The 60,948-nt window shown below is 39.7% G+C and overlaps 5 protein-coding genes across 6 annotated transcripts; 3 read left to right on the forward strand and 2 right to left on the reverse strand.

Moving 5' to 3' along the window:
* The first annotated feature begins 7,631 nt into the window (after positions 1-7,631).
* Positions 7,632-9,102, forward strand: LOC128744212 (leucine-rich repeat-containing protein let-4-like). Its single transcript, XM_053841054.1, has 2 exons — positions 7,632-7,833; positions 7,895-9,102. The coding sequence occupies exons 1-2, from the start codon at positions 7,811-7,813 to the stop codon at positions 8,946-8,948; spliced, it is 1,077 nt and encodes a 358-aa protein (XP_053697029.1). The 5' UTR covers positions 7,632-7,810; the 3' UTR covers positions 8,949-9,102.
* Positions 9,103-27,968: 18,866 nt separating this feature from the next.
* Positions 27,969-48,962, forward strand: LOC128744206 (myogenesis-regulating glycosidase-like). Of its 2 annotated transcripts, XM_053841040.1 has the most exons (5): positions 27,973-28,410; positions 46,885-47,758; positions 47,820-48,384; positions 48,454-48,610; positions 48,669-48,962. In XM_053841040.1, exons 1-5 carry the CDS (start codon positions 28,209-28,211, stop codon positions 48,866-48,868), a joined length of 1,998 nt encoding a protein of 665 aa, XP_053697015.1. In that variant the 5' UTR covers positions 27,973-28,208; the 3' UTR covers positions 48,869-48,962. The 2 variants fall into 2 exon arrangements, with proteins under 2 accessions (XP_053697016.1, XP_053697015.1); XM_053841041.1 differs by lacking the exon at positions 48,669-48,962 and having other exon boundaries at positions 27,969-28,410; positions 48,439-48,541.
* On the reverse strand, positions 48,947-53,943 carry LOC128744202 (nucleolar protein 6). The gene is made up of 6 exons (XM_053841035.1): positions 53,845-53,943; positions 52,897-53,789; positions 50,246-51,747; positions 49,565-50,187; positions 49,213-49,503; positions 48,947-49,095 (listed from the first exon to the last, which is right to left on the reverse strand). Exons 1-6 carry the CDS (start codon positions 53,878-53,880, stop codon positions 48,970-48,972), a joined length of 3,471 nt encoding a protein of 1,156 aa, XP_053697010.1. The 5' UTR covers positions 53,881-53,943; the 3' UTR covers positions 48,947-48,969.
* A 1,548-nt stretch (positions 53,944-55,491) lies between these two features.
* LOC128744204 (WD repeat-containing protein 3) lies at positions 55,492-58,484 on the forward strand. Its single transcript, XM_053841037.1, has 3 exons — positions 55,492-55,729; positions 55,792-57,187; positions 57,273-58,484. Exons 1-3 carry the CDS (start codon positions 55,572-55,574, stop codon positions 58,464-58,466), a joined length of 2,748 nt encoding a protein of 915 aa, XP_053697012.1. The 5' UTR covers positions 55,492-55,571; the 3' UTR covers positions 58,467-58,484.
* A 98-nt stretch (positions 58,485-58,582) lies between these two features.
* LOC128744214 (pre-mRNA-splicing factor 38) lies at positions 58,583-59,761 on the reverse strand. The gene is made up of 2 exons (XM_053841056.1): positions 58,879-59,761; positions 58,583-58,814 (listed from the first exon to the last, which is right to left on the reverse strand). Exons 1-2 carry the CDS (start codon positions 59,679-59,681, stop codon positions 58,589-58,591), a joined length of 1,029 nt encoding a protein of 342 aa, XP_053697031.1. The 5' UTR covers positions 59,682-59,761; the 3' UTR covers positions 58,583-58,588.
* Positions 59,762-60,948: the final 1,187 nt, after the last annotated feature.

A 60,948-nucleotide genomic window follows, 5' to 3' on the forward strand; every position in this document is an offset into this window, starting at 1 on the left:
TATGGTGAATTAAGACCCCTCCCCACTTTAAGAGGAGGGGCTCCTGTACAAATGAAATACAAATTTCCTCATAACTCGATAACTAATCAAGCGAATTGAACCAAATTTGGCATATGTGTGTTTTTGGAGACAATTTTTTTTTCAATGATGAATTGGGACCCCTCCCCACTTTAGGAGGGGGGTCCTATACAAACGAAATACAAATTTCCTCATAACTCGAGAACTAATCCAGCAAATGGAACCAAATTTGGCGTGTAGGTGTTTTTGGACGCAAGAATTTTTTCTGTGATGAATTAGGACCTCTTCCCACATTAGGAGGGGGGGCTCCAATACAAATGAAATACAAATTTCCCCATAACTCGAGAACTAATCCAGCAAATAGAACCAAATTCGGCATGTGGAGGTTTTTGGAGGCAAAAATATTTTCTACGGTGAATTAGGATCCTTCCACACTTCAAGAGGGGGGGCTTCTACACAAATGAAATACAAATTTCCTCATAATTCGAGAACTAATCAAGCAAATGGAACCATATTTGGCATGTGGGTGTTTTTGGAGGCAACCATTTTTCCCATTATGAATTAGGACTTCTTACCTTTTTAGGAGGGGGGGGGGCTCCCATTCAAACGAAATACAAATTTGCTCATAACTTTAGAACTAATCAAGCAAATGGAACCAAATTTGGCATGTGAGAGTTTTAGATGGCAGAATTTTTTTTCTGTGGTGTATTACGACCCCTTTCCCTTTTAAGAGGGTGGGCTCCCATACAAATAAAATACAAATTTCCTTATAATTTGAGTACTAATCAAGCAAATGGAACCAAATTTAGCAGGTAGGAGATTTTTGAGTCTTGAATTTATTTTATGATAGTTAGAGACCTCTCACCCCTGTGGTAGGGGGATATGGACTCTCATACAAATAAAACAGAAATTTTTGCGAAACTCAAAAACTAATCCAACTCGAGAAATTCGAGACTCTTCCATAAAACATTAATCAATAACAAGACCACAAAAACTATCTATAGTAACACTAGATCATTCAGGACGAGCCGGTCGCGAGTGTTGCCGGTGACCCGCCGTCGGAAGCGCCGCCCACTGGGGGGCTTGCAAAACTCGAGATAGTGACAAAGATCATCCGAGATTCATGATTTATGTACAACACAGGTTACTTTGTGGCAATATAGTTTGTCGGGTCAGCTAGTATATATATATATATATATATATATATATATATATATATATATATATATATATATATATATATATATATATATATATATATATATATATATATATATATATATATATATATAGATGTTTTTGCAAGTAATGAAGTACAGTCACTGTGGTTTATGAGAACGTCAAAGAGAATTCAGTAGTAGTTAGGGAGCAAGTAGAAGATATCACCTTGTTGATCAATGTCGCTTTGCAGGACGGCGCAATCTAGGGCAGATGATATTACCCGGAATTACAGGTTGTCAGCGGAGAATGACTTTCCAGATGGTAGGCTATTTGCGAGGTCATTTATGTACAGGATGAAAATAAGCGGACTCATTATACTCCCTTGAGGATCTCCGGAAGTGACGATTAATCTGAAGAAAAACAGATTAAGTATGATTCCACTCAACTATCCAACTCTAGGTTTAAAGCCTTTGAAAAATCTACGTAAATTAAATCTACCTGATAACGAAATTCAACTGCAGGAAACAACGTGTTGGTAAAAGTAATTTGTCCAAAAAGGTTTTTCGTTGTAGAACAGTGAACAACGAAACCATGTTGATACTGGTTAGTTAAAGGTTTTGCAGCATTGATCGTGGACGGTGGACGATGTTTCGATGACTTTAGCAAGGCAACAAACACGCTTTTTATCAAACTAGGTGAATGCCTCCTGCTTTGTGAATTAGGACCAACTTAGCTGTTTTTTATATAGACGAAAACGTAGGTACACTTGGTCAGGGAACGTTTGAAAACCGACAATATCGGTGCAGCCAGTTCTTAAGCACAGTTCTTGATGTTGTATGGAGTCAATCAATCCACTCCAGGAACTTTGGTTTTTTGTAAATCGTTCAGCATTTCAAATATACCCTTATCTGAAAAACGGAAGTTCGGGATATTCAAATCATTCATATGATGGTATCAGACGAAATCTTTAAGGATGGGACGCAGGACCGCGCTTTTGAAGAAGTCAGTAAACGGATGGCAGTTTCTTTGGCTGGATTGGAAACGCATCCTTTGTACTGCACATTACTCGGCGTGCGTTTTGATGACCTTTGGGCACTTCTGGAAGCCCGAAACGACGACGGATTCAGCCTTTTTTTTTTGTCGGAAGATTTGACCACTGCGGCCATTATTTTGATCTATTGTGCTATACTTCTTCTTTTGTCTAGGTATTAGTTGCCGACATAACACTATTGATGGAAGTCTTTGTCATTGTCAATTCGGATTCAGCCTTAGATGACTGCACGTCCATAACTTTTCCTAACGAGCCCACCTGACCGGCTTCTTTCTCATATGAAATTTTAGATTTCATATCCTATTTCTGCTCTCATATAGGGTATAAAAAGCAATCGGCATGGTTTATACCGATTTACAGACGACGTTTTACTAGATAAACCTTTGAATCTTTCTAGGAAAACCCCCTTCTTGTACAAATCAGATGTACCACAATGCAGTAATATGGGCTCGCTTTTTTTTAATTATGAAGAATCATCATTATGAACAATCGCACGAATCGTCACAGTGGAGCATTTGTTTCAAATAAAAACGAGTCTAAACACTTTCAAAGCACCTATTTGTACTTAAAAGTAAGGGATTAGAAGACGACTTTGTTATTCTAGGGAAACCTAGACTATCATTTTCACTGTCCCCAATTTTATTGCCTTTTTATCGCAAACCGTAACAGATAACTAAAACACTTGCGTTCTGCTTGTCAATGTGTATACAACAGCCACACCCAATAAAAGCGTCTCGCAGCTCTAAAACATTTACAATTTATTGCGTGTAGTTCTCCATTCTAAAAATCAAAACATTTTAAACACGGACGATCTACATCTTTTGAGCGACATTTTCGCTTACGCTGTTCCCAGCGTGCGTGCCAGTAGAACCGCTCCGTCGTGGTTAATTCAGAATAAAAAAATATTAATAACAACAATAATTTAAATCCACCCACTGCGTACCGCGGAGATTCCATCCATGTCGCGGAAAATTGGGTGAATTGTTGTTTTTATTTGATCCCGAAGTGGTTTATGATCTGACACCCCCGAAGATGTACCTAGTGGAACATATACGCCTGCTTGCCTGCTGCCACAGACGGACGGGCGTTGTTTTCCACGGTGCGCGGTGCGGTTCCGCGCGGTGGTGTGACTGTTTCGTTCGGCTGCTGTCAGGATCTGGGCCGTACTGTCTTGGTTAGTTTCGCACGGGACAAATGATGAGGGCGAATAAAATGATTAAGCTTTTAGGCCACCGGCCAAATCCGTCCTATAGTCAAAACATTCATTCATTATGGGCTGGGTTCTGGGTGCGGTGTTGTTTCTTTTTTTGTGGAATTTGAAAAATTTTTAATCTTTACTAATGAGCTCGCCTTGCGGTTAGTTGAAGCTGCTTCCGTTTGTGGATTATTTGTTATGAATGAAGTTCACTATAGGCACTGTCTGCGTCTGACTTTCTAACCCTAACAAACTCAGTTCTGTTGGAATGTTCGGTGTTCAAATAATGGAAAAGGGAACCGAGCAATATCGTTGTTGTATCACTGTTACAGTTATATCTATCATTCAAGTCGCATTGCATTGAACCTTCTCATTGTCTGGTACATTTATAGACTTACTGTTTAATTCATTTGATACTGAATCTAATATTTGACTACAGTTATCTGTTATTAAGAAAATGGGGAAAATCGGTTATTTTCAAAATAACAATCACTAAATTGTGCCATGCATCAATTTGTGACACTAAGACAATCTAAATGTTAGAATTCTCAAACTTCACATTCAAGAGTATTCTTGATTCAAAGTGGTATCTATAACCTTTTCTTACTAAGAAATTTCTATTGAAAATCAAACGTAAACCTTGGAAACGTAAAATAATATCAAGCTTTGACATTACAATAAGAGTTACAGTGTTTGAAAAGGAGAATTAAAACACATTAGGTAAGCGATGAGCTTCACTTAAAAATATGATATGATAATTAGAATCGAAATGATTGTAAATTGTGGAACCTTCCGCAATGATTCATTGAAATCGAAGATGGTAGAACAACGGGTAGCCAATACTGCGTATACTTGTTCTATTGTAAAGCTTGAGTCATTTAATATCTGGACGTAAAAAACGGATCTATCTCGGAAGCATGTTTGTGAAATAAAGGCGTTGAGTATTCAAAATGAAGGCAATTTATAGCGAAACAATTATTCCGATTTGGGTTTGATGCAATTTTGAACTTTTCTTCAAATAGCACTCATCATATTTTGGACACTCTGCTGCCTAACTTAAGCGGTCATTTTGTTCCACTGCCCATAATCCATCTTCACGTACGTTTCGTCCTCCATGAGGGTGCAACCTTCGTACTTCGTAAGAACCTCATTTTACACCCAGCTAGCATTTTTATTTCCCTAACAAGCATTTCCAATGCAATTTAATATTTAAATGCAAGCCAATAAGCATTTAGGTTGCCTTAAATGCTATTTTGGCAAAATATGCGACTTTACTGCTAGCTCTCTTATAGTGCTGACAATGCTTATTTGCAGCTAGTTACCGACAAGAATAATTGAAATAGAATTATGGATGCCAATTTACAACACTTATGCAGTCAAAATGCTGATAAACAGTAACCTGCAGTATAAAACGCCAGGGATGCTAATAAACAATTGATTTACTGCTTATACTAATGCTCATTGGTTACCTGGGTTGTATATAAAAGTTATAAATCTGCATTACGTACAGATATGCATGTGGAATAAATCTACTTTGATGCGCAAAATTGGCGTATTCGTACTATTTTGAAGGCGATATACGTGATGAAGAATAATTATACACGTTTCATCTATATAAATATTTATATACGATAACATTCGATTAAGCGCGACTCGCTCCGTACTGGTAAACAAATCTAAGCTGAAAATCGTATGAGCGTCAATTATTATAATTAAATACGATCCACAATCATCTTTCGCGCACTTTGCTAAGCTTTAGTTACGCTTCCGAACTTGTTAACCCTCTTTGTCCTATGGTAGCACAGGTGATCCATGACCTGCGATACAAAAATCATCCGATAAAATTTTAAAGGCTTTTTCTATCTTGGAACGTAGTAGAAACATTGTCGTATAAGCTACATAGTTTTACATTTACATTTACATTTATTCATTTACTCATTCATTCTTTCATTCATTCTTTGTACAGCCTCAATCCTTGTAGACCACGTTGTAGTATAAGGACTCCAAACTACTGCAGCTGTTTCGAGGGTAGACCGAACTAACGAGTAGTAAAGTGATCTCAAACAATAGGGGTCACGGAAATCCTTCCCAATTCTCATGATGAATCCCAAGTTTTTGTTTGTTTTCACGACAATGTAGCTATAGTGGCACTGGAAAGTCAATTCGGTATCCAACAACACCCCAAGGTCCTTCACTACTGTTTCACGCTGAATTGGCAGGCTATTAATAGTGTAGCAGTATAGGCTAAAGGCGATTTTTTCCTCGTAAACGTAATTACCATACACTTTGCCACGCTTATAGTCAGATGGTTGCACGTGCACCATCCGAAAAACAAATCGACTAACTGTTGAAGCCGCGCGCAGTCCTCCTTCGACCGTACGACGGAAAAGATTTTCAAGTCGTCGGCATACAGAGTTCGACAACCAACTGGAAGCGCTAGGCAGACGTCATTGAAGAAAAGCGAGAATAACAGCGGTCCCAAATTACTGCCTTGCGGTACACCCGACTTAATCTAGAACTCCTGAGACTTGAAGTCTCCAAGCTTTACTGATAGAAAGCGGTTGGAGAGGAACGATGTTAGCCAGCGTACGAATGAATCAGACGCTCCCAGGCGTGTTATCTTTGCTAAAAGCAGACGATGGTTGACACGATCAAAAGCGGCTTTAATATCAGTGTAAACAGTATCCACTTGAGCTCCTTTTTCAATATTCCGGATGCAGAATGAAGTGAATTCGACCAAATTTGTATTAATTGAACGGCCAGGATAGAACCCGTGCTGATCAGCCGAGATGTAACAAGTAACATTACGCTGTAACACATCAGATATCGGTATTTAAATTACTTTAGAACCAGCGCAAAGTGCGGTGATTCCTCGGTAATTTGAAACATCATTTTTGTTTCCTTTCTTATACACGGGGAAAACGAATGACTTCTTCCAAACTGTTTTGCTTTACGAATTGCTTATTAGTAACTGTTTTAGATGACGAAAAATTGTACACCACCCAAATACCCCTGGGATAGAAGGGTTAAAAGATATTTACGATAATTTTCGTACTTTGATGTACGATTTGGTGCTAGCTGGGTAACTTTCTTTTGGCTACTAGATTCTGCTTCAGTACCTTGTTTGGTTACTTACTGGCCCGACAAAAATCTAAATCCTTCTCACAGACGAATCATTCTGGCAGTTTTGGCTGGCTTTTAATTTTTTGGCGATACACTGTGACGCTTACTATGCTATCCTGCCGATCGATAGTATACCGGTCGTCACGGAAATGTTTGAGAGGGTCGGGTTTTCGGTTTGTGGCTTCCATCAAGTATAACTTCTTCGAAACAAAATTAAACATAACTAAAAGTTCAGCACTAAAGGTGCAAACATTTCAAATTAAACTGCTGTCAAAACATACCCGATCCAACTACTATGAGCGCTGCTGCAAAATAAACAGTGAGTCCAGTAATTAAATGACTCGAGCTTTATGATATAACGAGCGTAAAATGCTGATGTTTAAATCCAATTATTCTAGTTTAAATAAGGTTGAAGTACCAATCATCGGCTAACATAGAAGGTATTTAATTTTTATCGTTTTTATCGTAAATCTTCTCGTGCAAAAGATTCTGATCCCTAGATGGCGATTGTTGACGATTCTACATTGTTTGGTTTTTAAAATGAAAACATATTTTATTAAGAAATTAATACAAAAGATAAACCCTTCCTGTTACACTTCTCATGCAATAGAAGGGCCATTCACTCTGAAAAGCGCGGAACGTGCTAATCATCTCATTTGATACCATTACATTTCCATTCATTTCGTTACGAATTACGATTACTACACTCATATGTCTTTTTACGCGGCTTCCAGCATTTTTAATAAGTTGGTTTTTTCGTTTCATATCAAAAAGCAGCATATTTACCAGTACATGATGTAACAACCCCCTCAAAAAAAAACTTTGGTGTACTTCAGCTTCGACATTTATGTACTTTGGGAGCTAAAGACTAACGATTAACTAAAACAATAATGTGCGAGAGCCCCTTTGCTCAGCGGTAGTAAATGTTATTCGACATCAATCGTGAACCCATGTGCAATGCTGGTCGCCGTCGTCGCCAGGGTAACGGAATGCTGGTGTCGATAGACAGACGGTGCCTGACAGATAGTGCTGCGAGAGGGCTGTTTTCGCGAGAAACCGCGACTCACCGCCTTAGCGTCGTGACCTTAGCCGGTTGAGAAGAATTTATTGAATTTAAACGCTCGTTAATATAGGTGAGCATAGAACTCGAACGAAAAAATGGCAGTTTTCTACTTCCTCGCAGCTTTTCTACCTGTACCGAGGGTTCAGTTACTTGTGAACCATTCCATTGGGGGGGTGTTGATATTGACTAAGTTTGTGCAATGAAGTTACTATCGCTGGCTGGGTAAGTCTGGCTGTCAAGGTTTGCTCTTGTGAAAATACATAATTATAGCTGCATTTCACAGTGTTTTGCTTATTGGCCGCCAATTTACGACCGGACTGTTGGTTAAGCAGTACAACTGTGACAACTATATTCTCGCATGGTGCCAACTGTACAATGTTACGATACAATCGGATAAGGATCTTCAGTCCGTTGTTTTCCCTAGAGTTCGACAGGTTGGGTTTCTCAATGGGTCAATTCCAGTGTTTTCTCATTTAATGAATCTAAGTCTATTTAACGCTGGGGTGTTGAAAGTATTCGCCAGAGGTACAACAGTGAACAGACTTACTCTACCAAATACGATCGATCAGTTGTACTTTCGAGATAACAACATGTTTTCGGTGGAAATCGATCCGAAAGCTTCATACACCATAAAGTACCTGAGAATTCACGTGAACAAACTCAGAGATATAACCAATTTCAAACACTTGAAGAATCTTGTAGAGCTAAATCTTTGTGATAATCTAATCGAACACATATCATTCGATACTTTTGCCGAGATGACACAGCTAAAACAACTCCTTCTTTGTGGCAACCGAATCAGAACCATTACCGCAACTCTGGACATTAATCTGCCAAATCTGTATCACTTGGATCTATCCAGTAATTATCTTTTCAATAAAACTTCGCTTGATCGTTGGAATTTCCCACGATTGGGAAACTTTTCGCTTCGTGATAATCTAATTACGAATCTGGATGTCCAAGCTATTGCCCAACGATTCAGATCGCTACAAATACTTGATGTTGAACATAACTCACTGGACTGCAGTACCTATCGGGATCTGCTGGAACTAGTTCAACAGCGCAGTATAATCTACAACGTCGACAAGCGTGCGTGCAGTGCTCCCACGGTGGTACCAACGACCGGAGTGTTTCGTCGTTTTACTCCCGTTGACAGTGCAGGCAATGTAGATCCGCAGGAACAACAGATTCGCCAACTGAAGGAACGAATCTATCAGCAGGTGAAAATTATTAACAATCAACGGACGGAAATTGACCAGCTAAGAAATAATCTGAGCGCACTGATGGAACAGTTCGATCTAGTCGCTGGCCCGGCACAAGCCAGTGAGCGACTTTAAATCTCATGTATAGTTGAGTAATTAATGCGATACTTTTAACAATCGATATTGTAATTATAATTTAGGATATCCAAATCTGAATCAGATTAATGAAAAGCTAAGAAGTTCTGTTAAAAGCAAATTGAAGCTGAAGATTCGGAAATTTTACGATGCGAAGTAAGGGGGCTAAATCCGGTTATACATATAAAGCAGGCAAAAATAATAATTAAAATATCATAGTTTATAAAATAAGAAACCCGCAAAATGACCAAATTGACTGAATATCTGAAAAATATACAACGGATGGTAATATAGGAAAAGGTGCCAATAAAACAAACCAAAACTTGAATTTGAATCATATTTTTCACAGTTCCTAATAACTAATAACTGATCTACAATTTAGAATTGTTCCTCTGTCACTTTTAACGATCGATGCAAAATGCTCTGGCGCCTGTAATACGCTTAACTTCTGAGTGAGGTATAAAATTGGCAAATTCGTGCTTGATTTTAAAGGGAGAAGCCTTTTTCCGCCGTGAACTAAACTTTTCGGTCAACAGAAGAATCGTTTCTTCTTCTTCAGTAGCAACAAAGAATTAAGGGGCCGTAATAAAAATTCGTCTCCATTTCCTTCGGTCCGGGGTTACTGACCTGGGCTTTCATTTGATCGAGTTATTTGGTACATTGGGCCCTCATCAATATTCATGGTGCCTCTGAGGTTCTCGAAGCAAACAGATGTCGTCGCACTGGTGTGCGGCATCCTCGTGACGCGGCCAGCCCACCTTAACAAACCGACTTTCGTCAGGTAAAGTATGTTCCATTTAGGATTTAACCGCAAAAAGTTTCCAATTTCTCCATGAGGAAATGAGATAAGTACCTATAAGATTTTTGAAAATTGTTCTCCGTTTTTTCTGATAAACTGTCGAACTTTTCGTAAAATGTGACATTGCCTATCGTATCAGTTTGAATTAGCTGTTTGGCTGTCGGTATTGGGCCCTTTTGGTGAAAACCGGTATTTCGGTATTAGCGTAGGAAAAACCGGTAGTACCGGTAAAATACCGGTATTGCCAGATTATTCGAAATCAATAGAAATGTTGATGTTTTTCATTAAATATCTTTGTTTTTAAACTTTTACTTCAGTATTGTTGCTTTGCAAAGTAGTATTAAGGCAGAAATAATACGCTTAGCGATTTGTTTCCTTTGGAAGAACAAATTTTATTGCCAACGCTTCTAAGAATTGAAAAAACTTCCGCTTTCATCGAAGTCTGACGAACGGCTTTAAGCGCATCAGGAATTTTCCTTTCATTTTTTCAAATTTATAGTAGCAAACCCCGCTTTTAACTATTTTTAAAAAAAATCTGTATTGCAGCTTCCAGCATAATGCATGCACTGATCTCTTACAGTCTCTTCGCGAATTTTTCCTCTATCCCTAAGCCGGACCCTTTGCATAGCATCATTCTCTTCATTATCGTGAACAGATACCTTCTTTTCTCTGCTTTTAATCTCACTGTTCATAGATAGTGGCTTGGAGATTTCATCTGCTAGTTTAATCAATATATCACACGAAAGACTTGAAAAATATTCCAAATTCTTTCCTGGTAGATCCTTTGATGACAAGAATACTCAAAAAGCGCGAAGATCCCCATTTTCAAATCACGGCCCGGCATCGTCGAAACAAATAAATGAAGCTGACTTTATCGTACCTTTGCTTTATACATGAAGTCACTTGTTTCATTTGTTGAACAGAACGTGTCAAGCAAACTTCAGCTGAAGTTAGTGACTGTATGAAATGACGACGACTGGCAGTCATGCACGATTTATCGGTGTTTTTTTTTATTTTTTTAATGTGGTTTTAACCAATTGGTCATTCATTACGCTTATCGATGTTGAGTAGGTTAATTATAATATGCATTAAATTGTAAGAAATATTAGGGGATTGTCTCCTGTTGTGAAACGGCCCCGGTTGTGAAACACCCGTAGTTTTTAACGTTTTTATTATCCTAGTGCTGTCAAGTTACTACCAACATCTAGTTTCATAGTAATATAACTTTTAAGCAAACAACGGTCTTGTAGGGTCTTGCGGGCTTTGTAGGAAACTTGTTTGAAAAAACACCCAAAAAACATATATACAAAGCCACCCAAAAAAGTTTTTTCACATGTGCCAAACCCAAACGGAATAAAAAAGGTCTGGTAAAGGCATATAAGCGTAGTTTTAGACCTCTATTTTATCGACTGCTTGCTAACGCTTTCCTGAGATGTTTCACCACCGGGGACACTTTTTTAGCCTCAAAAACCATATTTTGAAATTTGGCTATAGCTTTTTTGTTTTACACAAAACCCATATACTTCTTTTAGCAAAAAGGTATATGTTAAAACTTTCCAATGCTTCAAAAAGATTTGAAATTGGATGATCCGATCAAACGCTATGATCAAAAAACAAAACCTGTTTCATAACCGGGGAGATTCCCTTACTCAAATTCAATTCAATTGCATTCAAAGTTGTTGGCCTTCTAGTGAATATTTGATAGAAGAATACAAATGAAACTTTAAAACCGATCGTCATGGTGAAGTGAAAATCGTTTCATGGTGCGTGATTGAAGCCAGTTTTGAAACGAATCGGCGTTGCTGCACTTGAAACTGAAGTTTCATTACTTCATTGTTGAGTGACTATTTTATTTACTACTGTAAGCGACGTTGCCGGGTCCTGATCTTGTTTCCTAAATTCATCATTTGAGAGCTTCGAATAATTTTGTGGCTTGTAAATATCAATTTGTTCAACAATAAATTGAAACGTGACGTCTGGTTTATACAATAAAACATACAGCAAAGATGCTGTACTGTGCCTTAAACGGGTTCAAGAGCTATAATTATTTGACCCACAGTTTCACCCTCTTCATTGCTAGTAGTTCTATGAGTTTTACAGTTTTCTATCCAACTTAGTTCAGCTTTGAATAAGGAAACTAAAAAAACTAGGGTATTAGAAAATACCGGAAATACCGGTTTTTTGCCTTTCCAAAACCGGTATTTCGGTATCCAAAAATTGGCCGGTATTACCGGTTTCGGTACTACCGGTACTACCGGTTAGACAGCCCTAGTTTGAATGTATGAATGTTTTGACACACTCCTTCAATTTTCACTGACAATTGTCCAATGCCCCAGCAAACAATTTAGCTTGTATATCTCGCTTGCAACTGAGAAATTCGAAATCATATCTGAACGAAAAAGTCCTATTTCACACCACATAAAAACATATAAGTACCAAACCAACCATTTGTAATTCTATCGAGTGATAAACGGCTGAATAATGCGTACCGTCGGTGCCTTGTGCACCTGTAGGCATAAAATAGACCTTACAGTGGTTCACAGCCTTTTATTCAGCAACTCCTATACCTACCTCCTCGTGGTACCACCCGGAATACGAGCAACCTTGTTGGAGATCGGGTAACCAACCCCGGTGAAAGCCAAGGTCGTATGCCGACAGGGAAGGAAGGCTCTTTCGAGCTTCGTTGGCCCTCCGGCGAAACAGGAGGTTGGTGTAGTAGACTTTGCAAGTCGCCACCACGAAAACTACTAGAGCATGGAACGAAGAGCAAGGAAATTCTAACTGGAACAATCGGAATAGATCCACGTGACGAAAAAGGACTATGGATTAGAAACTCGGGACGTGGAACTGCCGATCTCTCAACTTCCAAGGGAACACTCGTGTGCTCTCCGACGTATTAAAGGGCCGCAAGTTCGTTCGAGTCGTATCGCTGCAGGAGGTGTGCTGGAAGAACTCAACGGTAGGTACGTTCAGAGATGGACATACCATCTACCAGAGATGCGGCAACACACACGAGCTTGGTACAGCTTTCATGGTGATGGGCTTGATGCGGAAATGAGTGATTGGGTGGTGGTCAATCAATCTTCGAATGTTCAGGTTGAGAATCATCAAGTGCCGGTTCTTCAACATAACCATCATCAACGTGCACAACCATTGCCTCAGAAGTACCGATGACAACAAGGATGGATTCTACGTACAGTTGGAGAGTGAATACGACCGCTGCCCAAAACATGATATCAAGATCGTCATCGGCGATTTCAATGCTCAGGTCGGCCAGGAGGAGGAATACAAACCGATGATTGGAAGGTTCAGCGCACACCAGCGGACCAATAAAATGGGCCTAAGACTTATTGACTTTGCCGCCTCCAAGAACATGACCGTACGTAGTACCTTCTTCCAACACAGAATCCTACACAAGTACACCTGGATGTCACCAAATCAGACAGAATCACAGATCGACCACGTTTTAATCGACAGTCGGCACTTCTCAGACATTATCGACGTCAGATCCTATCGAAGCGCTAACGTTGACTCGGACCACTACCTAGTGATGGTTAAGATGCGCCCAAAACTCTCCGTTGTGAACAACATTCGGTACCGACGCCAGCCTCGGTTAGATCTCTCGCGGCTGAAGCAACTAGACGTCGCCGCAAACTACGCGCAGTCACTCGCAGCTACGCTGCTGTAAGAGGACGAGCTGGACGGAGCCCCTCTTGAGGACTGTTGGAACACCATCAAAACAGCCATCAGCAGTGTAGCGGAGAGCTCCATCGGGCATGTGGCCCGGAATCAGCGGAACGATTGGTTTAACGATGAATGTAGGTTTAACGGTTTAACGGGTGATGGATGAGCAGAACGCTGCGCGGGCGGTCAAGATGCAATCTTCCAGGAGAAAGAGCGCTACCTGATAGAGCAGGCATATGCAGAGTAGGAGCGGCTGCATCGTTCTCAGGAAACGCGAAAGTTCTACCAGATACTGAACGGATCCAGCAAAGGCTTTGTATTTCGAGCCAAAATGTGTCGGGATAAGACTGGCAGTATTCTGACGGACGATCGTGAGGTGACCGATAGGTGGAAGCAGCACTTCGTCGAACTCCTGAATGGCGCCTAGAAGGAGAACCATGGCGGCGGGGAATGCGATTTCGACGGTGCAACAAACGGGGAAGAGATGCCAGCCCCAACGATAGGCGAAGTTAAGGAGACCATCATGAAGCTAAAGAACAACAAGTTAGTTGGGAAAGCAGAGCGGAGTTTATTAACCCTCTCTGTCCCAGGGGTGTTTTGGTGGTTTACAGTTTTTGATCATGTAAAAAAGCTATTAATTACCAATTCGTCAAACGCAACTATACACCTTGTAAAACAATGTTTTTACTACGTTACAAAATCAAAATATCCATATTTGAATGCCTCAAAAATTTTATCGGTCGATTTTAATATCGGAAGTCATGGAGCACCTGTGCTACCATGGGACAGAGAGGGTTAAAATAGGACCAAAAAAGCTGGCCGTTTGTATGCACCGACTAATTGTTACAATTTGGGATACGGAACAGCTATCGGAGGAATAAAAAGATGGGGTTATCTGCCCGTTCTATAAAAAGGGTGAGAAGTTGGGCTGTGGGAACTATCGAGCGATCACCGTTCTCAATGTCACCTATAAAGTGCTGTCCCAAATCATTTTCCGCCGTCTGTAACCAATTGCGAATAGATTTGTGGGAACTTATCAAGCCGGCTTCGTCGATGGTCGGTCTACAACGGATCAAAGGACCGTGAATCAGAGTTTCCACGCACCATTTGTCTGATGACTTCAAAGCCGCATATGATACCATCGACCGTGTTGCAATACGGCACTCCTCTGTTAAAGGAGGTTGGCTGACAGACCCCTGACCTGACGTTTGCAAGTTGAGCAGGCTGACGGACCCTTGGTCTGACGTTCAATATTAGATATAGTGGAAGAAAAAAATGTAAACAAACTTAAAGAAAAATTAAGAGGAAGAACATTGTACAAGTGAGAAATAAAGCTAAAGCGAGAAGAAATTAGTGATTTATAAAAAAATAAATAGATTGCTGAGGTGCGGTTTAGTGTTTTGAGTAGAGAGAAGATTGGCCTGTAAGTAAGAAAATGAAATAGACGATAACTGATGCTGATTAAAGTTATACTTACCTGCAGAACGCGATTCCCATGAAGTTAGAGGTTAGCCGGAAGAAAACGTACTCACCTGTTAAACCTGTTAAATTGTAAGTTGCTGAAAAAGAAAACCATAGATTTAGAAAATGCTTACCATAATACCTACCGTGTTTATCTGCAGAACCTGGAAATCAAATAAGTCAGCTAGAGTCAGTTCATCGATCATTATAGCGTGAAGCAGGAGTGGAAAGCGAAAGATTAAAGGAGGTATTAGAACCTTTTCTTGTAAGTAAACGAAAAGAATGAAAATAATTTGAAAAATTTATCAATAAAATTATTATAGTTTGAGCGACACAAAATAAAAGTCTGCTACAAAAAGGGTTTCTTTCGAAACAGACCGGAAAGAACTATGGAAAATCATAGACGAGAACAGCTTCCCCAGGAAGCTCATCAAATTGATTAAATCTACGATGGATGGTATACAGTGCTGTGTTCGGATTTCGGGTGGTTTATCAAGTTCATTCGAAGCACACAGAGGCCTTCGTCAAGGTGATGGTCTCTCATGTCTGCTGTTCAACATAGCGCTACAAGGTATTATGAACCGAGCGGATATCAACACGCGGGGCATGATCTTCAATAAATCTAGTCAATTCGTCTGCTTTGCCGATGACATCGATATTATCGGTAGAACATCTGTGGCGGTAGCAGAACAGTACTCCAGACTAAAGCGCTAAGCAGAAAATATTGAGGTAAAGGTTTATACGTCTAAAACAAAGTACATGCTGGTCAGGGGAACCGAGGCCGACTGACACCGCTTGGGCAGTAGTATAATGATCGACGACGATGCGTTTGAGGTAGTCGACGAATTTGTCTATTTTGGCTCGCTGGTAACGGCGGACAATGATACCAGCCATGAGATTCAGAGGCGTGTTATCAACGGAAGTCGTGCTTACTATGGGCTTCACAATCAATTGCGGTCGAGCAGACTAAGTCCCCGTACAAAGTGCACCCTGTATAAGACGCTTATTAGACCGCTTGTCCTCTACGGGCATGAAACATGGACAATACTCGAGGAGGACCTGCGAATGCTTGGAGTTTTCGAACCACGAGTGCTAAAAACGACCTTCGGTGTCGTACAGGAGAACGAGTATGGAGGCGGAGGATGAACCATGAACTCGCACAGCTCTATGGCGAACCCAGTGTCCAAAAGGTGGCTAAAACTGGACGGGTACGATGGGCAGGACATATTGCAAGAACGCCGGACAACTACCCTGCAAAGATGGTGTTCGCCTCAAATCCGGTAGAGACAAGACGACCAGAAGCGCAGCGAGCAAGATGGTTAGACCAGGTGGAGTGAGATCTGGAGCGAGGTGGAGCAAGCCATTTAAGTAAGTAAGTAAATAAGTTGTAATTCTATCTTACATTTGATACAGCGGTTTTTACAATATGCAACTTAATGCTCCTAAATATTACAACTTAATATTACAACTATCCATACTGCTTTACATTTAGGCCCGCCCAGTTAGCTTCGAGGTACGATGCTGGTCCAATAAGCCAGTCATCGTATGTTCGAATCTTGACTGGGCGAGGCCGCTATAGAGTCAACAGGATGTTTGCACTAGCCCCCTTAATTTTTCTGTACTCTAATAACCGGCTGCGAAGTCTGTCGATAAAGAAGGGTCAAATTCTTAAGGACGTTTATACCCATGGCTTTGTTTTTTATACTACTTTATAATTCACAGTCATGAGTTGTATATAAGGACAGCCAAGACTGCAAAACTACTTATTGTTCACTTTTTATACAATTATTGTATAATCATTATTCATTATACAATTCTAATGGAAAAATGACCTGCATGCGATTCAATGTTAAATTGATATTACAATCTTATGATATTTGGGATTTTACTTTGGAACGAAAATCTGGACAATTTGGTGGGTTCATAATTTTTCAAAGAAATTAATATTACTCTGCTTATACCATCCCAAGTAACATTTTGGCTTTTATTACACTCTTATGATGGCATAACTAACCAAAATTAGCCATGAAGACCGCCATAATAGTACAATTAAATTTACATTGTCGCTTGGGATTCTACGACATACCGGCTGTAATGGCAGGTGGCTTAATCTTCATGTAGGCAGGTGCCAGAACTAAATTATCTTCTGAGGACACTTCTTCTTGTAAAGTTGTCCTTTTATAATTGCTTCAGTGATGAACATCTTTGTTTTTTCCACAACTACAGATGCCTTGCCAAATCATCAACTTGCGAGTGGATTTATTTCTTATGTGCGAAGATAAATTTGAATTTACCCGCAGAATTCTAGTTACGCTTAGTGAACTCCGCGATTTGTTTAAAGTCCATTTTTACTTATATTTCATCGTCCATCATGTCTGGCCCTGGCTAGCCCTGGCGGGTAACCATCGGCAATAGATATCTCTGATTTCTACTATTCTACTAGACCGGCGGACATGGAATACAGCTTAGGGGTTCGAGTTTTCATGGAATCTGCCAGAATTTTGTTGCGTTTAGAACAGTTTTTCTTTAGTTTAGTTTTTCTTTTTGTAGGTTCTTAGAGAGATACGTATCTTAGCTCTTTGAATGTTGATGTTCCACACTTTGTAGCGTAATACCTAAGTGAAAGCTCCTTGTCGCTCAGCAATCTTAATTTTTATCCATAACAAACGATACGGTCCTTATACGAGTCAATCGTTTTTCTATTGCTGATCATTTATAAAAGATAAATCACTTCAACTAATCAGTTGGTATAATACCTATCAAGAAAAACAAATGTATTGCGGTAGAGCTGCCAGTCGCCGGAAGCAACAGTCATTTGCAAACAGCTTACTGATTTATGTTTGCTTGTACACAGGAACTAGGCATGCTGTAGTTGAATCCGACCCGAACCAACGGCGAAAGCGTAAGCGAGTATGAATAGTATAATCCAGTTTAATGAATGGTTTTTCCGCGGAGTAGTTAATTCTGACTAACATATTAGCAAATAAAATTTTGGTAAATGGTTTTCTGGCAAGTGGCATTCGGGAAACAGGTTTCCCAGAAGAGCAGTAAGTTGTCACATTTACTTAAATAAATTTAAACAAATGCAGTAGTGTCAGCGACGGAAGTAAATTTGATGCCAACTTCTAGTCAGCCGGGTCGGGGCACGTTTCGACAATTTGAACCCCTTGATATCGAATCTATTTCGCGTTTTGTACAACCTGTACAAAGGTAGAGCATCAATTGTTTACTTTTAATTATTGTTTGTATACCTTAACTGAAGGTATGAATTACACTTTCCTCACTTTCTTGAAAGAAGGCTGCTATTTTCTGAGCGAATAATGTTGTATACTATAAAATAAAAATAGACAAAATGTTGTTTCTATGTAATGTTTTACTGCCAGTTGTACAGAATCCAATGATTAACGGTTCTCATCAGAAAAAATTGCTTTGATGGCGATCAGTTCAGTAGTATACTTTCGACGGCATGCATAAAACATTCCAATCCATCCAATCTCCCCGGTGCGCTTTATACCGAGCAATCGTCTCACAAATCTTACATTTTCATTCGCTCATTTTCCCACTATACATAGCACCCTCTGTCATATATTTTGCACGATAAAAAATTACCCCAAATTAATTCTGGATTTTAATTTCGAATTTTAAGCTAAACTTTAGCGAAAATATTATACGAACGTTGGGGGTGATGAAATTTTAAAATCTCATGCAGAATTCGGGTTCATTCCTGAATGTACGTGATATGATTGATTAGCTGCATATTTATTTCAGCAAAAAAAAAATCCAAAAGGTTAACTTGGCCAATGGGTGATTTTTCTCTGTGTCCACGACAATTTGGTGGCATCCCAAATTGCACGGCAGTCCGCCGCGCCGCCGGGCCGTGCCGCATCCGATGAAAAGCAGGATGAAAGGAAAAACAAGTGATCATATTTTACGATCGTGTGCGGCTCACTCGTGCCATTCGTTCGCGGTGAAAAATGCCCAACCTGCGTTTTCAGTTAGTTTCAGGATTTCACCGCGAACGGTCGTACACATTTCGGGAAACGGAAAACCGAAAAGAGTGCCGGATTTCAAGTGGAATTGATCACGGTTTTCGCGCGGCATCGTTTGCCCAGCGCAGCGGCGGTGAAAAAAACCGACAGGCACAGCAAATTACTTGGGCGGTAAAAATTTGCGTTGGGTAGCTTGTGTAGCAAGGAAAACCACCTATTGGCAGATCCGAATGTGGGTGGTGATCGTATGAAGTGATTTCGGGTGAAAAAGCAACAGTGAAATGAATACATTATCGGTGGTCCTGTCGTAGGGTAGGTTACTCTGCCGACCGACGCGCCGGAGCAGGGATTGGTGAGGATTGCAAAAATCTCGAAAGTATGTCGTGTTAAATTGCTGCAAACAAAATATCGAAGAGTTGAATTTTGTGCACAACTTTTGGTCCCCTTGAAAGATGGGAAAATAATGTGGAAACTGCTTCGAAAAAACATTCTGTCTTTCACAATTACGATCATCGTTTTTACAACCGGGATAGGAAGGAAAAAGTGTCACCAGCGATTAGTTTTTAACATTTACTGTCAGTAGTAGTGTTAATTATATCAGGTTTTTCTACGGTTACGGTTATGTTATTTTGAATATGAGCTGTCTATCAGGAATCTCATAGCAGATTACTAGTAATGGGCAACAAAAGACGTCTCGGATCAAAAAAAGCGCAAAAACATTAAAAATTCGACAAAACTGGAGCAGCCGGAGCACTCAGTTGTAAATATGAAGGTTTTTTTTCCCTACATTTTCGAGCATAATTCATGAAAATGATTGATTTCATCAAAAACCATTGACAGAATTTTTTTTATCGTTCGTATCTATGAATTCTAATTTATGTTTATTCCTTTTTCGGTGTTTGATTCCCTGCGTGAGTTCTGCCATACGTTTTTCGAAGTATTAGTATTAAATCTCTTCTTGTTCGCCTGTTAAACATTAGCATTCCATGATGGTGTTTGATTTATTCGAAAACTAGTTGGAAGTTTTTGTACGGTAAAATATTGGACTGGCGGTCAGATAGGTTTTGCTCTGTGTTTAGTTGGATTGGCAGGCTCCTTCCTGACAACCAAAATCTTAATCTAGATCGTATCATTTGAAGGCAGCAATCATTCAAAAAACCAGCCTTGGTTAAGAAGGTTAGGATGCATCCACCTAACCCAGAACCAATTAATTGCTACCTGTTTATTTATGGTGAATGTGAAAAAATTACGTCAAAAGAAGCATGTGACATACGACTATTTTAGTTAGAACCGGGGTGATTCGTACTGTTTCAAGCAGCCGTCTTTAACCTTCCGTTACTCGCGCTGTTGTATTTTGTACAACACTTGTAGATTTTTGGATGCCATTTTGTTTCAAAGTAACAGATCGATGTCAAACCAATGTGTATTCTACAATAAACTTATTATGAACAAAATGATATAATTATTCGATACATTAATGCTTTAAATATTCAGAAAAATAGATCAGCATAAACCGAAATCGCAGAAACGGTGAAAGCGACGTGTGAGGCGCACCGCAAACTGTCTCTCTACTGAAATTTTCTCTCGTTTCTGCATAAGGGAAAATAGTTTCTGTATGCAGCAAAATTATTCAGTAGTTAATGATCATTCCAAAGTTGTGCAAAAGTTCGCAATTTCGTTACTGCACGGCGCTAGTGTATGGGTCAGCTTTCTAAATGTGTTGTATCTACGGAATCTGTTTATTCGCAAGGTCTTGCTTTCAGAAAACGTTTTAGTGGACCAAAAACGCTAGGCAGATGAACGGAAGATTTATATTTTATCTTTTAAACAATCACTGTGTATTATTACTGTGCAAAAACTTTCTAAACATTCCTGCCCAAGCGAATCAAAACACCCCATCGCCCTACTTTCTAAGCTGCCAACAGCAGAAATGATATCATACTATGTTTTTCGTGAAAAACATCTAAGAAAACATAATAACTAATAGAAAAAAATCTATTCAATAGAATATTACATCATTTAGGAATGATAAAATGATCTTTCCTAATGCAACAACCTGTTTATGGCTGCAATTGTAGGATGTACAATTTACAGCGCTTTTGAGCGCCGCCTGGTGACAAACTTATAAAAGTATCCGCGTTACAAAAGTTGGCGCGAGTAACGGAAGGTTAAACAACCCGATCTCGGGCTGTTCGTCGCCAATTTCCCAGACGTTTTAGAAGTCGTATGTCGCTTTCGACCTGTGCTGTGACCCTTTGCTCCTGGTGCCGCTAGGGTTGTTGAAGAGTACTGTTTTCTCCGCACTGACGTCCGGCATCCTTACAACGTATCCTGTCAACCGTAGGCTACCACATTTCGCCAGATGTATGATGAGAAACTTTCCAAACTTTCAGTTTGTACTCTGCCAAATATCGTCCGCAGCAGCTTCCCGCCAAACACGGCACAGACGCGTGTGTCCTCCGTGAGCAGCGTCACAGCTTCAATTCCACAAAGAACTACCACTCTAATAATGATTTTGTATATTATCAGCTTCGTACGGCGCATGCACTTCTTGTTAGAGGCGTTTTGCGAAGGACAAAGTAGGCCCTGATTTCCTGCATGAATGCACCGCTGGATCTCTTTACTTGTGTTGTTGTCTGCGGTCCCAAGTGATCTCAAATATACGAACTCATCTACCACTTCTAACTAGTTTTGTCGCCGTCAACGGTCACCATCCGCGGGAGACGCGCGCTCGACCGTAACGTATTTGGTCTTCGACGCATTTCTTTTAGCCCAATACTTCTAAATTTCGCTTTCATTAGGCGTAGATTATCGATAAGGTGTCAAGTCTTAGAAAGACGTCTGTCCAGGGCATTGCTTGCCGCAAGCCTCGCCGCGTCTCTAAGGGACACGAGAGCGTCCCGAGTTGCGTACGAATCCCATCCCATCAAAGGCTGCAGACACTCTGGAGGAACTCGCCAAGGTATATTCGTCCGCAGCTGGCTCATCTAACAGCTCCCAGGAAGAGACTGCCAAACCAAGAACTTATTGGCGAATTTGTCCACGCTCTTCTTCTTTACCTCCTCAGAAGCGACCAAAGCGGCGTGTTTTATTTGTCGTTCCGGTTCGATTTGGTATTGTTCCCTATCCCGATAATTTTCTAGGTCATATCAATACTAGCGCATTACTTTTCTGGTGTACTAGATGGGCTAACGGTCGATCCTTCCGGTCTACGAATTTCCCATATAGCCGGCAATGGTCACGCAGGTAGGGCTATCCTGGGTCCGCAGGCCGCAGAAGCATGGTAATCTACCAGGGTCTGGACTTTCTGGCCACCGATTGTAATGCCTTTCCAGGTAACATAGGATCCTGCGCCTTGACCAATGATTATGGCTTGTTGGTTTTGGTTTTCGATGTGTTGTATTTCTGGTGATTGTTGAAAAACGGTCCAAAAGCTGGAATTCAACCAGAAAAACTCAAGGACCTACGAGCGCATTAATATATACACCTATTTACCCGTACACCAGCATTATTAGAAATCTTTTCCTTTTGTGTTTACTATTGGTGATCACTTCTCTCCTTGGATTTTGGTTTTACTCGCACTATCACAATACCAGCTTAACTAAAAATAACTTTGGAATATGACTATTTTAAAATTACGCAATACAAACTTTACATACTTTTAAATTTGAACTAAACCACATTATCTTCCGTCACAATAAAATTTAAAAAAATCACCGTCGTGTTTTCTTTTGGCTTGCAAGAAAGAATAAAACTTTTTTTTACGGCTTGGCCTTTCAAAAGCTTTACAAGTTCAAAATCGGGCTATTCGAAGCTTTCCGATTTTAAACAGCCCATTGAATTGGCAACAATCCTCTTGATTATCACCCTGTACGTATTGGAAACCTTGGTCGTGTTTTTCAACGAATTTGTGAGCGTGCAGGAGTAACCCCTCCATCCATGGACTTGAAGTGTTATCCCCCTTACAACTGCCAACAATGGTGCTGGTAATAGGCAAAGCTTTCTTGTCTAAGTGACCCCTCCGTCCGAAGACTTGGAGTGCTATCATCCATACAGACGCGTGTATGCTGTCTCGGTGAAGCTATCCCGCATGAGTTATCCCTCCGTCCGAAAACTTGGAGTGTTATCACTCACACAGTTCATAGATTATTCGGAGCTGGTTGCTAGCAATGATCGAAATTTACATCCGAGAAATCTCTCCGTCTGTAGATTTGGAGGGCTATCATTCACTCAGTCGACAGCTTGCTCAGAGGACTTATGTGGATTTATGGATTTTTTGGATTATGGAAATTTTTGCAGATTGCCAGAACCTTAAAATGGTACTGGTAAAGGTAATTTTGTATGAGACTTGGAATCAATCGTTTTGCATAGCGTAAAAATCAATCTTTTAGGATGGTGTCATACCCAAGTAACAATTCCAAGTTTTATTATGTTCGTATAGTGGTTTTCAGGACCAATTTCATAAAACCGCTAATAAAACTATGAGCTCCACCAGAATTTTCTGATGACCGCTATAAAACTGCTTTCTGACCAAGTGGCCTACTTCTCAGAATGTTTTCATAACCACTATAAGAATCAGGTTATAAGCTCAAGTAGTTGAATCAGGTTCTACTGAAAGCAGCAATAAAACCGATTAAGCTTTTGCTCCTTAACAGCCCCCGCAGTATTTTAATAAAGCTTTTCGCTTTGGTAAAAGCTAAATCAGTTCGCCAGCTTTGTCAACTTGAAAATATATCCGTGGGCAGAGAAGTTAAAGTTTTACTGTCAAATCATTCTGAACGATTTGGTTTCTAGCGACAATATTAACCCCCTAACGGGTAAGACCGTCTGTACACGGCCTTCGCTTTTGGAGCTCCAGAGCCACATACGAAATTTGTCTTGAATTGACAATATGAGAAATATGTTCAGAACAAATTTCCTGACATGTTGATAGGGTATTGTCGTCATCGTCGGGCCACTGTTATGGTCGGGCCATCACGATTTTACAGTGTTAGTAACTCATAATATCTATGATACAAGCATTGTAAAACTTCTTACTGTGATAGCTAACTTTTCACAATATTGTGAGTTTCAATCGTGTATTCAAAACACCCGTACTGAATTCAGTGACTAAATCTTACAAAAAAGGTTTTCCATGCGCAATGAACTTTTCTTCAAGAAATGATTCGTGAAATGCAATTATCGAGATACTTTTTGAAAATGTATGAAGTGAGTTGTGCTGCACACGAAGACTATAGAAAAATCTCCTCCAGTAAGGTGTTTGGGAAGGCTAAGGTGAAATACTAGAAAAGCGCTATTTGTAAAGGTCGGGCCACTTGAGAAGTCATGGTTGGGCCACCATAATTTCAAGCACAGAAGTGCAATAATCGCTAGAGAATGTCAGTCGTGTAAAATGTGATGAAATAAAGTAGAATTAATACGATAAAAACCTAGATTTTTGTGGGTTTTTTTTTTCATTGTAGTTGTACACTTCGGAAAAGGCGATTTTAACAATATTGATTTTACAAGATCGCAGAAATTTCGCAAAAATCCAATTAAAAATAGGGTATTTATACCTATATGAGCCGTTGTTCACGGAATTCATTCTTTTCATGTCTCTATATAGAATTTCAATACGTATGTCTTAAATTTTCTGCGGTGGCCCAACCTGTACAACATGGCCCGACTGTGACAACATTTTTTGTCTTCACGTAAATGCCTATAACTTTTTTATTTTTTGAGCAATCAGTTCAAAACTTTCCGGAAATATACCTTATTCTTTGACCTTTGCAACGATGTATTTTGATTTCCAAAATTCCTTTCGAAACGAAAGTTATGGGTGAATTCCAAAACGTGGCCCAACCACGACGACACTGCCCTACTAATATCACAACATTCTGACCATGCGTTCTAAAGTTATCATCTTTCAAAAACAAGAATTCCGAAAAATTCGGAAAAAAATTATGGTGCGAATATTCCCTTTTTTACGTTTGAAGAAAAAGAACATCTTGAACAAAATGTTCGATCTCAAATTTTTCCTGTGAGTAATTTACATGCTTTTTTTCAATTTTGTGATATATTTGAACTGAAAAATTATTAGGGTAGAGCGTTAGGCATAAAAAACTAAAAAGAGAAATTGGACTATTTCATACCTAGCGGTCCTCCATATAAATATTTTCCCATGAAAATCAACACTCGAGCTTCTTTTGAGTGTACTTTCATGATAAAGTAATCATTTGCTCGATCGCATCGTTTTTACGATGTTGCCCGTTAGAGGGTTAAAATCCCAGGTAACATATAAGCATTTGTAGAAGCACTAAATCAATCGTTCATTAGCATCTCGGGCGTTTTATACTACAGGTAGCTATTTATCAGCCTTTTGATTGCATAACTGTTGTAAATTGGCATCCACAATTCTATTTAAATTCTTCTTGTCGGTAACTAGCTGCAAATAAGCATTGTCAGTACTATAAGAGGGCTAGCAGTAAAGTAGCCGCATATTTTGCCAAAATAGCATTTAAGGCAACTTAAATGCTTATTGGCTTGCATTTAAATTGCATTGGAAATGCTTATTGGTTACCTGGGATATCACATAGAATATATAATGAATTTTGAGCAGTTCGTTTTGCAGCATGTGCGCATTAAATTTTATCGTGCATTTCGATACGATAGGTTGATAAAATCTACGCGCCACTGAAATTTTGTAATTTTCGAAAAATGGTTGCTTTAACAAAATAAATATATTCAGTTAATCAATCTCAATTTCTAGCAAAATCATTTTAGTTGCTTCCTATGACAGGAAGACCGATTGATATTAACTTTCTTTCTGCAACACACTTTGCTTTGATGAAGTTTTGTTTGCGAGCTAAAACAAAATACTAGAATACGGCAATATGGCCTCGAATAAAAAAATGATTTTGGTGTCGAGAGTATTCTTCATAATAGCAGCAAAAAAACTGTTTGGTCAGAGTGTAACCGTTTTAAAAGCTCTATAAAACAGATTTCTTGTGGTTTGACAAGCAACCGCGATATTCAGGTGATGACGTATTCACCTTTTTAATACAATTTTTTTATAAATACGTCCAAAAATATCATTACATCTTTATGAAAGTAGTAGGGTAAACGCACCATTAGTGGTGGTAGTACCAGTAGTGGTGGAAACTGGAATTATTCCATTATTTTTGCAGGTTTTGGTACAAGTTAGATACTTATCAAATAATACTGTTACTGGTAGTTCGATACTTATCAAACATGTACCAAAATATGCAAAAATAATGGAATAATTCAAGTTTCCACCACTACTGGTACTACCACCACTAATGGTGCGTCTACCCTAAAACTCGCTCAACTAAGCAGCTTTGCTGAATAATGTAATTTTTTTATAACGGTAGTTTATGCAATCAACGGACGTAAAGATAGTGAGATATTTTAAAGTATATTTTATAACTCATTAAATATGCGTCCTAGCGACAAACAGTCTTTAAAGAAAATGTGTATTTTAACATACTGAATAACTTTGTAGAACATATGAAAACAATAAAAAAATCGTGCAAAGTTATTGAGCATAATTAATTTTTATGTGCTCTTTTTAAACACATCATTATATTTCGCAACCAGTAAGAGATAGATAGTTACTTATTTTAGTATGCTCCACAACTTTTGGGGGGAATTTTTTATTATTTGAAAAAAAAAACAAAAGAATTCTCGGTCACTCTAATAGTGCAAAAAGCACTATATTTTATAAATAAACTTTTCCAAAGACACCACGCTTGAAAAATTACGCATTTTTACCCAATTACTAATGTTCGCTTCGTTGCGATTCTGAACCACTGTGCAGGGGAGGTAAAATGTTAGCAACGCTTCTTAAGAAGTGCACCGTTCCACTTTACCCAAACTGGGTGATCCTTGGATCAAACCAAGCTATAATTGGAAGAAATTGTTTTTCAAATGTTCATTTCCCCGGTCTCCCACCGGTTCATAGTTCCCCTATCTACCCTATCTACTACTGGTTCACTTTAGGTTCCTTGCGATTTTTTCAACAACTGTTCCGTAAACCTTCCGCTACATCTTCTGGCAAGTGGTGAATAACCTCTAGGTTAAAACCACTCTAAAAAAAGCTTCTGGCAACTTCTAAGCCCGGATTGTTTTACCGGTAATAAAACGAACTTTGAATATTTGTCATTTAAAAAAAATTTAATTCCTATGCTAAAGTAAGAGACAGAAAACTTTGGATGAAAAAAAAACTGAAATGAAAAAATGGATAATATAGACAACTTTGGATGAATCGTATTGAGAAATTGTAAACGAAGGGAAGAATCATGGTAACTGATATACAGTAACTTTGATGTTTGAAAAATGTATTTTTATACTGTGATTCCATTTTCTTCCATTCAAAAATCGAGAGAAGTTTGAACTGGCTTTTAACGGTCACGGTCAACATAAGTTCAATCCATTCAACTTGTGCAGACGCGATGTTTAATCCAAAAATAAACCAAACTATAGTTAGAATTCAGTGCACAAAGTGGACTTGTCCACGCATTTCAAGCGGTTCTCTCAGCGGTAGCATCCCCAAAATGTAATCAATCTATTTTTCATCTCCCTAATGCTATCTTGGAACTCTATTTATAGAAATTCAATACCCCAATTAGTATCTCCGAAATGTTATCACGGCAAGTGTCATTCCCAGGGTGATTGTTCCATTGTGAAGCAAAACATTTCTCACCACAAATCACTTCAGTACTCAATTGACCACCGCGTTGGTTAGCTTTAGAGAACCAAGTCGCAAAGTGTGATCAATTGGCTATTTTTAAGGTCACGTGCTGCTGCTGTTCGCAGATGGATCACAAGCCGTTGCCCACTGACAGACATCCGATGTTCAAAGTCAAGGAAACTGACTGTTAATATTTCTCGTTTTTTATGTGGACACCTAGGTAATTGCTCCCGAACGAGCTTCTTCCTTCGCGCTCGAGTCGTAAAATGTTTATATTTTTGTTTGAATTGAAGTGAATCTATTTTTAAAGAAAATTTACACACTACTCTACTCTAGGTTAATAGTGATCTTGCTGAAAGTACAAATACGATTGCCGGATTTCCATCTTTCTTCACTCGAATATACTGGCAGACGTGTACCTACCGGATATCCATCAACAGTTTCGTTCGATTTTGCTCGAGTGGCGCGAGCTAGGCAAGCGAACTAATTGAAGCTTAATGGCACCCAACAAGTGTTTTTCGAGAAAACATTTCAATTCGAAGGATTAAAATATTTACAGTGTAATTAATTGATCGCAAATTTGTTTACAAATACGTACACAACCACACCGAGGAAGTGCAACAAGCGATAGGAAGAAGATGGCTTTCAAAGTGACTCGAAAATGTTTAGTGTACTCGGTGCTGGCAGTACTGATAGCCGCTGCGCTGCTAACCACCCTTCTAGTGCTGCTTTTACGTGACGACGAAGAAATCATGAAGAGCTATAAGTTCAGCAACAGCGATCTTGTTATCCAGCTGATGGAGCAGCCCGATCATCGGTACGTGATCAGTATAATCAGGGGTAAGTTACCAAAAAAAACTATTCCCTTTATTTTAGAATCATGCTGCAATGATTGTGAAAATAATAAACTATTTCTTAAATTTAAATGTGGTTCGAGTTGCAATGTAGATACGATTTCATCAATTTTCTTGTATTTCAATTCAGAACTATGTCAATATGCGGTCACATTGTTTATAAATTTTCGAAGAGCAAAATTACCTTCAGAACCTTCAGAAGGTCAAGCTCACACAATATTGATTTTTATATGCCTGCGTTCAACCGAGAAGATGTTTGTGGCCAATAGTGCGGATAGTCCCGTAACCTTTTAATACGCATTTCACACCCTCGTTCTGTATTACTTCTGACGGATTTTGATTTTATTCGACTTATTTCAAACGATTTGTTTCGCCCGTTTGATTTTGCTGGCGGAATGGAGAATGCCACTTTCGTTCGACAAACCGATCCACAGTCCAAAACACCGAACAGTGGAATTTTTTTTTCATTGCTTTTATTTTAGCAATATGGTGCCTTCGAAGCTTTTGTTTGCAGAAATACCCAAAAAGTTAGTCATCGTTTACAATAATAAAAATAAAAAAATAACTTTTTGTGTTAGGAAATATAGACATAGTTTTTTCGACAAAGTTGGAAAAAATGTAAGAACAAGCAGCTTTCCTGATAAAATAAAATGTCTATCTCTGCCGAGTGCAGAACCGCATAAAGCATTTTCTTTGAAAGTTCTTTAAAAATTAGCTTTTGTTAGATGCATTTTACAAGAATACATTGTTCTAGGAAATTATCAAAGCACTCAAAACACACGTTTTTGCAGAAGAGCGCATATCTCTAGGACATTTACTCACTAAGTTATCGCATATTTTATTTTTCCATAGCTTCTATGACCCGATCAAACGAAAATAACAAATTTATAACAGGATGATTTCTAAGTAACAAGTTTTTTGTAACAATGTCTCCTATGCGTTTTGTTATAAACTTGGTCTCGTTAATAGCTAAAATAATTGTAACAAAATCCGTTCTAGGCATATCACAATTGAATCAAATTATGATATAATTTGATCAAGTTTATTTCAATATGAGTTACAGAAACCAGCGTTCTGTCCTGCTTTATAACCAAAATGCACTAAACTGTGTTACAAGTAGCAGAACGAGATAGATTCCTGGTAAAACATCTCCTGTGAATGTTTGGTCAGGGTGTTACCGTTTTAAAAGCTCTATACAACTAACAGATTTCTTGTGGTTTGACAAGCAACTGCGATAAGATCAATTTTAATTAGTGTGCCATTTTGTATTGCTACGCCACACTTATGGTAAGTTTATACGAGACGTGGCGCAGCCAACAAGTTTTGCCGTGGTAATATAAGCAACCACAATAAATTTGCTTTTTAACAGTTTTATTAGGGTTTTATAGCTAGCTATAAGTGTGTTTTGACTCGTATCCTCTTGGTATTGCGTAATACCACAGTAGCACCAGAGGTAATGATTAATTTCGCAATGAAACTTTTATAAAATTCAAGTAAAACCTCAAGTAAAATGTATTACTTGGGGTACTACAAATTCGTGGGGACAAGCGGCACCTATACCAATTTATAGTACTTGATCTAAGCTTCAAGGCGAAGCACTGATTTTATGTCTCCACTTACCCTATTGGCTCGTGAAGTTAAGAAAAAATAAAGCTTAAATAAGTGATAGCTCTGTAAGGAAAGGTCTTAGAGATTTGCACCCTTCTGCAAAAACATATGCTTAGAGTTCTTCAATAGTCGTCTAGAAGCATATAGGGTACCAGAGGATATTTTCGACCCATTACGCGATAGCCTGAACAATATTCAGGAAATACGTTGAAACTATATTTATTCGAGACAAGATTTTTATATCAATTGATGGAATAACATTTAGAATAACAACAAAACGCTATTAAATTTGAGTTATAGTCGCCAGAAATGATGAGGTTGCTGCGACTATTTTAGGTCCATTTTTTGTGGTGTCTGTATTGTTTAATTATGCGGCAAGCCGAAAAAGCCTGCTTGGTACAAACCATAACAGTTATAAAGCAATACCCGAATAACTCAGTGATTGGTACGCCCACCGTAATTTCCTAGTTGCGCAGTTGACAATAAAGCTGATTTTTGGCATATAAACTTTTTTTTATTTTGTTGGTAGTAGCTTGGCAAAGACTTTTATAACTTTTCAGTTTCGTAAACAAAACACAGCTAGAGAAAAACGAAAAAGAAGAAAAATAGATGCACGGAAAAATTAAATTTTGCGTTCTTTTTCTTTTTTCTCTAGCTGTGTTTTGTATACGAAACTGAAAAGTTATAAAAGTCTTTGCCAAGCTACTACCAACAAAACAAAAAAAAAGTTTGTTCCAATACGTTGTGTAGTTTCTGAGAAAAAGGTACATAAAGTTTGAAAATCGTGGTTTTCCAGGAGCGGCGTTTTATTTCGCCGAAGTTGTTCCACGCCGCACTGGAATGCTTATGTGTATGATCGTTTTTCGGCCGATTCCCGTGGTCGGATCATTACAAATTTAGTATCAAAATAAACGGAAAAGATTGCAGAATTAAAATCTGAAATAAAAAAATGATTTTTTTTTTCAAAATTTTTAGTCGTTCATGTCCCCTTAACAACTGTTAAATTTCTATAATAAGTAATCATTAATAAACCATCATCGTGAGCAAATACACGTAGGCGATTGCTTTTGACACATTCCGCCGTGACGTTACAACGTTTTGACTCTTCTTTGCACACTATTTGTGCTTCAGCTGGGAAAATTGTTGAGAAACACCCAAATATTATTATATATTTGGAAAGAGCATAAAATTTCCAATTAAAAGTGAACAAATTAATATCATTTGCTTTAACCAGATTGTTTTAAAAAGCAAAAATGTAGCGTGACGTTACAACGCGCCAGAAATTCGTCTTTTGGTTCTTCTGTTGAATAACATGAAAATTCTGCTCTCTTTCAAATTTTATCTAAAGACTTTCTTCTATGATTTGATAAGAAATGAAAACTGAATAACTTGCCATTTTCAGAATTCCGATAATTAGTGAAGTTAATTTTTAAACAGCTTTTACTTTTCGTGACGTTACAACGGTTTGTTTTACACAGAGAGGGTCGTAGCTCCGTTGTAACGTCACGAAATATCTGTTCAGTTAATATTCGTCAATTATCGCTGTTGCTGCCTTCTGTATATAACAGATAATCCAAAGACGTGTTGTTAGTATGTCTTTCACTATTTTGACTATGTAATTTTGGGGTTGTTAACAAATTACGTCGCGTAGTGGGAGTAATTCTAAGAAAGTGAGACATAAGTAATATCATCGAAACCATAAGACATAGCATAATAGTTGCTTCTGGAAAGTTTCTTCATTTAAAATGCACTTTCTAGTGGTGAAAAAATATTCGGACATTAGGGTGTCCTCAAGCAGATACAAAAAATATTTTCTTTATTTTAAGTCAGAAATGATTGCTGTCCACAGAAAATTTGTAGTAAAACTAATTTTAGGAAACTTTGTTGAATACTGAAGATTTCTATTTCTTACATGAAAAAAGTTATAGAGAAAAACTCTTAGGGACACCCTTAAAAATAGTTTTTTTTCTAGCGCTTTAATTACGCTTCGTATGCCTTGCAAATGTTCTAAAAAATTGATGATTTAATTAAATTGCCCATTTTTGTCGAAAATGGTAGACCTCTATCTTTTTCCCTTTAGAAGCTATCACTGTTTTTTTATTTTTACATGTACTCTTCAAGGGGGTGTATCTCGGGGGAGAGCAGCTATAAGCAGCTAAACTCACTTGTTTTTTGTGAGTCAATTTATGTTGTATTCCACTATGTACAACTTAGGGTAAAACACTGTGGAAAATCTAAAAAAAGTTATTATGAAGGCAACCGTAGGTGAACATGTAGAAATAAAAGAAACAAGGGATAGCTCCTAAAGGGAAAAAGATAGATCTCTACTATTTTCGACAAAAATGTGCAATTTAATTCGATTACCAATTTCTTAGAATATCTAAAAGGCGTACGAAGTGTTATTAAAGAGATAGATCGAAAAAAACTATTTTTAAGGGTGTCCCTAAGAGTTTGGCTCTATAACTTTTTTCATGTAAGAAATAGAAACCTTCAGCGTTCAACGAAATTTGTTGAAATTAGTTTCTCTACAAGTTTTCTATAGACAGCAATCATTTCTGACTTGAAATAGAGAAAATAATTTTTGTATCTGCTTAGGGACACCCTAATGTCCAAATGTTTTTTCATCACTAGAAAGTACTTTTAAAATGAAGAAACTTTTCTGAAGCAACTATTATGCTATAACTTAAGGTTTCGATGCTATTACTTATGTCTCACTTGTTTTGAATCCGTCCGGCTGACCGCCGTGACGTTACAACGCGAGCTTCAATCAGTTGTAATTTAGGTTCTACTTAACTTAACTTCATTCTTTAGGCACCGTTTTAAAGGTAATTATGAGTACAAAGAGAATACGGATTATTAGATTGTTCGAATTTGTACTTTTCTGCGAAAGCGAAAAAGTACATCTTTTTCGTGACGTTACAACGCAAAAAAATGGTCCTATTCAATCCACTTGAAATACAAAATAACTGCAAAATTACATCCAAACTATTTTTGGAATGGATTCAGCATATATTTCTTTGTATGTTGGTCGAAAACAAGTGATATTATTAAATGTTTTAGCGCACTGTAGCAACATTTTTAAAAATATCACGAAAAATCATTTATTTCTTGTAAATTTCATCTATTTTCGATGCACGTTTTATATAACTTCCGAAAATGCTAGAATACCAATTATGGCAGTTTTTAAAGGTTCAAACATTGCCCAATCATGGAAAAATATTCAACTATGCTAAAAGCAACTTTTGTAAAATGTCTGATTGGTATACCGGCCCGCGGAATGTGTCTTTTACTTTTTTCGGCCTAAATACGTGCTAGTGGAAAAAATACTGGTTTTGATGTTTATTGACTAAAAATTGGCAAATTATATACATTTTTATGAAAATAGTTATACCACATTAAAGCCTATGAGTGCTACATTCGTTTCAGTATTGTTATATAGCGAACGGCAAAGTTTTTATTTGGGAAAGCACTGCAAAAAGAAAGGGAATGTAGACCGAATTTAGTAGCGTGCTGAAAATACCCTCCGGTACCCTATTTTGATTAAATTTTACTAACATAAGCATAATATGAAAAACTATTTTTTTTAAATTTCCAAAGAAAATGCTGTATGGTTCTGCACTCGATAAAAATAAAAATGTCATTTTTTAGCAAAGTTGTTTGCCTTTATATGTTCTACAACTTTGCCGAAGAAACTATGTTTCTATATACTAACTCAAAACAGTGGACATGGTTTGAACCTACAGCGAACGCGAAACACATAAAATGTATGTTTGCCGTACTCGCATAGGAGTGGTTGGGGACCATCGGCACCTATACAAGTTTATAGTACTCGACCTAAACTTTAAGGTGAAGCACTGATTTCATACATTCACTTGCCCCATTTTACCCCATAGGCTCGTGAAGCTATGGAAAAATGAGGCTTGAATATGCGATAAGAAGTGCGATGGCAAGTAAAGGTCCAAGAGACTTGCGGTCCTCTGCAAAAACGTGTGTTTTGAGTGCTTCGATAATTGCCTAAAACAATAATTTCTTGTAAAAAACTACTAACAAAAGTTTAGTATGAAAAACTAATTTTTTAGGATTTTTCAAAGAAAATGTTCTATAGTTCTGCATTCGACAGAGATAGAAACTTTATTTCATCAGCAAAGTTTTTACATTTTTTACTACTTTGCCGAAGAAATTATGTCTATGTTTAGTTATTTTTTTTTTACTTTTATTATAGTAAGCGATGACTAACTTTTGACGCTTTTAGATTATGGGGAGTATTCATACGAACAAAAGACCCTACATGCAAAATTAAAAGTAAAAGACGATAGCAAAAATGTTCCACTCTTTGGCCTTTTGGACCACTGTGACCCGATCCGTCAGAATACAGAATAAGACTGTCAGATTCATACGGCTTTGAATTGGCAGAGTTATACGGCTCTTACAAAATTAAAAGCAATTTTTTACTGCTTTAGCATATAATTCGTACGTTTATAACGAAATGTAGAAAATGTTCTTCGTACTTTTTCTACAGCAGACGTAGAATTACTTTAAACTTTAAGTTCACGTAAACAAATTACTATCAGGTATGCTCAGATAACACAATTTTACATTGGAATTGCATAATGATTAGAGTATGTCAAAATGAAGTGTACAATAAGTTGTTTTTCAGTCATGCGTTTCGTCATATACAACTTATGGCTGTGGATTATAAAGCAGTATAGATGATTGAAACATTTATTTATACCTTAATCGTATATTAAGGAGTATCAAGTTGCGTGTTCCAAAAATTATTGTATAGAATGCAAAGTAGAATTATCAAAATTTATGCACGTATATTGCCTCCACTTTGGTACTTATATGTTCTTATGTAGTGTGTAATATAACTTTTTCGTGCGGATATGATTTCGTATCTCTCAGTTGCAGCTGAAATATACAAACCAAGTTGTTTGTTGGGTGGTTGACTGTTTTCGGTGAAATAAAGAAACTTTTACTTAAACTGCGAAACTTCTTTCATCATCACAGTTGATTCAACGCAGTTGAACTGGTATAGCAGATAGTAGTTTAAAGGAAAATCTGACTACGGTAGCTTGTGATATGTAGAGGAAGTTAGTATATAGTGATGATATGTACAGGGGCTACGATGACTGGCTTGTTAGACTAGCATTGTAACTCGAAACTAGTTGGGCGGTAAACCTGAAATGGGACCAATGTTGCAATTCGACTATCCGAGCGAGAAACAAATGATGCTCACTCTTATGCAAGCGAGTGTTAGGAACATAGCGTCGAACGTTTACTTCACTGACTCAAGCAAAGAATTACTGGTGCTGTGTGCATACATTTTACTACCAACACATTCACGAGCACACGGCCTCGTTTCGTAGCGTCTTTCTGCACTGCCCGCTCACGAAGTCATTACAGCTTGTAAGTGCGAGCGGTATCACTAGGATGCATGGATGTAGATATTGCTTTACTTCTTCTTTTTTTCTTCATCTTACGCTCACGCTTACACAAACGGGTAAGTGTGTGAGTCCTCGCAAACGATGAGTTATCAACTGCTGTGTTGCAGAGACGAGCGAAATCGATAAAATAAGAACAGGAGTCCGAAATACGTGCTGATGCATGTGTGTTCGTTAGAATATGAGCTTTGCAACACTGAATTGGATATCAAATGGGACGTGAAGAGAGACATGAAATTGTACTGTTTTGCTTGATATACAACTGCCAGTTCAGACCACGGGAGACCTCAGTCTTTCTTTTTTCTCCTTTGAACTAGGCGTGCTCCATAAATACAAACATTTACGTTCATGCAAAAATGCAATGCAAAAAAATTCGATCAAAAGAAGTGCAGAAATTTTTCCTCTCGTGATGGTCTAGTTGATGGGTTTACCATATGCGAAACCAATTGGCTAGGACATTTTCACTTATTCTAATTGCTTCGAAAGGTGCAAGTCAGTCTGTGCAAATGCAATTTTATTATAGAGGAAGCAACCCTTCCTGTTACAAGAAATGCACAACGTAGGAGTAAATATGTGCATTAGGCACGAAACGCTCAATAAACCCCATCATCATTAGCAATAATTGGAAGCAAAAAAATTCTCATCCGCCAACGGTAAAACCGCAAACAGAAATCTAAACAGAAAATCTATTTTTTCATTACCAATTTTCTTCACCGCGCGGTATTCTACGGCTCACTGACCGCCGCCACCGGCTGCGGTCGGACGTGTGTCGTGTGCCAAAGGCGCGCACAATCAAAGCAAAATTTTTATTGGCTTCTTAATAGTGCATAAGTCGTCGCCAGATCACTTTCCTCGATAGTTGGCGCACCACATCACAAACGATGACTGATCGCTTCCACTGTAACGCCTTCCACTTTCGGTACGGCTGCCAGCACCTACAGCTGCGACCAAAACACGGCGCACCGTGAGTAGTAAAAGAATGGACTTAGGTTTGTGGGATTACGACGCTATTAAAACTAAATGCACAATTCACCTGATACTCAGATATATTCACCAACAGTAAACAATATGCAAATAATCGTAATTCCCACGGAAAACCAGTGCATGCTTAACGCCTTGCCGGTGACCGAATGTGCAAGGGTTGGCGACCAGAGAAATACCCTGGTAATTTACGAGCGCAAACAAAATTGCAGGTTAATGACGCATATGGCGGTAATAATGTACCGCGACCAAGTTGGAAATAGTTACGGATAAATTTATCCGATCCGCAAGTGTGCCGAATTAAAATAAGAACCACTCCATCTTGACTAACGCCCACCGTTAGCAGAGTGCGGAATGCAGCGTGAAAAAAAAACTACCAAAAAATCTACTTTCGCCCCCACCTGCGAACTATATACGATCATAATTGCATGTCACCGTCGCGTCACCGATCGGTATGTTGCGGTAGAAGCGATGGATAGCTCTTCCGTACCGTCCGTCGTGGTTGGCACTCAGCTGTCTGGTGTTTGTCACGTTTCGGTAAACAGATGAAATGTTTACTAGACTAGTCAAAGTCAATGAACGCCGCCGCGTTTGATCTTTGATGATGGGGTTGTATTACAGCTGCGTCAAGATTACACGATTCCAGATACTATGAAAAACTTGTTTTGAATGGACACTGGGGGCCATTAATAATCCATGTCTGCTCACATTAAATACTGTATCTATTTTCCTATCATACTATGCCGAATATTTTTTGAGCAACTACCATCCTCTTTCAAGTCTATGCAGACCTAAAAAACTCTACAACAAAAAACTCTACAACGAAATTTTGTTTTGGCTGTCATACTGTGATTTCTTTCATACCAACTATTAAGAAAAGGGGAGATGAACTTGGCTCAACAAGTACAGGAATCCCCCGAATAACGCGATGGGTGGTGCTGTACGCCCATCGCGATATCTCAGCGGTCCATTAACCAAAAAAGTTGATTTTTGGTAGTTGACTAGGTTGTACCACATACTAACAATGTTCCAAAAATCAACTTTATTGGTTAATGGATAACTAAGAAATCGCTATGGGCGTACACCACCACCCACCGCGTTATTCGGGGGACTGCTGTATTATATTTGTATAGTAGCTTCTTCGATTTTTTATTGAGAAACTAGTTGACCCGACAAACTTCGTATTGCCACAAATTAAACTGTGTTGTACATAAATCGTGAGTCTCGGATGACCTTTGTCACAATTTCGAGTTTTGCAAGTTTCTGAGGAGTTCATGGGTGTTTTAATATACAAATTTTCCTCACAGTAAAGTAGAAAACAACTCCCCCCATCGCTCAGCCTGATAAAATAAAGCGGATAGCATTTAAATATTCGCCATCATTACGAACCATTTCATGCAACACATGCCAAATTTAGTTCCATTTGCTTGATTACTTCTAGAGTTATGAGAAAATTTGTATTTCATTTGTATAGGAGCCACCACCGCCACTCCTAAAGTAGAGAGAGGTTTCAATTCACCATAGAAAAAAATCTTGTCGCCAAAAACACCCACATGTCAAATTTGGATCCATTTGCTTGATTAGTTCTCGAGTTATGAGGAAATTTGTATTTCATTTGCGTGGAAGCCCCCCCCCCCTCTTAAAAGGGAGAGCGGTCATTATTCCCCTCCTATAGAGGGGAGGGATCTCAATTCACCATAGAAAAAAAATTGCCTACAAAAACACCCACATGCTAAATTTGGCTCGATTCGCTTGATTAGTTCTGGAGTTATGAGGAAATTTATTTTTCTTTTGTATGGGAGCCCCCCCTCCTAAAAAGGTAAGGGCTCCTAATTCATCATGGAAAAAATTCTTGCCTTCAAAAACACCCACATGCTAAATATGGTTCCATTTGATTAATTAGTTCTCGAGTTATGAGGAAATTTGTATTTCATTTGTAAAGGAGCCCCCCTCCTAAAGTGGGGAGAGGTTTCAATTTACCATAGAAAAAATTCTTGTCTCCAAAAACACCCACATGTCAAATTTCGTTCCATTTGCTTGATTGGTTCTCGAGTTATGAGGAAATTTGTATTTCATGTGTATGGAAGCCCCCCCTATTAAAAGGGAGAGGGGTCATAATTCTCCTCCTAAAGAGGGGAGGGGTCTCAATTCACCATAGAAAAAATTCATGCCTCCAAAAACACCCACATGCCAAATATGGTTCCATTTGCTTGATTAGATCTGGAGCTATGAGCAAATTTGTATTTCATTTGTATGGGAGCCCCCCCTCCTAAAGTAAGGAGGGGTCTTAATTCATCATAGAAAAAATTCTTGTCTCCAAAACCACCCACATGTAAAATTTTGTTCCATTTGCTTGATTAGTTCTCGCGTTATGCAGAAATTTGTGTTTCATTTGTATGGGAGCCCCCCCTCTTAGTAAGCGGAGGGGTCTCTAACCATCATAAGAACCTTCCCTGGCCTTAAAAACCCCTATATGCAAATTTTCACGCCGATCCGTTCAGTAGTTTTCGTTTCTATAAGGAACATTCGGGCAGACAGACAGAAATCCATTTTTATAGGTATACATTTGTATATGAGCCCCCCTCTTAGTGGGGGGAGAGATCTCTAACCCTCATAAAAACCTTCCCTGGCACCTAAAACACATGCAAATTTTCACTCCGATCGGTTCAGTAGTTTTCGATTCTATAAGGAACATAGAGCAGGCAGAAATCCATTTTTATAGGCATAGATTTGTATGGGAGCCCCCCCCTCTTACTGGGGGAGGGGTCTTTTGCCATCGAGAGAACCTTCCTCAGCCCCAAAAACCTCTACATGCAAATTTTCACGCCGATCGGTTCAGTAGTTTTCGATTCTATAAGGAACATAGGGACAGACAGACAGACAGAAATCCTTTTTTATAAGTATAGATGAAAATACTACAATCGACATAGAATTACCCCCTATCAACTTTAGATTGTTTTTTTAACGGCCCCTTTTGTTCTCAATGTAACAGGGAAGAGGTGAGCTGTCCTTTAATAGTAACTGACAACTCAGCTTACAGGAAAATTCAAACTTTTACAAATGAAAGCACTAAGTATGATATTCTTTTGGTTGAATCGCCGTCTGGGTTTCAAATTTTACTAAATTTTGATATTTCTGCTAAATTCCAACTATAGTCACTACTATATTTATATCTTTGCACTGTCGATTCTTAAAATAATTTTCGTTTCATTGAAGCACTTTAAAAAATTTTCTTGGCATAAATAAAAACTACCTTCCTGGTTATAAAATGAATAAAAAATGATTTTTTTTCCATTAAGTTTACTTAAAATATAGATTTCAATGGCGAATCCACTAGTTTAGTTTAGTCCACAATGGCGAATCCACTAGACACTAGTTTGTCTGCATGATACAATAGGATGCTAAGGCAACAGTTATGCATATTAAGTAATACCAACCTAAATAATTGAGTATACAATTTATTAGACATTTGCGCAATTGAATGAAAGACTGTTTATTAATACTTATTAACTTTATATCTAAAGCTCCATACCCGAGCGGAGCGCATGAATAGGTGCGGATAGTTGCCGTGAGTTCTAAAATCGAGTCCCGAATGATTCAGAGCTATTAGCGTAGTCTAGGAAAGGATCCAAATGTTTCTCTAATCGCAATTTCGAAAGAGTATTTTTAATGGTTTGAATTTGGTTTTGTGCAGCTGGGAAGCCTCTTCTGGCATTCATATCTGCCGCAAATCTTATTCACAACATTTAGATTGGTTATTATTAATTCTAACGAGTTGAAATATAATTTGCACTACAGCTTGATTTACTAAATGTATAATTAAAAAATACGGCTAAATTGCAACGTTATCCATGTGCATCTGCAAAGCCGTACATTGTTGAAACATCCCATCGATCAGAGAGGATTTGGGGACCTTTCGTAGAAAACCGCAAATAATGTCTATCCATCACGACACAAACCCAACCAAATCTCATTTAATGCTCCGTCGACAAGATTAATTGATATTCGAGGTCGAATCCATCCACTATAATTCTGTTTGTTTTGTCGGCCGTCCATGGACCGTCTCACGTTAACGAGGCACCAAAGAGACGGTGAAATGTCCTACATTAACCTATGAAATTGAATTTTTGGCAAACGGTGCATTTCTGATTGACGGTTTCTTGTCAACTTTGTACTATAGGTAGGTTTATAGTAGTATAGTGCGATGCGGTTCGTAAAATTAACCCGCCTTTTGCTTGTTTCCTCATTCCAAAACCCACCGGTTCCCTTGTAAAACAAAACCATTTCTTGGCTCCTGTTTCTAGCTGGTTAAGCACTGTTTTCCAACAAGTTACAACCGCCAACCTAAATGAATGGGGCTTGTTGCATCGTGTTTACAGGACGAATGATTGATGGATGTTTGTTTTGGACAGGTTCTAACTACAAACACCCGCTCCATCCACTTGAGTTTGACTGAAGCGATCGCATACTCGGTGATCATTTCTCAAGTGCGGATTTTCAGATGGGAACTGGGAAGGTGGGCTGACCGACAGTGGTGGCCATTCAGTACGATTTGGGTTATAATTAGTATACTGGCATTGAACAAAAGATAATGAGAACAGTCCGCACAGTAGTAGAGCACAGGTGGTGGTCAGTAAAGTCCCAGTTCCGAATGTTTCTGGTGGGAACAGCAGCAATGTCTGATGGAAGGATAATAGACGCGCAAGGTGTCTAGTCTAATTAACTATCATGAAATTGATGGAGGACATGTACGTGAAATTTAATTGGGCAGGAGACAGGAGATTAATGATGATAGATTTATGGGTTGTTGTTTTTTCAAACCTTAGCTCAGTACCGACAATAATCAATGCGGTAATGGGATCTGCCAAGCAATTTTCCTGTATAGTTCCCATCAGATCGCAATACTGTAAAAACCAACTTTTTATTTCATAAATATTTTTTGAACAAAAATATTTCGTAATCAAATAGCGTCCAACGATTAAAAAACAGGTATCTGTGCCAGTAAACATTTTATATTCGTGAAGTGAATATTTCTAATTTTATAGCACAAGAAATTGATGACGGAATTTTTCTTCTCGACTAACCCATTTTTGAGATTTTCCCCAAAAAACTCCAAAGAAAAACGGCGGCGGAGGAAAGCTTCAAACAAAACTCGGCAAACTATGTCCTACTTCAAATTTTAAAAATTTTCTATGACCATGGAAAACTCACTCTGGAGGTTTGTCTCATGGATTTTTTTAAAATAAATTTTGCTTCGTAGTTGTAGTCGCAATTGTATGAAACGTTGTCTTGGGGGCCTCTGTAGCCGCAAGGTTACCGAGTCTGCTTTGACAAGCGAATGGTCGTGGGTTCGAATCTTAGTAGAATCTGGCCATTCGTTGTCAAAGTGACTTTAGCATGGGTTTATTCTCTGGCCCCTCATTACCCTTCCTTCATGCTGAGTTCTACATTATCCCGAAGACGCTTCTTATGGTTAGTATACTGGTATGAGCACCTAATGAGGTAATCGTTTTGAACCTCAGGAGGACTCACCAGTGCTAACTATAACGAGGCGAAACAGGTTTGGTATAGTAGGACATGCATCGAAGCATGGGTAAAACCCTCAACACATAAGCACGCATAAAAAAATATAAGCTTATCGTTTACTCAATAACGATAAAGCACAGAAATGCAGTGCAGAATACAGCATACACCCGGGCAACATTACAATAGATCAATAATGTTGTGGTCAAAGTGATAAGCCCATACAACAACAAAAAAGAAAAAGAACGTTGTCAATAGTTCTTACGTTGCACGAAGATACGAAAGTGAAAAAAAAGAACGTTGTCTTCTAAAAGCGATAACTGCTCAGAAGGTATTGGGCAGCCTTCCAGCTGCACGAGTTACAGCATATCCAGTAACCAGTAACCTCCAGTAACCTAACCTAATACAATGGAAATTCATTTTGCCATTCAGTCTCCATGAGGGCGGTACTTGGGAAGCGGCGGTAAAAAAATGCTAAGAGCTTATCGCGACCAATCGTTGGGAATGAAAAGCTGACTTTCGAGAAGCTGATTACTGTGCTCTGCCAGATAGAGGTTGGTTTGAATTCCATGCCATGTGATTTTTTCATCACCTGTAAGCTTTGAGCGCTCAGTCCGGTGCACTTTCTCGTAGGGCAACCGATTAACCTGTTACCCAAGTCTGATGTCTTGCTAGTTTAAATGGATCGACTCGATCATTAGGAAAAAATTCAACGGCGCACCATCGAATGTTAAAGAACATTACAAGAAGAAACGCTGCAACTCAAGGGGAAATCTCAAACCAGACAGGAGTAGGGGAAAGACGTCCATATTGACACTTTTTTCCAAACATTTTAAAAATTTTTTGATGATAGCTACCAACGAGCTCTTTCATCCATTTGAAAGGTATATCCTTCTAGTTCAGTGATGGCCAAACTGCGGCCCTTCGTGATGATTCGTGCGGCCCGCGGACTGGTTTGAAGGATGGAGAACTTATGAATAATTTTGTTGGTGACACAGAGGTCACTCAGATCAGTCGTAATACCTCGTGCATATTGTAGATCTGATTGCTTTCCAGTTAAAATCTTGTGGTGATTCCTAAAAATCGGCTTTGGCTGCCGCATATGTTACATTTTGCTATGCGCAGAAATCGCCAGAGGTCATTGCGGCCCGCGGACTCATGGGGCGATCTGATTTGGCCCGCACCACACCTATGTCTGGGCACCACTGTTCTAGTTGTTTGAAAAAAAAGTTTGAGCCGTTTTGGTTATAAGCTAAATTAGTTATACCCACCAATGTGAAGGTGTAATTTTGTCTCATTCTTCACCAATAGGTGGGAACGAGTATTGCATACTGAGACACCTATTTGAAATCAATTCAAACCATATTTTTGGGTAATAAGGAATAGATTAGAGGTCGTGCTGTTTATCATGTCTATAAGGCATACATTATTGTTGTATATGATTGAAAATTCCGATTATATTCACATATACATTTATCTATACCTATAAAAATGGATTTCTGTCTGTCTGTCCGTATGTTCCTTATAGAATCGAAAACTACTGCACCTATCGGCGTGAAAATTTGCATGTAGGGGTTTTTGGGGCCAGGGAAGGTTCTCTCGATGGCAAAAGACCCCTCCCCGCACTAAGAGGGGGGGCTCCCATTCAAATCTATGCCTATAAAAATGTATTTCTGTCTGCCCTATGTTGCTTATAGAATCGAAAGCTACTGAACCGATCAGAGTAATAATTTGCACGTAGGAGTTTTTGGTGCCAGGGAAGATTGTTATGATGGTTAGAGATCCATCCCCCCACTAAGAGGGGAGGGGGGCTCCCATACAAATTTATACCTATAAAAATGGATTTATTTCTGTCTGCCCGAATGTTCCTTATAGAATCGAAAACTACTGAACCGATCGGCGTGAAAATTTGCGTATAGGGATTTTTGGGACCAGGGAAGGTTCTTATGCTGGTTAGAGACCCCTCCCCCACTAAGATGGGGGGCTCCCATACAAATGAAACACAAATTTCTGCATAACTCGAGAACTAATCAAGCAAATGGAACCTAATTTGGCATGTGGGGGGTTTTGGAGGTGGGAATTTTTTAATGATGGTTTGAGACCTCTCACCCCTGTGGTAGGGGGATAAGGACTCTCATACAAATAAAACAAATTTTTGCGTAACTCAAAAACTAATCGAACTCGAGAAATTTTACTCTTTCATAAAACATTAATCAATAACAAGACCACCAAAAACTATCAATAGTAACATTAGATAAATCGGCGCGAAACGGCCACAGGCCGCGAGTGTTGCTGACGACCTGCCGTTGGAAGCGCCGGCCGCTGCGGGGGGCAGTCCCCCGTAGAGATTACCTCTATCTAGGTTTATTTATTTTCCTAGATCTACTGACCTCTATTACTTTCTTTCAGTTGGGTCAACCCTGCGAAATGGTACTTTCTACGAAAAGATTTTCCGTGAAATGGTAAATGGTCCCGCGTAAGGTTTTTCGCGAAATGGTATTCTGCGAAACTCTATATTCTGCGTTATGGTCAACCGAGAATTGATGTTCCGCAAAATGGTATTCGGCGATTTGTAATGATGGCGAATATTTAAATGCTATACGCTTTATTTGATCAGGCTAAGCAATTGAGGGAGTTTTTTTTCTACTTTACTGTGAGGGAAATTTGCATATTAAAACATCCATGAACTCCCCAGAAACTTGCAAAACTCGAGATTGTGACAAAGGCTATCCGAGATTCATGATTTATGTACAACACAGTTTAATTTGTGGCAATACGAAGTTTGTCGGGTCAGCTAGTACTCATATAAAGGACAAATCCTGGATATTGTTAGTTTTTGTTACCGTGAATTTTATATCTCACTTAAGTTGACTTTTTCGGTGAAAATAAAGACTATGATGCTTTCAGCGGACGTTTCGACTTACTATCCTTCAGTAATTGACTATGCATTAAACACCTATTCTCACTGCGTCGTCCTCTATAACTCTATAAGTTATAAGTTTGTCACCCCCTCGTTCGCTAAATCAGTGTTCCATCCAGGTTTATCGTTTCTTCGTATTCGCTCTTTATCCAACACTTTCGCTTCACTTAACATATGTATTGAACAAGTGGACTAATTTCGGATGGCGTGGCGATGAATAAAAAACAAAAGATAATTCAATGAAGCAAATTTGCCTTAAATCCAACGTTTTTAAACCTTCTATAAAAACGCTTCGACGCCCTGTTAGCAGGCTTTCAGCGGTTCATCGAAGTCATCGCTATAGCCGATCACAAGATAGACGTCGGCATATTATTCAAGTTTTTCGTGCCCTAGGCGATTAGCTCCTTTTCCGTTTTGACCACAAAATTATTGGAGTAAATGCTCCGTTTGAGCTTCACCCAAACATTTTCTATTGGTTACAGTTGGAGGACGTTGGGAAAGTTAGTGATCATCGGTATAACGATTATCTTCAGCCGGTTCATCTCCCCAAGTCATCTCTTGGCATGATGGGCCGTTCCCTGGGCAGTTACCTGCTACTCAGAGACAGCCAGCCCCAACAGTAGAATCAATATATATAGAATGCCAGTGTCGCTGTTTTTCTACAGGACTCATTGTGGTAAACATGATGCTAACAATCTGTATCAAGTCTGTGAATCGGGAACTTCATTGTCAAAGTTGCTTATTGTTATTTATCTGTTCTTTATCTGTGCGCTGGTTGGTGCTGTCATCAGTGCGCTCATCGCTGTGTTTTCATGCCAGTGAAATGTTTTTAAACGCTAATTTTTTTCGTCCGGATGAATTGAATCCCTTAACTGAGTCTTTTTGCCCCGATTTTTTCTGAAATTTGAAGCAAGCGAAGTTTACATTACATTACTTGGCAGCCATATTCGAAATTTTAAACTGGTTGTCAAAGTTTGACAATGAGATTCCCCTTTTGCTGAATCTCAGGCACACACACGTATGCAAGTATAATGTAAATACATTATCTAAATATGTATGATGTTTGCCACGCGCACTGCAGCGACACTGGCATTCTATATATATTGATTATACTGCCCCAACTGATGCTTCCGCATAAACATGTCCATTTTGGCCAAGTACTTCTTCGCTGTTTTAGCCGGTGGTTTCGACCTCACGGCCCAAGGCGCGGAACACCTTGCTCTCTGTCTTCAACTTCAGCTGCTGCTGCACGTTACGGTCGTGCAGGACTGTCGGGCGGCCGGAACCAGGCTTTCGTTCAAAGCTTTCGCCTTCATCGCGGGAGAGGATGTTGTAAATACCAGATTGGCGCTATTCAGCAGATACGAGGAATTTCACCATGTCCAACTTGTTCGCTCCGCAGTGGAGCTGGTAGTATGAACAAATAATCGAGCGTATTTGACTGCTTTCGCCATGGCTGCTGCATGCGAATTACAGAGACTTTAGATTACAGAGGCGCCGAGACACTTAAAAACCGCTAAACGAAAGCGGAGAGTTACCTTTTTTATGATGATACTCGCCGTTTTGTTTTAAAATTAAGCGGATTTTGAGTGTTTCAGCGCCTCTGTAATCTACAGTCTCTGCAATGCGAATCAACGGATAAGATGGTATGAAAAACAGTTAAAATCAGTCCAGTTTTTTAATGCATGTGTTATTTCTAATACTTTACTGAAATGCAGGCCCTTTTCGGCGCCTCCAAGAGCAGGCGTGTTTTCTGTTTTCTCAACATAAAGGCAGCATGTGTTACAGTTTAATTTCCTTCCAAAAGGAACGTGACTTTGCGAGACGTTTGTGAAAATTATGCACGATCATGTAGAGCCGACTGCGTAGATAACAATGATGTTTACTAGTTGACTATTTACAGCCGCATTCTAAACATTTCTCTCACAACAATAAACATCAAATAATAATAGAATCTGTTTTCTTTCCTCTTCATTATTCGCAGATGGCACACCGATCCAGCGTGTCACGCTGGATTACGACTTCACCGATGACTCGGAGGTCGAAACGATCCCGCGTGGTCTCCGGCTGGAAGGCAACGACCAGTGGGTTGAGATTCGGGATGTAGAGGATTCGAAAAACTTTTCCATGATCAGTATTACACGCACCCTTCGCAAAGGGCAAATCATATCGGACGTGATTCACACTGCCGATCTCGTTCGGGGCCGTCCGGTCCAGTGGTACGGTGGACCGGAGCAAAAGGAACAGCACTATCCGGTGCAACGGTTGCGCTTCGAGGATTACGCCTATGTTCCGAAGGAGCTGAACAGTGCGGCCATTACGGAACGCTACTGGATGAACTCGGTCGGCATTTTTTTCTACGTGGAAAAAGAAGTTCCATTGTTTATTGACCAGGATGAAAGTTCACTCAGGTTTACTGCTAAGAAAGAACTACCGTACTATACGTACGAAGACACGTATGAATTCAACTATCGAATAGGGGTGGCTAAGGATGCCAAAGAGGCGCACATGAAAGCGATAGATAAGGCTCTGAATAAACCAGTGGGAATTCCCGATGAACGTATGGTGAGGTACCCGATATGGTCAACCTGGGTGAGATATGGACGGCCAATCAATCAGCAAACGGTGCTGGATTTTGCCTCGGAAATCAACGCCTATGATTTTAAGAATGCACAGTTGGATATTGACGACTATTGGGAGAACTGCTACGGGTCGTTAATATTTAATCCCATAACTTTTCCGAATGTAACAGAACTGACGGAGCAGTTGAAGGAAATGGGTTTTCGGGTGACTCTCTGGATTCATCCGTTCATCAACAAAAACTGTCAGCCGTGGTATACTGAGGCACTGTCGAAAGGGTACGTATTACTAATTAGGTAGCATCAGATTTGGCAAAGTTGTAACTTTTCTATTTCATAGATTCCTCGTAAAATCACACAATGAAACCATTGGGTACAACACCAAGTGGTGGAACAGTGGCGAAAACGAAGCATCCTACATAAATTTCAATAACCCGTTGGCCGTTGACTGGTTTCGTCAGCGCTTGATGGAGCTGCGAGATCTGGGTATCGATAGTTTCAAGTTCGATGCCGGCGAAACCAGTTGGGCACCGGAGGATCCGGATATTGCGGGAGCGGTTAGCCTGTCACCCGCTAGTATGACGACCAATTTTGTGCGCATGTGTGCCGAATTCGGATCGATGATCGAGGTCAGAACCGGTTGGACTACGCAGGATTTGCCGGTGTTCGTGCGAATGCTAGATCTTGACACGCACTGGGGGCTAAATAATGGACTACAGTCGCTGATTCCGACGCTGCTGCAAATGAATCTGAATGGTTATCCGTTCGTGCTGCCGGATATGATCGGCGGGAATGTGTATGGGGACGATATATTGACAAAGGAGCTGTTCATCAGATGGATGCAAGCGAACACTTTTATGCCCAGTATGCAGTTCTCCAAGACACCCTGGGATATTGATATTGAAGTAAGTGGCTTGGACGAGGAGGACTCTAATTAATAACTGATAACTAGAAAGTAGTTTGTTTGTTTGTAGACGGTGGAGATAAGTAAACGTTTCGTTCGTTTGCACGAGGAATATTCGGATTATATTTTGCAACGAATGCGATTAGCTGTGGCGGAAGGTATTCCAGTTAATCCACCCATTTGGTGGTTGGATCCTAATGATGAAGATGCTTTAACAGTCAACGATGGTAACTGTGTAATAACTAATAACTAGATTTTAAATTACTTTTTTTTTTGTTTCTTCAGAATATCTTCTCGGAGAAGACATTCTGGTGGCACCGGTTTTGATCGAGTTCGCCGTCACACGGGATATCTATCTGCCCAAAGGAACCTGGCGTGATGGCAACAGCAATCAGGTGTACGAAGGAGGACGGTGGTTGAGAAATTACACCGCACCGATTACTACGCTGCCATATTTCGTTAAGACATCATTTCAAATGAGATAGTAAAATCATTCGAACACAAAACTACTCATTAGTGGTGGAATTTCGAAGAAATACAAGATGTACATACCGTTGCGTTGAAACACTTCGTGTCTTAGCTGTTTTTATTTCATTCGTTCTATGCTGCGAACTAATCCTTTGCCCAGTATTTCAAAATCTTTTATCAGAGCCTCCGTATTTAACCTGACGGTGCCATCGTTGGACAAAACGCATCCATTTACATTGGTTGTCTGCAAAATAAAAGTCGTATTTTTGAGCGTAAGGTTCACCGAATAATGTCGATTAAAACAACTTAATTATCGATTAGAAAGAAGAGGAGAAGTATCAAATAGTTTTTTTACTCTTACCGTAAATGGTTTTGCTTCCAGGGCTTCTGGTTTCCACAAAACTGCTATCTGATCACCTCCGCAGTAATCGTAGAAAAATACAGCAAACTTTCTGTAGCCATCCCTTAGCTCATTTAGATAGAATTGTACCGGATTGAATCCAGCGGCAGGATCTTTGCTTTGATCTTCTACCAAACATTCTCTTCTGCCTCGGGTGAAATATTCGACGTTGGGAACGCCTACCGCCGGAACGATAGTGGAATCCAAATGGATAATCAAATCATATCCAACGAAGGATGGTTTGAAAAATATCTGCAAGCAAAACAGTCGTTAATTTCTGTAAAAAAACTGTTCATCCTTATATTCTTCTTACGTGCACTTTATTCCTAATAACGCTGATATCGTCTTGTACCATTGAAACAACGCTTTTCGCCAAAAAAACAACTCTGTTAAGTACTTCCTGGCTGGGCGCTCTCCTAGCAAATAACCCGTACTTATCCCCATCGCAAGACGTCACTATGGCTAGCGGCGGAAAGTGATCCCGTCGTTCGGTGAATTGCTTCTCCAGTTCCTCGATCTTTTCCTCGGGAATTTCCTCGTTAAAATTCAGTAAAATCAGCTCTTTGCTCCAATCCGTACAAGCCAAATACTCAAGAAAACGGAGAAAACCTGCCTGCGGCTGTACCAGCGGGGCCTGCCGTTCGAAGAGGAAGGCCAAAATCAGCTCCGTACATTCGTCCGGCCACAGAAACGGATCGATCAGCTGCGAATAGAGCCAACGTTTTGCCATGGCCGCCACCGAACCGAACGAAAAGTGCTGCTGGTGCAAACCATGCAGAATACTTGTCAGCCTGGGCAGAATGGTGGCTTGCATTTCCAGCTGAATGCTCCGGTCCGTATCGCGGTAGAGTTTAGTGACTCGATTTGCCGAAAGATACTCCCGTAGAAGAGTGATCTCTCGCTGATGGACAATGTGGAAACGGAAAAGGTACTTTTCTACAAGGAAAAACAATTAATAAATTAAATAAATTATAAAATTAACTGCGTGGTTTACGGTATAGAATGTCCAAATACTCCGCATACGCTTGCGGCACCAGTTCAGCTGAGGCACCCGCGTACGACCGCACCGAGTCGGCTATTTTCAGATAGAATGCCGCCTTTAACCGTCTTATCGCTTCCAGTTGCTCTGGCCATTTGCTGCTGGCCTCCAGTTGAATCGTGGCGTTCATAACCTGTGGCGCCAAAAACATTAGCTGACCATTAACAAGCAGCGCTTTCGCCGTTGCTCTTGGAGGATCGGGATCTGCATAACGGAACACCGGGTCCGTTCCAACCAATCCATTGATCGTCAAAGGAACACCATCTAGTTTCTTCAAAATTTTACTCAACTCATCGAATGCCCGAATGCATGCTAGCGAGCGTTCCTCGACCGTTTCGTGCTGTTCACTCTCTTCCGATTTGATGGCTACCTCAAACTGATGGGCAGCGTAGGTGATCTTCTTTTCGCTGATGTCAAAGTGTGCATTCAGCAGAAACAGTACAATTTTACGGCAGATAAGCCGTTTTTCTCCGATTGGATCAGAGGATGCTCCCCACATGCATGATTCCGTAATCGAACCATCCTTGAAGCGCCGCAGTTCGGCTTTACCACGCCAAAATTGCCGAAAATCATCGGAAGCGACCTTATCTATTGCTTCGGGACCTTTATCAACAACGGAGAAAGCTTCCTGAGGATTCAACATAATTCCGATGGTTATGCTCAGTTCATGGTCCTCGGTTTCTTTTACCTCAATCGGTACCAAAAAAATTACTCGTGCTCCTAGACCCCGCCGAAGCACTTTATGAATCATTTTGCGAAAATGACCCTTCACATTGCCAAAATAATTCAATTTATCTTCCTCGGAACCAAACGTTTCGACAACGGATCGTATCAAATCGGGTTTATCGATGCTTAGGATGTGATCATACTGCGTGTAAACAGGATACTTGCACAGGAATAGCGGTATGAAACTGTTCAGCTGTTCGTTGTCTAGCAGTTGGATTGCAGTCGAAGCTTCTTGTTTCACGCGACGATACAACTCACCCGACAAGTTGGCACAAATATTTAACACGCCTGAGCTGTCGAGAAAAACCACTTCAAACAAATTATGATAACTGGCCGGGACAGTGGAAGCACCTGGCTCCATCGTTATCCCAGCACTGTCCCAGTTGCTGTTCGCTAGTTGGTTCCAGAAAAGGCGAATTATCTGATAACTACTCATTGTTCGATGAATTTTTCGAACTTGAATCAGATGGGCAATAAAAAATGTAACAATTGCCCCGTCAAAGCCATAATAACCGACATCGAAACGCCGCTGATGAATCCATACCTTCAGCAGTACGATGGCTTGACGCACCTGGTCAACGTTGATGGTGTTTTCAAGAGCTTCCTGATTTTTAAGCAGACGCATGTCCTGTAGAATAGAAGCGTTGTAGTGCGGTGTCGGGTACGAACGGGGATCTGCCGTTTCCTCCCCAATCAGCACCGGTCTGACATTATTTTTCTCTGGTAGAAAGCTGAAATAAATTTGAAAACAATGTAAAAAATAATTGAATTCATATGCGGTAGGAAACTAGGAATGAAAATGACATCCCAAATGTGTTAAATTTCATTAATTACTATAAGTGTCTTATTCTGTCTGTAACGAAAACCAGACCCCTGACAGGACGTCATGTTTTCGAAGCAAGAATCGTAGCTAAACTACAACAGCTGGTGCGAGCACTTCGCAAATTCGAGAAATTGATTCTGTTCCACCGGTTTTCACACAAATCACATACACCGAATCGGATTTGATTGAAACTGTGCAACAATTTTTTTATAATAAAGTGGATGGAACAAATTTCTACCATGTATAACACAATCGATTTGTAAATACGGAACAAGTCTTTAAAAGCAACATCTCATCAATCTCGAGCATTATTTCTAGATTATTCGAGCCATGGTATTCGAGAGTATTATCCTGATTTTACTAACAACCGTTCTGTCTAATGTCCACTGTGCCTCACCAATAACGCATTCCGTTTCCATCGGTTCAGGAGTTCTCGATTGTGTACATTTTCGCAGTGTTAAGCTGCGGAATTTAGTGTTTGGCACCGGATATTTTCATAACAATGATGATTATCGAATCCTGGCCGTTTGGCACCAGGCCGGGGTTCCGATAAGGGCTGCGTTTCGACTTGAGCGAATTAATCTTTACAAACAACCCGTTTACAACGTTAAAATGCTCGACGCTCGAGAGTACATGTTCGCGGGACCGTTGAATACGGCAACCGATACCGATCGAGTACCCGTTTTCTCGTACCACAAAATAATCAATCGGACACGACAAAAGGATGATGGAGTATGGGGATTTGAGAAGCATTTACCTGACGGAAAGGTTTGGAAAGGCACTTGGCTAATCAAAAACATGTATTACAATCAATATATGATTGCATCAGATAAAAGATCGGAACCACCGCCGCATGCCTCAGGCTCAAAGTTCAAGGTTGTGAACTTACACCAAGAGCATCAACCGATTATAACACCTGATCACCAATTTTATATAGAATCATGTTAAATAAAAGCTGTTCGAACAATAATTAATTAATTCTTTAGATCACCGTTTAAGTGCAAGCTAATTGGTTCGAGGACACCATTTTTAGTTATTTGAATCCCATTCCACTTACCGTTTCATCGTGAATTTCTCAAATGAGCCTGCATGTATCACAAACTTAACGCGCTTGGCAAATTTTTCATCCTTCGGTGTTAGCTCCAAAACAGGCTTCAGGGCATCACCCTTTAGCGGCACAAATTTCATCTTCTCAACGAGCGGATATTTGGTCTGCTTGACCAGTCCTTCTGCTAGGTGACACAGAAAGTGGGCTCTCTTGCAATGGTATCTTAGATTCAGATAATCCTCGCTTTGGAGGCATTTGCTTGGAATTTCCAGAAGCAAGTCCACGGTTAGCGACTTTCCGTAACTCGTTCCTAAACTTGTTGCTCCGATTTGATGAACTATGCGTTGTTGGGCAAACGTGAATCCTTGCTTGTCGGTGAAATTCAAGCTTTCCGAAAGCTCCAGAGGAAAAGATACACCCTCATAATGGATATCATTGAGAGGCCGCTCCGTAACGGCATCTTTTACAATGCGCAAAACCTTCCGGAAATCGTTTAACCAACTTTCAACAAAGTTCTTAACTTTTGGCTTAACCTTTACCTCGTTTATCATTTCTTCCACTTGTAAACGGAACAGATTCGAATGATAGAGATTTTCTGTTTCCTTTAACCGATTAATTTCATCCACGGTCGGTGGTTTATATAATTGCTTCATGGCTTTGATTTTTTGCTGATTCGCTTCCGAGTCCGAAGCCTTACGCTTCGCTTTCCGCGTTTCATCACTCTTGCCCGCTGGTGCCCTAACAAAACGGCCACCCGAACTTTCGTGACCGCTATCGCTTTCTATGGATTCCCGTGCTGATTTATTCTCCCGAACTAGCTCATCGCCCGTCACGTTTTCGATCGTTGAATCATATTCTGAGTCGGTGAGATTTGCAACTTTTGCCGGTTTTTGGCGTGGTTTCTAAAAATAATTAACAATTGGAAATTCGTTTCACGCAGGAATATTGAAAAGGTACCTTTTGAGTGAATTTCTTCATTTTCCTTATGACCATTGAGTGGTAAACCAAACTTAACGTTCAAGAAAAACGTGAATAAAACACGAGCAGAAATGCTACCTAACCCGACTACGCGCACATTGTTTTTATTTTGAACGGGAATCTGTTTTGACGTATGCGTGATGGCGTTTGCCTGTGCGATGTTTTACCAAAGGATATAAAACTTATAGGTAACTTCTTCAATGACGCCGAATTGTATTCACATTGGTGCAAAATGATAAATAATTTTTAAATTATAGAGTTTTTCAACAATGAGAGTGAAACCACCGTGATGTTCACTGTAAAAACTGTTGCGTAATTTGGTTCCGAGATGTCCATTTGGCAACCTGGGTGTGCAAATTAAAACAAAAAAAAATTTCCCCCCAATCACCCTCTTTTTCTCATATAAAAACCTGAAAGTTATCAACAGCTTCATCAGCGAATGGAGCCGCTCTTCCTCATTTCAATATGGATTTTGCACGTCAGATGAATGTGCTTATTTTTCTGAGGCTGTGAACCATTTCGTGAAATTTTTACCTTTTTAGTTATTCACCTTCTGTCGAAAATAACCCTGCTCTGAAGCATGGTTATTTTTGACAGTTCAATGGTTATTCTGTGAGCGAATGAGATATGCACAGGCGAGGAAAAGAACTTGGATGTGTTTCACTAATTTTTCGTTGCATTATTGTTTTACCAATGTATGGATGCTTATCGTATAACGAATTTATTTATTCAACCCGGGTTGATTTATCTATCAAATAGGAGCAAATGAACACCAAAAATTCATCCAATTCCAACCCAGACTGAATGAAGAAATTTGCTATTTCAGAAACATATCTTCATTCTCGCCTTATATGCTCTCATTGAGCAAACTATCAATCTGTCAAATATGAAATGGTTCCCATTCTGAACTGGATTTTAACCACTCAAGGAGAATAATTATCGAGCTGTCAAATTTTCACAAAAAAGTTATAAATTTCGCGAAATGTCTCACAGCATAGTAGAAATTTAAATGAATCTGATAAATATGTATTGCGACATTTGCCCTTATTTAGACTACCCCGATTTACACGATTGTCACAGTCGAATCTCGCACACGATTTCGCTCAAGCAAAATGAAGTGAAAAAGAAGTCAAACGTATCCAGCTTTTTACGAGCTATAATGGCGGACGTGTTCGTAATATTTGAACGGCATTTTTGACAATTCCCTAATACATCATCGCACGTTTTCTTTCTGCGCGTTCACGGTAAAACTAAAGGAATGTATACGGAAAGAAAATGTGCGATGTATTAGGGAAATGTCAAAAATGCTGTTCATCAAATATTACGAACACGTTCACCATTATGGCTCGTAACAAGCTGGATAAGTTGATTAAACTAAAAGCCACTTTAGTGTCAGATTACCGGTGCAAAATGCGGTATGTTGCATTAAATGATTATCACAGTAGTCTAATTAGTCATATAAAGGGCAATAATGTCACGTCGATTATGTTCAGTGTAACTTGAAAATGTTTGCGATCATAATTATTTATTCCAAAATTTCTGGAATCACTGGCTACTACTTTTCATCGAAAATATATAAGTTAAAACCAGCATGTTTTCGTTTATGGTGGTGATCTTTTGAAATCTTTTATTTAAATTGCTGAAGTTGTTTCATAAGTTGCACTGTTTATTTTATACTAAGTCAGACCGCGTGTATTTACTAAAACATGGGCTTAACAAAACAGTATTTAGCCTTTAAACCGGGATCCATTTTCAATATCATTGCTAGTGGCCGAGCAAATGTTTCATTTGTTTCGGTAGGCGGTAAGGATGGTCAATTCGTGGCCGTGGCCGGTGCCGAAAAGGTTCTCGTTTGGAACACGCGGTAAGTAGCATGGTATGTTTGTTTAATTACCAGGATAATAATTGTGTGCTAACTTAATACAGACGTGGCGAAAAAGTGCTGGAGTTAACCAGAGAAAAACAAGAGGTAACCTATCTTCGAGCTAGTCCCGATCAGAAGCATTTGGCCGTAGGCTACGCAGATGGGGTTATTGAAGTGTTCAATTTCGACAGCCGCCAATCGGTGTGTACATTCGCAGCCCACAGATCGGCGGTAAGTGCCATGAATTACGATCTGATCGGATTAAAACTGGTGTCGGGTGGTTTAGATAATGATTTGGTCATTACGGATGTAGTGGCGCAGAGTGGAAAATGTCGTTTGATAGGTCACAATGCACCGATAACTGATGCTTGCTTTATGCAGAAATATCACGAAGTTGTGATATCCAGCTCAAAAGACACGCAAATCAAATTTTGGAACATTGAAACTCAGTGTTGTTTTAAGACTATTATTGACCACAGGAGCGAAGTTTGGAGTATTGCTCTGATGCGGAACGATGATTTTCTTGTGGCCGGATCGGGTGACTCTCAGTTGACAGTCTACAAAATTACTGAGAACAGAAATAGTTCAGTACAGGAGCTAACCGGTTCACCGGATGATTTGCTGCTGGAGTCCGAAGCGACATGCCCATTTCGATGTGGGCTGGCGGGTCATATCCAGCGATCCGGTTTCGGTAGAACAATGAATTTGATTGCCGAAAGCGGTGGACAGATTTTAGGTTGTCATGGAACAGATCGTAAGATAGAGCTTTTCTACTTTAACAACGATGACGAAGCACTGGCACGGCTAACGAAACGTCTGAAAAAATTGGACGCGAAAACCGATAGACAAAGTACCGAAAATACAGCACAAAGGCAACTATCGTTGGTAGATGAAATTCGACGGCTTCCAGAGGTTGCAGTTCCGGAAAAAATCAAATCGTTTGATTTGCTGTTAGGAAAGGGAGATGAACTTCGTCTTTGCGTTACATATAGTAAGAATTTATTACAAGTGTACAGTATAAACATCCTTGAGAAGCACGCCGAAGCAAAGGTAATGCACACGATTCGACAGCAAGGGCACCCATCGGAAGTTCGATGTGTGACCTTTAGCTCGGACAATCTGGCGATCGCTTCCGGAAGCGGTGAATCGTTGAAGCTGTGGAGCCGAGCGTCGCAATCTTGCCTGAGAACCATCGATACGGGTTACGTTGTCAGCACCTGCTTTGTGCCCGGTGACCGACACGTGCTTGTGGGTTTGAAAACGGGCGAACTGTTGATTGTAGACATCGTCATCGGAGAGATAATCGAGCGGGTAGCAGCTCATGAAAAAGAGTTGTGGAGCATCGTACTGTTGCCAGATTCGCGTGGTTGTGTATCCGGGGGAGGCGATATGACGGTCAAATTTTGGAGCTTCGAACTGGTTGAGGATCCTAATCGGAAGGACAATAGCGAAGTGAAGGTAATTAAACTTAACTTCAAAGCGGTTACGTTCTTCTTAGAGCTAAGAATATTGTTTCATCGCTTTTCTAATTTACTACTTTCAGATTCTGTCGTTGCTTCACAAGAACACACTGAAGCTGGAAGAGACGGTCCTGTGCGTGCGTGTCTCCCGCAACAGCAAGTACATCGCCGTAGCACTGTTGGATACCACGGTTAAAATTTTCTTCATGGACACGCTGAAGTTCTACCTTTCACTGTACGGACACAAGCTGCCAGTTGTCTGCATGGACATTTCATACGACTCAAATCTGATCGTAACTGGATCTGCCGACAGGAGCATCAAGATTTGGGGAATGGACTTCGGCGACTGTCACAGGTCACTGATCGGGCATGATAATTCCGTTATGGGTCTGCAGTTTATCCCGAAAACTCACATGTTTTTCTCGTGTGGGAAGGATGGTAAAATAAAGCAATGGGATGCTGATAGTTTCGACAAGATTATAACTCTGCCTGGCCACGTCGGAGAAGCGCATGGCCTGGCCGTCAGTCCAAATGGAAAGTTTGTCGTCAGCTGTGGTACCGACCGAACGCTGCGGTTGTTCGAACGAACAGACGAGCCTTTGGTGCTTCAAGATGTCCAAGAAGAGGAACGTGAAGAATTAGAAAACACTACGCTAGCAACTGGTGAGGATTCAACCGTGCCAGGGCTACCTGGCTTAAAGTTGCCTTCCAAGAAAACGATTGGATCGGAGAAAGCAGCCGAAAACATTCTAGAGTGCTTGGAAGTTAGCAAACAATTCGAACAGGAGGAAAGTAAGAACATTATTCCACCGCTGATGTTTGCATACGAAGCGACCAATACAGATGATTTTGTACTGGCAGTTCTGAGCCGTATTCGAGCAAGCGATTTGGAGGAAGCACTTTTACTATTACCATTTTCGGCCGTATGTGAACTGCTGGAGCGCATCCCAAAATTAACAAAAAACCGGCAAGATGCGACAGAAATTATTTGCAAAGTTGTACTCTTCTTGTTTCGCGTACATCAAAAACCGATTGTTAACAATCAGATTCTGCTGCCAGTGATTCAACAGATCATCGAAAAACTGCAAGGTACTATCGTTGAGCTGCGAGATATGATTGGGGTCAACTTTCATGGCATGCAGATGTTACAACGTGAGCTAGAAGAGAATCAAGATGTAGCCTTGTTCCGAGATGCTACCAAAAGCAGAAAAATGAAAGACCAGAGACGCAAGCGGAAAGAACTAACCAAACGAACGTTCGTGCAAATTAGTACGTAAGAGATTCAAAAATCATGGTAAGCCAATAATTCTAATTGTAAATTGTTTAAATTTACGTAGTCTTCAAAACAACAAACACTTGTTCATCAGTTACTTTGTAAATGCCAGTTATTTTATTGAAACTATCGCCTTCGTCTATCGTAATCTCGTTCTCGTTCATAATCGCGCTCGCGGGTCCTTTCGTAGTCTCTTTCCCGGTGATCTCTATCCCGCTCCCTCTCTCGGTCCCTATCCCTATCGCCGTGACGTCTTTCGCGGTCATCCTGACGATCTCTTTCATGTCGCCTTTGGCGGTCGCGATCCTTCTCACGCGCTTCTCGTTCTTTATGGCGATGATCGGTTAACGGCCTGCAATAAAAAAGACAATTTAGCTAAACATAGAAACAAAAATCAACGTTTCACAAAAACTTACTCTCGCCTCTCGTAGTCTCTGCCTCTGTCATAATCCCGGTGCCGTTCCGCACCGCGATCCCTACCGTGCGCGCCACTAGCGTCCTTCGTTTTCTCCATCTGTCGTTCCCTAGACGTTGATCGGTCTCCCCGCTTGCTCTCTCTGATCTTGATAGTTTCCATCTTCTTCCCTCTTTCCTTAGCTTTGAGTGCCTCAGCAATTTCCTCTAGATTTTCATCGTCACTAGGCATTTCCTCGTCCAAATCATCATCCAGCGCGGACACTTTCGGTTCCAGCTCATTGTTCTCCTCCAGCACATGCCGCTTCTGTATGCGAGGTAGAATTATATCGCAAACCCGTTCCTCACGCAATAAATCATCAATAAACTCGTCCATGTGTACCAGCTCGTAATGACCCATCCGATTCTGTCGTCTCAATTTACGATTATCATTATATAGCGGCTCCAGATACTTGTAGCAGTCCAACGAAGACCCCGTCAATCGAAGGTAGAACGCCCCCAGCGCCCGAACATATTTAAACTCTTCGTTTTTGATAAACTCCACCACAATATCTTTTTCCGGTTGAATCTGTAGCATTTTAAGCGTTAAGCACAGAAACGGCGTGGGCTTGATGTTTCCTCCAAACACGCCACCGAGAAAGCGTATGTCCATTGCCTTGTCCACCAGCAGTTCGGCCGTGAGGGCAAAACATTGCTCCTTCCAGTACTTGGAATCGTAGATGCGGGAACGGATGATTTTCTCGATCAAATACTGTGGATTGGTACCGTGCACATTTTTCGCGTCCTTCACCGTACGGTTCGCCATCGTTGCGAATCGATTTTAAACTTTTCTGTTGCTTTGAAAGTATCTCTTTAATACTAAAATTGTTGGGATTAATTGAAGCCTAAAGCAGAAGCCCCGCTAGGCCCGCGCCACAAGAGAGATTTGTTGATGTTCGTAATCCGTCACTCCTTGAAAAAAAAAGTGTCAAAGTAAATGAAATGAGAGGTAATACAAAATCGGTAGAATTCCGAAATGCACTCTACAAAAAAAGTAATCAGCGGAAACATGAAAATCACACTGAAGTAACTACACTCAAAATAATTTTCACGTCGAAATTACGGTACAAGCTATGTGAATATTTTTCATCCAACTTCTCCCGTACTATTTACGTGAATTAGGTATTTTAATTTTCCCAAAATAGTGGCTTTTTTGACCTCATTTGATAGGCCGTCGTTTCCTGAATCTAACAGTTCATTTTTTATTTCAGTTTAGTCAATATTTGATGAAAAAATGAAGAAAAATCAGAAATAGAATGATTTGCTGTTTGACAGATATCAAACAAGTCGATTGGTTGACATAATGTCAGAAGTTCTCTCCCTCTATTCTATCTTTGTGATAGAGCTTTCCATTTTGACCGAGCTTTTGACAGCTCCCATATGAAACTTGTATCGTCCGATGACCATAGTTTATCTTTTCACTTTGTTGTCTAAGGCAAACTGAGAAGAAAAGTGGTTTGCTTATAAGCTATCGTCTTATCCAAAAAAAAAATTTGAAATGAAAAAAACAACTTTTTTTATTACTTTCACTCGTCAAATTTGAAAAAGTCTTCATGAGACGATACAGTGACATCATATCTTATCACAATATGTGAAAATTTATATACCGCTAAAATACCCAATTTCACGTAGTTTGCATTAGTATCGACCCCCCGGCACGTCGCCATTTTTCTGTGACTGAATCTGAAACGTCAAAAATACTGGGCGGGAAATCACTCCATAGAAAATCAATGCGACGCCATTGTTGTTTGGGGTACAATACTGAGGGGTCCAACTTAATGGGGGTACTGTCAAACTGTGTAGACCAAGATAGTAATGTCGTGGAGGTGATTAGTATGCGTGCATTTACGTGTAAATCAGATAGATGTCATTTTATTTTTTAATAATGTTCAACTGAAAGTCACGTAACTCCCTGTAGAGAAATTTACGTGGGTTTTCACGTGGAAAGGACGTGTGGATTATTTTGCGTGTTCATAAACAGCAAAATAATTGAACCCGAATAAATCTAGATAGAATTAACAAAAGGGCGAATG

Source organism: Sabethes cyaneus, chromosome 3 (assembly GCF_943734655.1).
Source record: "Sabethes cyaneus chromosome 3, idSabCyanKW18_F2, whole genome shotgun sequence".
Taxonomy (NCBI): domain Eukaryota; kingdom Metazoa; phylum Arthropoda; class Insecta; order Diptera; family Culicidae; genus Sabethes; species Sabethes cyaneus.

Excerpts from the sequence above, each read along its gene's own strand:
- LOC128744204 (XM_053841037.1), top strand. The coding sequence starts at position 55,572 with ATGGGCTTAACAAAACAGTATTTAGCCTTTAAACCGGGATCCATTTTC. Across the intron at positions 55,730-55,791 it reads GTTCTCGTTTGGAACACGCG|ACGTGGCGAAAAAGTGCTGG; the intron begins GTAAGTAGCATG and ends AACTTAATACAG. Across the intron at positions 57,188-57,272 it reads AGGACAATAGCGAAGTGAAG|ATTCTGTCGTTGCTTCACAA; the intron begins GTAATTAAACTT and ends TACTACTTTCAG.
- LOC128744212 (XM_053841054.1), top strand. The coding sequence starts at position 7,811 with ATGAAGTTACTATCGCTGGCTGG. Across the intron at positions 7,834-7,894 it reads AAGTTACTATCGCTGGCTGG|TGTTTTGCTTATTGGCCGCC; the intron begins GTAAGTCTGGCT and ends TGCATTTCACAG.
- LOC128744206 (XM_053841040.1), top strand. The coding sequence starts at position 28,209 with ATGGCTTTCAAAGTGACTCGAAAATGTTTAGTGTACTCGGTGCTGGCA. Across the intron at positions 28,411-46,884 it reads CGTGATCAGTATAATCAGGG|ATGGCACACCGATCCAGCGT; the intron begins GTAAGTTACCAA and ends CATTATTCGCAG. Across the intron at positions 47,759-47,819 it reads ACTGAGGCACTGTCGAAAGG|ATTCCTCGTAAAATCACACA; the intron begins GTACGTATTACT and ends TCTATTTCATAG.
- LOC128744202 (XM_053841035.1), bottom strand. The coding sequence starts at position 53,880 with ATGGTCATAAGGAAAATGAAGAAATTCACTCAAAAG. Across the intron at positions 51,748-52,896 it reads GAGAAATTCACGATGAAACG|CTTTCTACCAGAGAAAAATA; the intron begins GTAAGTGGAATG and ends AATTTATTTCAG. Across the intron at positions 49,504-49,564 it reads TTATTAGGAATAAAGTGCAC|ATATTTTTCAAACCATCCTT; the intron begins GTAAGAAGAATA and ends TTTTGCTTGCAG.
- LOC128744214 (XM_053841056.1), bottom strand. The coding sequence starts at position 59,681 with ATGGCGAACCGTACGGTGAAGGACGCGAAAAATGTGCACGGTACCAAT. Across the intron at positions 58,815-58,878 it reads AGAGACTACGAGAGGCGAGA|GCCGTTAACCGATCATCGCC; the intron begins GTAAGTTTTTGT and ends TTTTTATTGCAG.